This window comes from Mya arenaria, chromosome 6 (genome assembly GCF_026914265.1).
Source record: "Mya arenaria isolate MELC-2E11 chromosome 6, ASM2691426v1".
NCBI lineage: Eukaryota > Metazoa > Mollusca > Bivalvia > Myida > Myidae > Mya > Mya arenaria.
In genome coordinates, this window is record NC_069127.1 from 68,488,494 (window position 1) to 68,557,243 (window position 68,750).

At 35.9% G+C, this 68,750-nt stretch overlaps 3 protein-coding genes across 4 annotated transcripts; 1 reads left to right on the top strand and 2 right to left on the bottom strand.

The window, feature by feature from the left end:
* The first annotated feature begins 12,958 nt into the window (after positions 1–12,958).
* Positions 12,959–43,323, top strand: LOC128238756 (palmitoleoyl-protein carboxylesterase notum1-like). Its single transcript, XM_052954995.1, has 12 exons — positions 12,959–13,708; positions 22,770–22,822; positions 24,095–24,196; positions 31,463–31,523; positions 32,210–32,274; positions 32,793–32,892; positions 33,584–33,772; positions 37,301–37,401; positions 38,131–38,302; positions 39,366–39,521; positions 39,816–40,030; positions 40,793–43,323. Exons 1-12 carry the CDS (start codon positions 13,437–13,439, stop codon positions 41,059–41,061), a joined length of 1,755 nt encoding a protein of 584 aa, XP_052810955.1. The 5' UTR covers positions 12,959–13,436; the 3' UTR covers positions 41,062–43,323.
* Positions 43,324–44,798: 1,475 nt separating this feature from the next.
* LOC128236481 (BLOC-1-related complex subunit 5-like) lies at positions 44,799–55,344 on the bottom strand. Its single transcript, XM_052951357.1, has 5 exons — positions 55,224–55,344; positions 54,645–54,768; positions 53,022–53,162; positions 49,769–49,989; positions 44,799–46,772 (listed from the first exon to the last, which is right to left on the bottom strand). Exons 2-5 carry the CDS (start codon positions 54,760–54,762, stop codon positions 46,548–46,550), a joined length of 705 nt encoding a protein of 234 aa, XP_052807317.1. The 5' UTR covers positions 54,763–54,768; positions 55,224–55,344; the 3' UTR covers positions 44,799–46,547.
* Positions 55,345–56,736: 1,392 nt separating this feature from the next.
* Positions 56,737–60,672, bottom strand: LOC128239408 (procathepsin L-like). Of its 2 annotated transcripts, XM_052956034.1 has the most exons (7): positions 60,418–60,670; positions 59,879–60,021; positions 58,933–59,085; positions 58,747–58,779; positions 58,374–58,565; positions 57,993–58,161; positions 56,737–57,611 (listed from the first exon to the last, which is right to left on the bottom strand). In XM_052956034.1, exons 1-7 carry the CDS (start codon positions 60,566–60,568, stop codon positions 57,409–57,411), a joined length of 1,044 nt encoding a protein of 347 aa, XP_052811994.1. In that variant the 5' UTR covers positions 60,569–60,670; the 3' UTR covers positions 56,737–57,408. The 2 variants fall into 2 exon arrangements, with proteins under 2 accessions (XP_052811994.1, XP_052811995.1); XM_052956035.1 differs by lacking the exon at positions 58,747–58,779 and having other exon boundaries at positions 60,418–60,672.
* Between the last annotated feature and the right edge of the window lie 8,078 nt (positions 60,673–68,750).

Sequence of the window (68,750 nt, forward strand, 5' to 3'; positions counted from 1 at the left end):
ATTTTCGAATGTTGGCTTATGTGATCATCTATTCCTAATTTCTCGAACAATCTTAAGTCTTATAACAGGACCAACCTGACCTCGCTATGAACTATTTGGCTAGATATTTTATATTCTTGTTTTTGAGAGTTCTGAGATTTTTAAAGAAATTCTTTATGATGATCATCCTATTCTGTTTTGTCTCTACACAGTGGTATCGTTATTTTATCGTTTGGCTGGTCTTGCCCCTGTGGTTTCCGCTGTATTATTGAAACTTATAGTTATCAGCCGGACCAATTTGTTATGTTCGTTTTAGTTTACTAAAGTATACTAGATTCTTTTAGATGGCCACTAGTGGATTAAAGTAGTTTAGGTGTAACTACGCTAAATTAGATCTGAATAAATGTCACAAAAGGCAGAATGCCGACTTCTTTCAACGGCGCTTTCATTTTCAATGCTGTTCAATTCACGCAAATATTTAGAAAAAAAAATGAAACTATGGCACTAAGATCATTTCAATTTACGAGTAGAGTCGACTATTGAAAAGGCCCAGATCTAATAGACGAAGACCACAGGGCCAGTAGTCAATATTAATTTCATCTTTATTTTAAAACATGCGTCGGTGATTCCATTTAGCCTATTGGTCAGCAAAATATACAGGCCAATCAAAACACTTAGTTTCTAAGTTTTAATTTCTTCATTTTTAGTTCAATCTAAGTTGAATACGGTACCAATAATCATTCACATCCCAATTTTGGTAATGACATCATGTCCGTTGTATACGAAGATATGTGAACTGTTGAAGTAAGTGTACGTATGTATTTCGTAAGTCATACATTATTATGTAAAATGATATTAACGTCCGTTTATAGCAAGAGTTCTAATTGATTAGAATAAAAAAAAATCACGAACGCACAATACCCAAAATATATTTATACGAATGTATCATGAAGAATGGTTAAACGTTAGTTGTCACCGTTACTCAATGCAGTAGAATATTGAATAAAATTAATGGTCATGAATCGCGAACTAATTTACAGCGATTACGTATCATGAAAAATAAGCATGAAACCTAAATTGCACAACCATTTCCTTCTTGTAAGTTTAGCGGGCCTGATGAAAAGATATTGATCGGTCACTATTCCTGTTAAATACAACTTGACTAGTTGTATGTAACCGCTGAGAAGTCTTTACATGACAGATGATTTAGGACCACCAGTCTGAACAATCGGTCTGAATTCAAATTCGTTTGTTTTACAGAATAAGATGTATTTCCATATGGCAAAAACTTCGTATTTTAGTTCCAAGCTGTTAAGTTCGGTATAATATAAAACATAGTACATTTCACTTCGGACCTCCTGACATTTTAGTGAAAGACCAGTGCCAGTGCCGAATCTTAAATATATTCTGGACACGGCCATACAGCGCTGCGAATATATATTAATATTCACAGCCTGAATCAATGTGCCATTTTCTCCCTCGGCAACCTGTCCCATTTTCGCAACACCCTGTCCTTTTTAAAACCCGGCTAAAACCCCTACCCATAACGACATATATCATCATTCTTATGACCATACCAAACTGAATCTTATATACTTCAAACATATTCCAAGCACCACTATATAATGTCTTACCTTAGTTTTCCTAGCGATCAATATATCTGTATGTCAAAGAGACTATTCCAGTTGTTGCCTGGTCGTCCTTCTGATGCAAACTGCAATAGTCGTATGATAATTTCTTCTTAAAACTGTGAAACCAGAGATTCATGGTAGGAAATAATAACTACCATATATCGTTAAAAAAAATTAAAGCGGCTTCCATGACATTTCTCCTGGACTGGTTTCAGTAATAGTTTGCAGTTAAAATCAATACGAATACTTCTTAAAGTAACAGAGTTCTTATGCATCTTGATAATTGTCCTATTTCAACTGTAAATAGTTCTCCAAGAAACATGTAAAATTACAGGGAGAATCCTAAAGGCAAATAATTAACAAACAACCTGTTTAAAGGCACACGGCCTTGTTCAACATACACTTAACGACAAACTTGAAACGTCCAAGCACCAAAGATAGACCACGCATGTCATATTGGGGTTACCGCCTTGAAACAGTCAGCGAAACAGGTCAGTTAGATAGGAAGGAAAAAGCTTTTTGTTCAGGTGGGTACGTCAATGTTTGGAAATGATTATATGCAGTATATAGTATAGTCGGACCTCGTTGGCTCGAACTCGCTTGTCTCGATTTCCTCGTTGACTCGAACTGTATGTCAAGGACCGATTTTGTTCACTGATTTTGATTAATTGAAAGTATGCATTCCCGCTTGGCTCGAATTTCCCCAGGCTCGGAATAGTTTGGCCGATCGCTGAGAGTTCGAGCCAACAGAGTTCGAGCCAACAGAGTTCGACTGTACATACATTGTATTCAACAAAGGCATGTAAGGTTTTAAAAATGTCATAGAAGTAATCTGGCCCCAATTTCTTGAAATTTCTTAAGCTTAACAGGCTGAAGTCGCTTATTTCAATTAGCCAAAATACATACTGACAATGGATTTTGATAAATGAAAAATGGTTTATTCTGATAATCATACAGATTATTCCTACATAGTTTCTAAAAATTCTTAAAGAAGTAAATATAACACATTTTATAGAACAACAAAAATAGTGAGATTAGCTTAATCCTGTTATAAGGGACTTAAGAAGTTTCGAGAAATTGGGGCTAGTGTATCGCTATTATGATAAGTTAACGTAAATTAAATAAACTTGGTGATTTGTTTTTATTTTGAGTGCGTAAAAACAAGACAAAACCGAAACGAAACAGTTTGCAAACAATATTTTATCAAAATGTGAAACAGAGTGTTGATTAAATAACGACAAATGTTCACGTTGTATCAAAACATGTTTTGTTTCTTTTTCAAGTAAGGCTTAAAATAGCATAACACCACGGAAACAAAGGATGGTCAGAAACGTCTTTGTTTCTATGGAAACTCGCAAAATGTAGTTATTTACTATTTCTGGTTCTTCGGGAATCTTGGTAGAATCATAATTATGTCTGCGACGCAAGAGGGCATCGACAGTGGGGCATCCAGGATTGCTGTCGATTACAGTTCCTACCAGAGCGAGTCTGATGGTGCACTTATTTCGGGCTTCAGGGACCATGATTACTAACACTTTCAAGTCTGAGTAAAGACTCAGACTCAGAAAAGCATTTTTATCAAGGAACAAAAATTCGTCTTTAATTAATTTATTGTACAAAATCATATGTAAATAATAGTAAAATATTCAAAAGGAAACCTAATTCAGCCAAATTCACCATCAATGCGCTTCTAGATGGAAACAATGGATCGAATATTTGCGGTCTTGAGTCTGAACTCAGTTTTGAGTATGTTTGTAAACATGACCCTAAAATTATCTCCCTTCTATATATCAATTGCAAGGACATGGGCTTGAGAGATAAACTAAGTTTAGAAAATACAACCTACATTTACAAGCCAATGAAATTGCAGAAAGGCAATCTTAAAGTACTAGGCTTAAAATAAAAAACTTAAAAACTTAAAATGGTTTCATATTTTTAGTTCGAATAAGTACGAGTTTGGCTTTAGAAATTAATAAGCGGAAGAAAGAGAGAGAGAGGGGGAGAGAGAGAGAGAGAAATATAAGAAGAGAATGGTATCTGAACAATAACGAATTTCAACTTTTGCGGGTATTAAAAGCTGCACTCTTACAGATTTACCATTTTGACTTTTGATTTACCATTTTTTTTACTTTTTGTCTTGGAACGAGCAAATGTATGCGTAAATATCTACAAACCAGTGATTGCTGACAAAAGATCAGATCGCAGCTTTTTATATTTCCATTCCATTGTGAGTGCAGCTTTAAAGGTGTGCCTACAGCAAATCATCCGATACACACTCTCAGTGTGTATACCACGTGATAAATTGCGTCATAAATGCTACGTCGGAAGGCAATATTTTGATTTGAAAAAAGACTTTAAACAAAGATAACTTTCCTATTTCTTCACCATTTTAAATGAAACATAGCGTAGTCTACGCCGCTTACGGAGCCCCACCTTCGGTCTTTTACCAAAATTTGATTGACTGTTTAGTTTCTTAAAACACTTCGACAAACCTTTTCACTTAAATTGTCTGACGGTGCACTGTCAAAACATTATTTTGGAAACAGGTTTGTCGAAGTGTTTGATGAAACTAATGACCTCATCAAATTTTGGTAATAAAACAAATGCGGGGCTCTTTAAGCGGCATAGACTGCTTTTATTTCATTTAAAATGGTGTAGTAAAAGAAAAGTTATCTTTGATTTAAGTCTATATTTTAAGCATTTTTTTCCTTCCGACGTAGCATATATGACGTAATTTATCATGTGGTATACACACACAGACTCTCCATGCGTCAGAGATTAAGTTGACAACTTTTTCGAACTTTAAGATACGAATGTTGTTCGGAAAAATTTGAGAGTGTGTTTATAACGGAGAAGTACTCGTGGGATGTATGCAACAACACGACAAACGAAAGATGCCTTTATTGTAGAATGTTCCTGGCTGTTTCATTTGTTTTATAATATAAATGATAGCTACAGAAATTGATTTCTATATTTGATGACTAGGTATTAAATGATAAATATGTTTAAGTTGTATCACAATATCTGTTTTAATTTGCCTTCGTCCATATTGAATTACATGACGTAAGTACGTCAAGTTGATGTTGTCTTTAAATAATTTATAAAGTTATTCTTTATCTTTTAGAAAGATACTACAAATAGCACATAAATGGGGGTCATTTTATAAACATTAAATTGCGGTTCACGGTGCATGGATTAGAACGACGTAACGTCGATCACAAAATACCCCCCCCCCCACACACACACACACACACATGTGCATTTGCTTCAATATATCAACTGAGCACTAACTTACTAATTACCATAAATCTAGAATTATTCCTTAATTTAAAGTAGTATAATGAACTGTTTATTCTGCATTCTTTTCGAATCGTATTATTTTTGTCATCTATTAAACCCGTTTTAACTCCATAAGATGTCTTGATCACTTACGAATGACATCTCCCAGATCGACATTTTGAGTTTTATTATTTCGTAAGATTTATTTTATTTCAATCGACATAGCGTTGAATAAACATGTCAGTTTGAATATTTAGAACAAAAGCCAATTGTTTGGTGTTAATCTAAGTCTAGAAAAACAGACGTTGACAGTGCCAGCTCCGCACCTGACGACGTCCAAAGATTCTATCGTTTTGAAAGCACCTCTTCACTTCCCATTTCATTTCCGAAGTGTTTTACCGTAAGAAAACGAGAAACTTTAACATATACTTATAGGAGACATAATTAGATCATCAATCTGTTTGCTGGTATGGAAGAAGAATACCCTTATTATTCAACTAAGATTGTATTAGTGTCCGTCGAATGGCACTTGGATTGCCCTAGTAACACTTATCTCCGTTGGTATCGATTTAAAAACCAAAGAAGTCAAGAAAGATATATCTTTAGCACTATATACATGTACGTAAGTGTATACTATACAAAAAAAATACACAGTTTCACGACTTTCATAACAAACAATACAAACACTTACGAATTGTTTGAATTCCTTTTCTATTTTTTTATTCAAGGTTTTCTAAAATAAATATATTTTAGCGGCATTCGTTGTACAACATTGTTAACAAAGGACAAAAATAAGAGGAATACATCAACTTATCAAGCGAAATGTAAAGATGTCCGTTTACGTGGTAACTGTTATAAAATCGATGGAAACAGAAAACACACCAGTAAGGCAATTATCAGTTGTCTGTTGTCATAGAAACTGTGACAGCATCGATAAAGACCTACGCATTCTGTCCAAACCACATCGTTATGTCAAGAACCACATTCCTAAATTAATCATTATACTTTCTTGTCGTTCGGCATCATTCAACATGTCTTAAAAATTCTTTAAGGTAATCCATCTACCATTAAGGCCAAAATCTGCTACTGGCAAAGCTTCATTTTGAAGTTATTTACATCGATAGGTTTTTAGACTGTCAGCCGACAGTCTTTAGAGAGCGGTATTTCAGAAACGCGACTTGTTTATATAAAAATTATACATTATATTAATTAAGCAACAAATTAATGAAACACTATATATATACATAGTAAAATGCTTTTTTATTAACTCCCTTATATGTATCATTTCTTAATAGTAGCGTCACAAAGTGTTGATCATAAATGATATGGGGCGTTTAGAGTGTTGCACCGTAATGGCCACTATAAACTGGGAGTATGACAACGTATGGGTCCGAGCTTCCAAGTAATAGTTTTTGTTTAGTTATGTTTTTTTAAACGATATAGTTCGAAGGTGTCCTCTTATCGTATAGAAGACCAAACATAAATGCTAACTGTCTTAGTGTTCAGTGTGAAACGCCCGGCGAAAGCCTCTATTCCAACTATTACGCATGTGCCCTTATTACCCTCTAAATCAACCAATTACTGACTAAATAAAATTTTGCAGTTGTTTACTTAACTGATTAATGGAAATTTGACTGCTGTTATCTGCTTAATTATTTTTTTGGTTGTCAGAGCCCTTCTTAATGATGAAATGTGATTCTGGTCGGCGATTTTTATTCGCTGAATATAATATCAAATATCCCCAAGTACAAGAAATATTTTTTTTGAAAATTGGAATGACAACAACAACAACAACAACAACAACACTATTGACACCAACAACAACAACATCAGCATCAATGACATTTACTTGTTATTACAGCGATTTTATATCGCAATGACAAAGAACTGATTGTCCGGTTAGCGCAGTGGTTAGCGCACTCGCTTCTCACCAAGGCGACGCGGGTTCGATTCCCGGCTTGGACGCATGTCAGTTTGGTTTGTGGTCACCAAGCCGGACAAGTGGGTTTTCTCCGGGTACTCCCACAACACAAGACCACACTCTCGCGCAACACCGTGAACACGAGAGTGACTTAGTGTTAGTTATCATAACTTTCTTCACAATCGATGTAAAATATATATCGTTTAAACTAAAGATCTGATTGCAAAAAGCAGTTAAAAAAGCAGATGGACCAATATGCAGTTCATAGAAATATAAAGGATACTTGTTCAGTTGTTCGTGTTAGTGCATTTCATGCTTATAAATCATCAACCCCAGTAATGAAGTTTTTAATAGTGTCATTAGGCTAAAATTCAGCCAAATGAAACCAGACATGAAATGAACAAGTGCGGTTACGTTCGGTTTTCAAAGAAAAAAGGCCTAATATGAGCGTTGCAATAAAATATGTTACAATAATGTTATGGGCCGAATGTTCAGGACTTTGTTAAAGTTAACAACGTTGTTAACGTCATCGTTGTTAACTTTCAAATCTTTATTATTCTGGAATTAAGATGAACACATTATAAATCTGCAGCATTTCAAACCAGGTTGGAAACATCTGCTTCAGCTGCATATCTTTGAGTTAAAACATGGTCGTGTTATCAAATATTTCACCTTTTAAAGCTGCAATCTCACAGATTGAACGTTTTGATAACTATATATATTTTTGTCTTGAAACAAGCAATATTTTGCGTAAATATCTGCAAACCAGTAATAAAAGACTGCCGACAAAAGATCAGATCGCAACTTTACATATTTCCGTCCCAAAATTGATGTTTTATGCATTTTTTTTAAACCGTAAGTAACGGGTTAAGCCATAAATCATTAACTTTGGAATGGAAATATGAAGATCTGCGATTTGATCTTTTGTCAGCAGTCGTTTATCACTGGTAAGCAGATATTTACGAAAACATATTTTAATTCCAAGACAAAAAATAAAATAAAAAGTTGGAAAAACGGTAAATCTGTGAGAGTGCAGCTTTAAAGTTGACAACGATGTCGGCAATCACGTTGTTAACTTTCACAAAGTTTTTGAACAATCGTGCCTATATGTTTCAAACGATGAGTTTATTCGGATAATATCCACCGTTATTTTTAAATAAATCATCGAAAAGCATGACGTAAATTTTCTAACCCAAAATATAATTATCAATTAATGATCATATGGCTGAATGTACAAACTGGTCTTTTAAGGGTCACACCAGATGATACCGTTGCAAGAAAAAAAGAAAAATATCAAAAACTTACATAAGACTTATATGGTTGTGTACAACGCATTGAATCTTACTTACTGATGTATAACATCACTTATAACACATGTATCTTTCGCATTTTTTGTGTGTTTTTTCCAATTCGAAATTTATTAGTGTTGTCTAGCTCGTATATCTCAGTAAATAAAAAAACGCGTCGGTGAATGTATCACTAATTACGTGATTTACGCATGCTAAATATACACACTATATAATGGGAAACCATTACACGCTATTTTAAACGGGTAAACTCAGCTGAGACATTAACGAAAAATTCTTCTTCGATGAGTGTTATAATTGTTTATGATTTTCATATAACTCTGGGCGGAAAAATCGGGTTATACAGTTTTAAAATAAGCTTTTCTACGATACAAAATAACGATGCCCGGACTGTTCAATAGAATTATTCTTTAAACTAGAACAATATTAGAATAGATATACAAACTGTATAGTACTATGTTGCAGAAGTATGTTTGCATTTTCAGCTGTTGAACGGCTTGTTTATCAGCCTGAAAAATCACAAGCCTTTAAGATTACGTAGTGCTTGGTTCGAATAATATTTCGTAAGTGCTTGGTTCGAAAAATGATTGTAACATTAATTCTGAAACATGCGTACGTTGCCGTGGAAACAAAACTTAGGGCATACCGATAGGTGTTCATGCAATGTTCATAAATAGCTCTGTAAACGAAATTCCGTATATAAAGGACGAAATTTAGAAAATGGACATGCTTGGTTCAAAGATTTCCGAAGTACATTCCGCCTCGATTAAAAACTTGTGACACGCATTCCAAATAAACTACAAAACTATCTAACAAAATGAAGGTACCAAATTACAGGGAAAATTGGGCGCTGGAACATGGTCGATGTTACGAAATTTAATTGTTTAATTATGTAGAGAAACTTAACCAAAATTCATACCGTTTCACTGGGCCCTGCCATATTTTAGTGCTTGGTATCAAAACAATGTACCACGTAATTATCGCCTCTGGATATTTCTAGGCTTGATTTGAGGAACAACTGTGTTTGCCGATTTTGGGACCATCTGGTGTCTACGTAGTCCCTTTAAAATTGATTATAAATATCTGTTGTAATATACTATCATATTTTTTATCAGTCTGAGGAACATTGACTGAAGAAGATACGTCAATAATAAAATAATTTTATGAACAGAAAAAAACATTTTCATACGAGGAAGGGCACATACATATCGATCACGTGGTTAAAAGGCTACCCAGTAATAATTTATTTCCTATCACATTTCAATGTTAATAGGCAACATTCAGATTAGAAAAAAATGCAATTTCTGGCGTTCCACGTCTATGACAACCACACAGTTCATTACAATTCAGTTAAAAGGCAGATGATTTTAACAGCAAGAATGGTATGACACATTTCCTCTAATTCACTCACTTTGGAGTTCAGAACCGTTATCTTTCATGGAATCCATGTTGCATCAGACCGGAAATAAGCAGTTCTAGTCCAGCAGGCAGAATGATTGATTGGACTTAATTCCAAGTATTACCACTATAAATTATGTGTATTGCTCTTACTTACAAAATACCAGCCTGCAGCACCTTCGATCTTAAATAATAAAGTACATCCTGGACCACATCCGGGTACTTGGCATTTAGTTATAACGTACACCAGAACGGAATATGGAACTTGAATATCGATGTATACTTTGGACATTTTTCAGCCGAGACGTTTTTAAAGCGTGGATGCATGACACATATAAACACATACCTCACCCGTATGAGGTCATCCTGCTACCGGTCTTGTGACATTGGCCATTTTTGGGAAATAATGAATAGCGAAGAACACAAACCGTCCGGCCTGTTTAACAGATTATGAAATATAATCATGTGGTGTGTGCATCGTGTTATTTGGATGAACTAACAGAGACGATGCCAGTGTTGTGCCTAAGTATTTGATACATCTTTGCATATTAAAGTCGAACTATATCGTGATTATGTATGGTAATTAAATGTTTAATGTATGAGTATTGAAAAGCATAATTATAAAAGCGCCCGGTATTAGTTTACTTTAAATATGATGTCTGCACTAGCCACATACTAGTACACGTCAACACACGTGTCGTGTACATTTCGATTTTTAAATCATTTCGTATTAGTTAGATGGCATGAAGTAATATCTTAATAATTAAGTATGGGCGGAGTGAGCATAGCGAACGATCCCTTCCTTATCATTAAGATATAACTTCAGGACACATTGTAAACATTGTAAATCTGACACAGGGAGTGTGTTTAGGGTGAGTGGCAGTAGGCGGACTTTTATTTACCCGCGAAAGTGGAATTTCTTAATTATTAAGCAAAGTACATAATGAGTGCCTATCTGCAATTTCATCGGCTGAAAATGTAGGTTGTAGTCTAACTGAAGTTAAAGTACTAAGCTTTAGGTAAATTTAGATTCCTCTAACATGATTGCTCCATACATTAAAGTTCGAGTTCTTAGTATGTATGAGGGTTTACAACATTAAGGAATGACCCCGCCGTCACACCATCCCTCCTTAAAGGGACTGGCTCATGTTTTTTGTAAAATGCACTTTTTGTATGACGTAATAAAGTATGGCAAAACATTAGGAGTGTTAAAACTAAGATACTGGCGGCTGGAACCCTTCGACAAATGTTGATGTATGCTCAAATATTATCAACAAAAGGGTTAAATGTTAAGTTATCCTTATGTTTGTGTATGAGTTATTGTGGGTGTGAGGTTTTGCTGTCAGTTTCTAATATTTCCCTGCCTTTACCGGTGTGGGTTCGCAACCCACTAACACCATAATATTTCTGAATACTTAAAGTGTATTTCGTTCTACAATTTCGGTATCAAAGAGTAAATTAATTATATTAGAATTGTGTTTAGGTGCATAACCGGGAAAATAATTGGACCCAAACCGGGAAAATAATTGGACCTAAAACATGAGCGAGTCCCTTTAAAGTGTTTTATACGCCATAATCACATACATAGAAGAGACTTAAAATCCCAATTTCTACAATAACACAGTTGTAAAAAACAGTGAGATAAAAGCGATACTTCTTGTGCGATGATATAGTAGTGGTGGTGGTGGTGGTGGTGGTGGTGGTGGTAGTGGTAAGAGTAGAAGTTGCAGTAGCAGTAGTAGCAACAGCAGCAGCAGCAACAGCAACATAAAAAGGGCAGCGGCAGTTATAGCAGTAACTTTTTTAGTTTCCTTTTCTTTTAAAGGAAGATTGTCAACGACATTTGTGTCGACACGTTTATCTCTATACTGTTTATTTCGTTTTCTGATTTTACAAGAATCCGTACAGCAATGCCATTGGCTGAGACATGAGAGTAAACACTACTTCTTTTCCATGTGATTAATAATAGCAAAACAAACATAATCTGATAGATTAGTCATAACGTAGCTTGTGCGGTTAATGGCACATTCTTTCTGAAAACTTTCCCTCGTATCGGAATTTGTCGCGTTTAACCGGCAGTTGTGTAAGACGATGCAAGGCAAGGCGTTGATTGTCACACTAGGTTTCGCGGGTTTATCGTCGGAACAATACACTCTGAAACTCGCGGTGAAACAAATGGTAAAACGCGTTAACCAAAACATCGCAATGCCTTTAGTCAATTTACTAAACCCTCCCGCCTCCTACCAGTTAACAGCAAACAAGATGGAGAATAAAAACAGCTCGTTAACTTAATTTTAGTTGTATTCTTTACATACTGTGCGTTCCTTTCATGAGCGTGTTAACGATGCGAGGAACGAAATCGACAGAAGTTACTAAATGTGAAGCCTTCTTGGTGCAAGATCTAAGAGGCAATCCGCGACTATATCAGCGGAGACTCCAGTGTCGGGCCTCTCCCGCCTTTGATGTTGGTTAACAATAGAGAAAAGTGAGAAAACTGTTCTTCCTCTATCTGTAACCATCTGAAAACCTTGTGCCAGCAAAACTCGTGTGGATTTGACAAGACCGTCCGTGATCAAACACGTTTTACTTTGATGATACGAAACGTAAATCGACTTAACTTGCTATCTGTACATTCTTGCATCCCTTTATTTTCCAACTTTGATAGTCTGTTTTTCCCCATCAGAGGAAACAGAGAAACCAAATAACTCTTAAGTGAACGATTTTTATTATATACTGTTATATTGACAGTGAAACTATACTAATTTATTGATGATTTTATGAATAATTTTGGACAGGAAAATATGCTTAAAATATATCAGAATGACAGTGAGACTAAAGGTATTGATCATTTTATAAATTATTTTGTACAGGCAATTTTGCTTAAAATATATCAGAAATAAGTTTAAACGACTTCACTCAAGAGAGAAAACCTTCTCAGCGATCGATCACTTTTGAAAATATCTGCGTTCCATCAAAGACAGAAACGAAAACAGATTGATTGCAAATAATTGGTCGAAAGTGTTATCAGTGATCCGTAGTTCTGGAGAAATTAAAATGCTTTTTTTCTTTCTAGCCAGTAAGAAGTTAAGATCAGCTAATTTAATAGTGATTGATTGGGTAGGTGAGAAAAGTAGAGCTAATCCAGGGTTAACAGCAAAACCGTTCTAACTGACTTTTAATAAAAAAGAAGATAGGAACTTTAAGAATTCCCTCGTTTAAAGCTAATGGTCACATCGATGAACGGGAAGGCAACGTCAAACTAGAGTACTAGGTGTACACTGTACACATACCACTCGCCGTGTGATTGCCATCTGAGAACACCTTTAATCTCTGTGCAACAGGTAGACTTCTCTTTGATGTTCGAGGCGGCTCGTGTGTATAAAATACGCTCTCTGTTTATCATTCATAATTACTCGAGTGGACCTCATAGTAAAGCCGTACGTGGGAACGGGCGCTTTAAACTATCAAATCAGAATTGTGTAAAATATGGGTTTAAGTTGTTCATTTAAAGAAGGGCGGTGCTTAATGTAAGACGGCATTTGTATTTTTGGCGGTTTTACAGGATTTAGATGATATACAAAACGTTTTTGGAGAGAGACAACTAAAGTGAAGAATAAATTTGATGGTGTCAGAATAATAAATTAAAATATAAACTTAAGCCTATTTGATATACATGAAAGAAAATTAACGAACAACATAATTTATCATATTAGGATATTTTAATGTATCATGTTGTGTTTGCAAGACAGTTTATAGATGGTTCTTAAAACTAAACTAAATGGTGTATAAAAGGTGACGAAACGAATATACCATTACATCGTTATATTAGACAGCACAATGTAAGTTGATGATGACCGGAGTTTGTAATAATTTCAAAATGACTCTGAACTTTCTGGAAGAGGAAATAATCACGTAAAGAAGATGCCGTTTTGTGTTTCGTTGCTATGGATACACGCGGCATGTGTAACAGTAGTCATGGTGTCATCGTATTCAATTAACGATCACAGGAGTTCAAATGACATAAATCTGGACTTTGATAAGCTGGAAAGACTTGGACAGACTGACAGCCTTATCAAGGCCCTGAAGCAGATTGCACAGAACTCGCACGATTGTGGGGTCAGGGACGTCCCTAAGTTACGACGGAAGTTTCTTACAAACGACTCCATCACGTGCAATGATGGGTCTCCAGCAGGGTACGTCTTTTCTAAAAGTCATATAATTATCCAAGTGCGTAACAGGTTGCATTAGACGGATTTGAATTCGAATCACTGCTATTAGCAGATCATTGTTTGTGCACACTTTTTGCTTATCGTATTAAAAAAAATCAGGTGTCTGTGTGAAATTAATTCAGGGCTATGGTAAGTGTAAGGTTTTCAAACATAAGTATATCAGATGGTCGATGTTCAATTACCAAAGAAGCAAGAATCACTAGCCAGTTGTTTTATTTTTATATTTTTTTTTTATATTTTAGTAAATGGTCATTTATCGCTCATTAACAGCAATGTCGTATGTGACTTGAACACCTTTCTTGAAGAGGTACATTTGGAAGACCTTGTCCATTCTCCATCGAAAATGTATATCGGATGTATGCCGGTACATAAGTAGAAGTAGTTTATGAACTTGTAGATAATTTTATTAAAAAGATTTAGTGTTTAAACGAATATGTTGTATTACAAAGTTTAAATTGATTGCCAGTGAAGTGGTTTATTACATAAATAATCAAGAATCCAACGAGTAAAGTAAAGGTTTAACTGCGATATTTCTAAATTACCACGCGATCTACTTGCAGCGTAGTTAAATGTAAAGCATTCTGACATTGTAAACTGTCCATATACATCCGATGTTGTTTTCGATGGAAGATGGAAGTTGGCCGAAGTGTTGCGATTGGAAAAGGTAGTATAGTTTATACTACCTGCAGTTGCTGTTTGGCAGCGGAAGCTACAGTCTCGCAGCAGGATTTAGGAGATGATAGGTATTTACTTACGGCCGGAATTGTGCAACAACATTCTTAGGAAAACGATATTGCTTTTTTGTGGGCACGAATTACTGACTTCTCTCGTATTGCTTTGAAATCAGATTAGGAATTATTTATAGCGGGATTGTCTGGAGTGTAACAGTTTATTTATTTGTCTCCTTTAGTGTGATATTTAGGAGGGCTGGGTAGACTAGCTAACTGGTTGATACTTGTCAAGGATATTTCTTATACTACTAGTTCTCTCCTAATGTTTGATATTGACATATTGATATGTGTTTTAATATGTAGTTTAAACCATTCAAAGCTTTATACAGAAAATTACTTTAACAACATTTTCCGATGGTGAAGAAAACGTTATTACATAATGCCTTATAAACAAAATGAAATAAAAAAGCTTAACCTGTTTTTTAAATGAATATAACCATAACCAAACCATTTTGTGTTGTCTAGTAAACTTTTTGTCTCCTCTGGTTTGATATTTAGCTAGGCTAGTTGACGAATGTTTATGCCGTGGTTAAATATGGCAACAGTGTATACGTTTTGCTATTATGATTTATATGCTGAAAATATTACAATGATAAACAACATGGACCAAATGAAATAACTATTGATACACATATAACTTGATTGAGCATCGAAGAACCACATATATAACAATAACTATATTTATATTTAGCACAATTAGTACATTATACTGTTTAAGTTCTTTGCTACTAAACATGTTGAGGTAAAAAATACCTTGGACTCAAACAAAAGTTAATAGTATTAAATGGAGGTAAAACTTAAAATGATAAAAAATATATCTGGAACCGAAAAGTATACTAGTTTACTAAATCTTGTATTAAATGTACAGTCGAACCCCGTTGGCTCGAACTCGCTTGGCTCGATTTCCTGGTTGGCTCGACCTTGATGTAAAGGACCGTTTTTTGACGAGTTTAAGCTTTCCCGCTTGGCCACGCGTATTTCCTTAGACTCGAAGTAGTTTGACCAGTCCCTGAAAGTTCGAGCCAACGGGGTTCGATTTTATACACATTTTACGTACAGCTAAACCGGAATTGGCGCACAATCTATCTACCATGAAAACCTGCCCCAGCGCCATATTGTGGCTTTAATATTGAAGTTGGGGTGGGGTGGGGGTAAATTGGTAGCTGCTTTTTTGCTATAAGTCTTGTACTTGAAGATGGTTTAATCCGAGCGCATGCCCTGAGACGTTGATGTGGCTAGAATGGCTACGGTCCATTAATGATGCAGAACGCGAAGAATCTGAAGTGGCTCTGAAACGCATTAGGAAAAGACACATCATTTAGTAACAACATCAAATGAATATAGAAGTACCATTAACCCCGCGTTTTGTGCTCACTCGTTTTCCTTTTATTCATTTAACGCTATATCATTAAAGATTGGAAACTATTTATCTAATCTTAACATCAAAGGGGTGTTTACTTTTTGAAGTAAAGGTAAGAACAAGCTAGACCTTTTAACTCTTCTATTTACATTGATGTTAGCAAGGGTCAACAGCGGATGTGTTCTGGGTACAGATAATAAATAACTAATATCGTCAGGCCCGTAAGGTCAAAGAAAATATTTAACCCGAGCTTTCTTCAAAGATTTTAAATGACATGCGCTAGATTGCTGTTTTATCTATGCCACAGAGTTGCACGCTTTACAGTATTCACTCAAATCTCGTAAATTTCAGATCACAGTCAAATAATAAGCGGGCACTAATTTAAAGAATTGATCCACCATATACCAGGGTCCTAGCCTTCTCATTAACTGTATTCTATTGGGCTGACTTCACTGTATCCCCAAAGGATTGCTGCTAATAATTTTACATCAAACACTTCTCTAATTCTATGGCCAGTGGATAACATTTGTTGCTTTGTAACAAATTAAAGACAAGAAAGGTAATTTGTTTAATACTAAATTAGATCTGAAGAGATATATTAATCCTCGTGACAAAAGATCAAACACATTTTACTTGTCTGCACAAATATGGCTGGTTCCAGATGTTTTCATGAATCAAATGAAATATCGTTTAGTCCGTATATACCTTCGACAAATAAAACATCTTCGTCGATTTTTTTCGAAGCTACGAAAAGATGCGATTTAATTATATAAAGAAAGATATAAAAAACAAGAGATTCCCTTGAGAATTATAACGTTAAGATTTCGCGTGTTTCTCTTTATAAATATAATCCTATCAATGTATCAAAATGTGTGCGCGGAATGGATAGTTTTCTAGTTTTCATAAATCCACAAATGATATTTTAAGCGTGTATTTGTTGTCTTTAATAATAATAACAAATAGCCAAACAACCATGATTATGTTTTATTAGATCGGCGCACCGAATGGTTATTATTAGCTTACCACCCACCCCCACCCCCACTAGCGTATGTCTCCTGTGGATTGGTTTTGTGGAGTTGACAGTTGTCCAGTTAGTGCAGTGGTTAGCGCACTCGCTTCTCACCAAGGCACGGGTTCGATTTCCGGTCTTGGCGCATGGGAGTTTAGTTTGTGGTCACGTAGCCGGACAAGTGAGTTTCATTCGGATACCCCGGTCTCACAACATAAAACCACACTCGCGAAACATCGTGCCAACGTGTATGGTTCAACAATGTTGCGACATTGGTGTAAAATGAACTAGTTGTGACTTAACTTACTAAACAGTTTATACCTAACGCCATTAAACAAAAACATGGCGGTTGGGCTCCATCGTATATTTCAGATCAAAACAAAAATACAAATGGTATTGCCACATCTCGTGTTGCGACAGCATTATACAAATGTAGCGCCTGACCTGCCGATTTAATGGTTTAGAAGACCAAAAACAAAAATTATAACCATTTCTTATTTTTTTATCAATTGAAAGGGAATGGGTGGTTCTAGTTTATTTATTAGGTATTATTGATGGCTTCTTTCCCAGGAAGAAACCGCAAAGTTGTCGCCTTTGATTTATAATGTGTCAATATCTTACAGCACGAAATGCAATGGGTGTGTTATATTAGCGGATATATTAATTATAGTAAATCCACTTTTCTATTACAAACAGATTTAAATAAAATGAGCCTTGTTTGTCGGCACTTTGACGGTTCCTAATCGGCTGTAAATTGGCGCCAAAATAAAACAGACTTTAGTTTAAACAGATTAAAAAGAACACATTTGCCAAACGTTTACTTTAACCGCCTTTTATTGCGGTATACCTTGTATGTTCACCGACAACAAAGGTAGTGTATACGGTTAAATAAGTATAGTATTGTATAAAATACATTTGGCGGAACTAAAGGGGGACACACTATATCGTGATATTCAACAAAAGCGACAACATCTGGACAAGTTACTGACCCTCAGAATATAGGTTACTAAACAGATGCAACATACAGACGAACTTCAATGAAAATAATGATGTTTGTCTGACCATTGCCTATGCTACAGCACGTTTCTGATCATTGGCAATGCTACGTAACGTATCTGACCAGTGACTATGTCATATAAGATATCTCATCATTGCCTATGTTACAGCACGTTTCTGATCATTGACAATGCTACGTAACGTATCTGACCTGTGACTAAGTCATATAAGATATCTCACCATTGCATAGGCTACAGCACGTTTCTGACCATAGACTATACTACATCACGTATCATCACGTATCTGATCATTGACTATGTTACATCATGTATCTGACCAGTGACTATGTCACATAACATATCTCATCATTGCCTATGAGTAACATCACGTATCTGACCATTGACTATGCTACATCACGTATCTGACCATTGACTATGTTACACCACGTATCAGACCATTGACTATGTTACATCACGTATCTGACCATTGACTATGTGACATCACGTATCTGACCATTGACTATGTCACATCACGTATCTGACCATTGACTATGTCACATTACGTATCTGACCATTGACTATGTCACATCACGTATCTGACCATTGACTATGTTACATTACGTATCTGACCATTGCTGTGTTACATCACGTATCTGACCATTGACTATGCTACATCACGTATCTGACCATTGACTATGTTACATCACGTTTCTGACCATTGACTATGCTACATCACGTATCATCACGTATCTGATCATTGACTATGTTACATCATGTATCTGACCAGTGACTATGTCACATAACATATCTCATCATTGCCTATGAGTAACATCACGTATCTGGCCATTGACTATGCTACATCACGTATCTGACCATTGACTATGTTACATCACGTATCAGACCATTGACTATGTTACATCACGTATCTGACCATTGACTATGTCACATCACGTATCTGACCATTGACTATGTCACATCACGTATCTGACCATTGACTATGTCACATTACGTATCTGACCATTGACTATGTCACATCACGTATCTGACCATTGACTATGTCACATTACGTATCTGACCATTGACTGTGTTACATCACGTATCTAACCATTGGCTATGCTACATCACGTATCTGACCATTGACTATGTTACATCACGTATCTGACCATTGACTATGTTACATCACGTATCTGACCATAGACTATGTTACATCATGTATCTGACCATTGACTATGTTACATCACGTATCTGACCATTGAATACGTTACTTCTTATTTTCAATTGTATATTGGTTCAAAGATAAAAGAAAAATACAAACAAGACAAACACAGGACAACACACTGACTTGGCATCAATCCACCCAGACGTGCTTGGAGTATCATAGTTTACGAGCGAACAGTTAAATTCTGGGGACGGTTCCAGCACCAACTTGGTTAGGTGGCAGTCATCGTCGTCTGATATTTAAGGAGTTGATGAAGTTATTATCTATTAAATGCTGTTATATTCTCTTTGCGAGTTTGCTTGGCTACTAGGCTTTATATTCACATGCTTCTTTAATACATTTTGCACAGCATGAAGACAAATAGGGCGTAGGGAAGTTTAATGAAACTCATAACATCTTAAGTAATTGATATTTTCACACTTACCCTTGAATGACTTTAATTTAACATTAATGTGAACTTATTGATACCCTGTAAACAAGCACTAGAGAACACAAAGACTCCTCAGTGATCTTTTATTAGCCTTTGAATTACATTCACAAGGCGACCTTTTCTGTATGATTTTGACCGCTCCTTTCTTGTGAAAGTCTTGTATGTAAATAATGTTTCGAGTTTTATTTGAAACAAATGAAAGGTGTTTCATTTACAAACGGCTCTCTGTCTTGGGTGGGGACTTAATCATGTCTCCACAAAGACGATACATGGATTAATGTCTCCTATTCAAGATTGGGTTTCAGTAAATATGAATGTGTTTATTTTAATTTTAACCTCGTTAAGGCTCCTTATATAGCTAAATGAGCCTTTGTTCAGAACAAATTAAATCTTAATATTTCAAATTAGACGAGAATAAACGTATCAATAGATGGATACAAACACGCGAATCCTGTCCCTATATTTCATAGAAGTTTTGTAAATACAAAGTGTACCGTACCCTTCCCTTTTCCTCTAAAAAGTAAAAATAGATAATTACAAAATTAAATGAGTTTATTGTTCATTTGTAATTTTATGGTTATAAAAAGCAAATGGCCTTTAAACCTTTTAGGCTTAAGTTCGTAACATCAAACTACCATTGATTAAAATCATATTCCTATAGTGTACACTAAAGCGGACTGACAAATTCGCCAATTTCACATAATGATACTCTTAATCTGTGTTAATCTAACAGATGGAAAGTTGCCCATTTTTGCTGTTCATTGAGAAATAGATGAAGGAACATTTATGAAATTAAGATACAAATCTAAATTAGGCAGTGAACGTATTAAGTGAAAGGGCATTTGACGAATAAGATTTCAGATATTAGAACTGTCACGCGAACACCAATATACTTTTAAATGAAAAATCCTTACCAGTTGTCTGCAACAATCATGGTGTGTGACCAACGAATTTGAAATATTCGCACTCGGGAGATTTTATCAGATAAATAACACGATTTTCTAGCTAATAGAAAGCTTTTGGTAGAAAGCCTTTAGTCGTAGACGAAGCCTTTGGTCGAAGAGAAAATCATGTCGTAGAGAAAGCCTTTTGTCGCAGAGAAAGTATTTGGTCGTAGATGAAATTTTTGATCGAAGAGAAAATCTTTGGTCGTAGAGAAAGCCTTTGGTCGTAGCCTTTTGTCGTAGCCCATGGTCGTAGAGAAAGCCTTTAGACGTAGCCTTTGGTCTTAGAGAAAGTATTTGGTCGAAGAGAAAATATTTGGTCGTAGAGAAAGCCTTTGGTCGTAGCCTTTGGTCGTAGAGAAAGTATTTGGTCGTAGAGAAAATCTTTGGTCGAAGAGAAAATCTTTGGTCGTACAGAAAAACTTTGGTCGTAGCCTTTTGTCGTAGAGAAAGTATTAGGTCGTTGAGGAAATCTGTGGTTTTAGTCTACAGCGCCATGTCGTCTTTCAGAATTCATAGCGAATGAATCACCCTTATATAGTGTTTTATAAGTGTGTGCTCCTTTTTAAATTAACCTTTTTAGACTCTCCTAAGATTAACAACAAACAAAATGCCTTATATCAACTTTTATACTGACTTAATTGAGTAAATAATGTAAATTGTCAGTGTGAGCCGCCACAGCCGCTATGAGAAACAGTTTTATCCTCCCCGCATCCAATGAGATTTAAGCAATCTTTGAGGCCAGTGACAGAACGATGATATAAAAAATAAAACCATGGAAACTACAAACACCGAAATGATGCTTTTTGGCGTTTATTTTACATTACTTCTCCTGTATTGAAATAAAAAGCAAACTTGGAAGATTTTAGGGGATGCGCGCGCCGGTTGAGCTTCCCTCCCCCTTTTCATTCTCTAGTGCAAAGACTGAACACTGTTAAACATTTGTTTGATTACTTTCATTTGTGAAATGGCTTTCCTGCTGTTATTCGTAGAACAAGGTTCCACTATTCCGATAACAAGTCTGCATAAGCTGTAACGAACTTTCTAAGATACAAGTTGTAAGACACAAACCGTTCCACCGACCCTTTACCGAAGTTCCCGAAGTTAAATACTAGAATTCGGAATGTAATATTTACTATATACAGTTAGAACAATGAATAAAAAAGAGTATTTGGTATATCCCCAACTGCTTTACAACAACGGACACCATTGCACGACACGTGTTAGAATACAAGGAAAGAAAACAGCGAGGAGATTTTGCTATTCTACTTTTCAATTTTCAGCAACAAAATAAGTATAAAGACTAACACTACTGGACCACATTTCTAAATTACTTTGTCCAACCGGCTTATTGTAATATTCTACATTTAGTTGGATGATACCTTTACGATGATCACATCTTAACAGGTGCGTGTACCGTGCGGATAAACATACGAGTGTTAAGATTTATTACTTCTATAAATGTTCATTACTTTTGTCAAGTAAATGCGAGACCTTACAAACAAGATGACAGAACAGCATATTTCATTCTTTGTGCACAGCCACCTTTCACTTTGTAATAATTAATTACATAAATATGTCGCAATTATGATGAAAATTTCTTTCATATTTTGCCTTTCTTCTGGCAGGCGAAACCGACAATAGCACATTTGTCATATTTTACACATACCTTTAGCTTACCACAATTTTAAACTGTGTTATTCAATTGAAGAGTGTATTAAGATATCATTATTATTTGTTTCATTTTCTGACACATATACCACAATTTCCACCAGCACACCACTACCTCCAACACCATATAATCATCATCATCATCATCATCATCATCATCATCATCATCATCATCATCATCATCATCATCAGCAGCAGCAGCAGCAGCAGCAGCAGCAGCAGCAACAACAACAACAGCAGCAACAACAACAACAACAGCAACAACAACAACAAAAACATCAGTAACAGCAGCAGCATCAACATCATCATCAGTCTGAATGATTTAAACATGCAATTTCACCGATCAAAGATGCAGTTTTTATACCTTACTAATATTGTTTCGTCCCTTATTTTTGCCAGTCGGATAAAAGAGACAAAGTTTAGTTATGGATAATGCATTTCCCATGGCTATTTTTGTCAAATTATGAAATAATAAAGACCATTCTTTGAACTATAAAATCAAAGCTACGGGTTTGGCCAATGCTGTATTAGATTACACAAATCCCCTTCGATAAATACATTTGCTCTATCGTCCGTTGATTCAAGTATTTAATTTCGTATTTGATTATACATTAACAAGCCTAATCGTTAATTCAGCACTTGAGAAAGCTTTGATATATATTTCAGGTACTTCATACGCAAGTCCTACGGCAGCAAAAAGTGGATTATTTTTCTTGAAGGTGAGTGCCCCCTTACATAGGAGACAGAAAGTCAACTGGTTCTTAATGTTGGGCAAATATTGTAAGTTTCATCGGATATCCCCGCTGAAAGGTGCAGCGCAAACACAGCCATTACCCCCATGTCACCGTGACTTGTAATTACATTGATGTCACAGAACATTTATATATATTACAGAAAAAAATTCATTCATAAACGCTGTTGGGGAATGTTCTGAATATGTCATTCCTCATGATATATTGCAATGTTATCATTGTTTATTAGATGGGATAAATCCACAGGGGACAGATGCAAACTATATTTTTTTCCTAGCCTTTATATACACTATATACACGGTATATACAATCGAACCCCGTTGGCTCGAACTCCCAGGGACCGACGAAAATACCTTGAGCCTCGAAAAATTCGAGCGAAGCGGGATGTTTACCTTCAGTATAAAGAAATCGGTACTTAACTTCTAGTTCGAGTCAATGAGAAACTCGAGCCAATCGAGTTCGAGCAAGCGGGGTTTGACTCTAGGAAAACATAAAACTAGTTCTGTCTCCTGTGGATTTATTGTACGGACATTGGTTTAAACAAGACATCTAATAAATAGATATAGAGAAGCATGCTCGATGACACTAAGAATTAAACTGATACAAAGTACATCCCTCTTTATTGGGCTAATTATCTCATTATAAGGACTCACTATCTCCCAATGGCGTGATAGTATATCTCTCAGAAATAGAACTGACTGCGGCCTTGGAACACTCCTATTGACAATTAGCTGTAGTTTGGTAATTTTAAAGGGGCTGTACTCAGTATGATAAAATAGCGAAAAAAAAAGTACCACATAGTTTACAATTTATTTAAGTTTAGTAGTTATTTCGTATTTTTCCATTAAAAAAGATTACTGGGTATGTCTACCAGGTAGAATTCATTCCTTATGCGTGATTTGCTAGTCGGTGTTATCACGTGATATTACGGAGGGAGGTTTATAGCTTAATTATGTCACCCAATTAGAGCTAGCCGTCGCAGCTCAGTGGATACGACACTGGACTGCAATTTTGGCGACAAGGGTTAGAACCCGGTCTCCGACACATTTTTTTTTTACATTTTGGTACTTTTTTACAATTATGATATCAAAGCGTAAACATATTCTATTAGATAATTGTCCTGAGATTCGTTACAGAAAAACACTTTTTTTGGTGCCAATTTGGTGTACAGTCCCTTTAAAAAAAGCAATTAGCCTATGCGCACTCATGTATTACACTTTCCGTTATCTATAACTTCAGGGGGCTGGTACTGCTTTGATGACGTGAGCTGCCAAATGAGGGCCAGTACAGACAACATGCGACACTTTATGACGTCCAAGGGATGGCCAAAGAAAAAATCAGGTACGTCTTAAGCAACGTCTTCGAATTTGTTTTGGTCAGATATGATTTCTTGTTTGACGCATGGCGTCTGATCCCATAGGTGACAGTGTTCGTCAGAGATGGTGATTCCATTTTTAGTATGTATGGTAATAGAATTTATATCCAAACATTATGTTCACAATCTCTGACTGATACTGCCTCCTTTGTTTATTTCACACAAGGTATAATATGTGTCTATAGCTTTGACGAAGACAATATGTAGAGAGTTAAACTAACGTACATAACAGAGAAGACAATATCTTCAATAGTTACAAAAATACAACATATAACCAAGCAATTAACTAATTGTACGGACAGAACAATCATTGATCCCTTGTTAAAACAAAACGCTCCGTGTCAGTTGTAATGTAAATGATCATTTGTCAATTGTATGAATAAAGCATTCTGCGACGATTGTATCAACAAAACATTATGTGTCGACTGTAGCGACTATTTCTTTTCTTGTGTTGATCGTAACGACAAAACCATCTATGTTGACTGTAACATCACGACAAAACATTCTGTGTCAATTGCTACGATTAAACATTCTGTGTCGAGAGTAATCACAAAACATTCTGTGTCAATTATAAGGAAAAGAACATTCCGTGTCAAGTGTAACGTTAAACCATTTCGTGTCAAATGTAACGACAAAACATTCCGTGTCAATTGTAACGTTAAACCATTTCGTGTCAACTGTAACGTTAAAACATTCCGTGTCAATTGTAACGACAAAACAGTACGTGTCAATTGTAACGAGAAAACAGTCCCTGTCAATTGTAACGACAAACATTCCGTGTCAATTGTAACGTTAAAACTGTCCGTGTCAATTGTAACGACATAACATACCGTGTCAATTGTAACGACATAACATTTCGTGTCAATTGTAACGTTAAAACATTCCGTGTCAACTGTAACGTTAAAACATTCCGTGTCAGTTGCAACCACAAAACATTCCATGTCAATAGTAACGACAAAACATTTCGTGTCAATTGTAACGACAAAACAGTCCGTGTCAATTATAACGACAAAACATTCCGTATCAGTTGTAACGACAAAACATTCCGAGTCAATTGTAACGACAAAACATTCTGTGTCAATTGCTACGATTAAACATTCCGTGTCAATTGTAATGACAAAACATTCCGTGTCAACTGCAAATTTCAAATACAAATCATTCCATGTCAATTGTTACTTAAAAAAATCGTGTCAATTGTAACGTAAAAACAGTATGTGTCAATTGTAAGAGGTGAAGTATTTTTGTCTGCTGTAAGGATTAAATGTTCAAGTGAACTTGTGTCATTATAAACATGATTACAGTTTTGTTTAGAAGACACTTTAGAGACTCTATCATAGCATGCAGTATACGTTATTTGCTGTTTATATTGAAACATATGCATCGTTAAACGAAAATACTGTCAATTATGATAAATGAAAATAATATAAATCCAATGCATCTTTTGACAAGCAATGGATTTCGTCTGAACAATCAGGAATCTCTGGAGAACACACCAGTTATTGTAAATTGTCATTGATGTTGATGCGGAAGTATAGTTCAGTAAATATTAATTAAGGCTATGGAATATTAATGGAAATTTTATTACAAAAGTAAATTAATCAACAAACAGAAAATTATAAAATGCATCATGATAATGTTATGAAACGATGTGGTATTTGTGATAATTGTAATCGGGATCACATGAAAGAAATGATCAAAGGGCACCGGCCAGGTAAACTCATGACGCCTTACCTATGTTCGGGTAGGTAAGTGAGGTTCAAGCTTTGATCTACAACATCATAAATATATTAGGAAGATGAGAGGCCAATCAGATTTAAGAAAACAATACGATCTTAATCCAACACAAATATTAATCATACTAATTCAAAGCAATGTTTAGTTGGATAACTGTTAAAACTTACTTTTCCCAAACCCATGTCTTTGATTTTAATAGAAAACTTGTTAAAAGTTCTGGAATGTCTGGTTCCAAGAACAAATAGTCCTCTTTGTAGACAGAAGATCAAACAAAATCGATAGATGTCAGACGTTCAGATTAATATACCATTTCTTAAAATAGGATCGCTGTTCTTCTTCAAAGGTATATGGTAAATTAATATCCGATGTTAATGTACTTGTTATTGGCTACTGATCTGAGAGTTTGTCTTCGTGTGATAAAAATATGTCTGTGACGAGATAAGGAAGGTTCCAAGAAATTGTATCAGTCATTGTACTAACTGGTAGGCGTTGAACGCAGACAATCTGCTGTTGTTGTACTTAAACTTTCGTGTGTAGGTTGCATTTTTTAAAAGAAGGACACGAATGAGGTTTTTAGGTGCTGCATCACCTTAAAAGTATATTCTTTGGAATAAATATGTTCAAACATCGCTTAAACTTTCAGCTATTTGAAAGTCAGACAGTTTTAAAGAGGCTAGTTTGCATTAATTAAAACATCGCGTGCTGTAAGCGTTTTGAACTACCACTGCTAAAGTAATATAAATAATACACTTCCCAAATTACTTAAGTAACGCAATCGATTAACCCTTTAACAAAATAAATTGTAACCAATTAAAAAAGCAAATATCTATTCGAAATGCTATGTGATAAAATCAAAAACTTGCAATGCAAAAATCCAAAGTATCTATGTGATAAAGAGAAACCAGATCCTATCGTGCCCCCGGCGGAGGCGGTAATTTGCCCGCACTATTGTGTTAGGGCTTCCCCGCTAGGTGTGTGCTTTAACAGAGCTTCCTAGGCTTAGCTTCCCCTAGGCCTCTCTGTGAGAACATTGCCATAAATGTGCCGAACACACTGAATATGAAAAGGCTTTAATCCATTTGGGTTTCAGTTTTATTTACATTCTAATATTTCTACCGCTAAGCTATTTCATTCACGGGCGCTGCGTCATTCATAAAACTATGTTTACTTCTCTCCGGCCTTTGAAAAAAGTTCGAAAGTACACGAACCCCCGATCACATTTACAGGGGTTGTACACAATATGATATAATTAAGTCTTTTGATCACTTCTCCGCCCGAGTATTCCCAACAAACAACCAAAGCGTTAAGAGGAATTTTCTCAATTAGATTCTAGATTAATTTCATTAGGATTTAAACTTGTTATACAAATTGATTTCTGTTTCATTGATGTAAGCTTTTGCCTTTAAGTTTAAGATAGCTAGGCTCAAAACAGGATTAGGATGAGTAACATTATATTATAAGAAAATATTTTATCACGCATGTTTAACTGTGTTTTCATGCTGAGATTGTCTTTTGATGATCACAAGAAGGATACGATGAACGCTTTATTAAAGAGTTAGAAGAATTGCAATATCACGACCAGCGTCAGCCCTCGCTTTCTACCAAACGGTTTATTAACCATTTCTCGCACCCCGGATAAGTAGATCCAAATATTTGGCCATGCTTGCCAACGGGCAAAGATAAAAAGTGACCCGTGTGTAAAAAAATAAATTAAATTCTTTTTTACTAGCGTCAACCATTGCCGCTAGGTTCATCCGAACCCTCGCGGAAACTCGATAAACCTCGTAAAACACCCTAATCTCGGGTTGGGGGGAATCTACCTTACACTCTCGGCCATAGGATATACTTGTAGTCTTTGGTGGTCGGTCACGTCTATTTTCATTCCGCGATTTTGTTTGGTCCATCTCGAGATTTCCTGAAAATGTCGCGGATAACAAAAAAACCTCAACCAGAAATATTAGAATTGAATTTGTTTTTCGCAACATTCGGCTAGATCAAATCCAATTTCTGCTAAGAAATTTTGCATCCGAACGCAAAGTCGCGGATTATTGGTTTATCGTCGACTTGTTGTGTGCCAAACACATAACGTTTTATAACGTCTCGACACTGAACAGTATATAAAGCAAGTTCGTGCATACATTAATAGAAACGGCTGCTTTGGACAATTTGTGAGTGTTACTCAGTAGCCTGTTTTAAAATTAAAACTAAAACGCAGCGTATTGAATTTGACTTCGCAAAAGAATGGTTGTCTCTTAATAATATTACCTGCCAGTAGAACATTCAATGGCTCGAAGAAGTAGAGCATGTGTTCGTTGTCAATGATGAGAAATGGGAGAAGTGTGTGTGTGTGTGTGTGTGTGGGGGGGGGGGTTCAGTACTCATAAACCAGTGAATTCATACGTGCCGTAATTGCGCGGTCGAAGGCGGTACCCAAATCTGTATTAATGCACACTCTGCTTCATTATTGTTTATTGAAGAACATGTAAGCAATCACAAACTAGCTCGTGTGAAACATCCTTATGAGAATGTAAAGGGAACATTTAAATGTAACGACAAGACGGCCAAACAAAAGTCCAAAAGATCAAGGTGACCGAGTAAGATACGATTGGCCAGGTGTGTTAGATCGTTGACATGAACGGAACATACCTGGCGTGCAACAGGCTTAGTTTTTTTGCGGTACCGCTGTCACCCTTGTCAGTCTTCCTTTGTCACTTAAACATGCACTCTGTTTATTTCTCTCTCTCTCTTCCCTGTCCGCATTCGCCCTTTTCCCAATTGGTGGTTTCGGTCTCTTGTGTTCTTCTTATACGTCGACGATGGCTATTTCGTCAATCGTCAGTGTACACATGAAATAAAAGGCATCAAACAAAATGACATCTACCAATTGTTATCATACGCTTTTACGGCAAAGGGAAACGAGGGCTTTATGGCTTAAATACGCCTCGAACACAAACAAAGTGTTTCAGTGTCACAGATCTGCATCTTTGCGATGCCTTTGAAGGTTAGTTAAGTCGAGTGAACTACCGAGGATGACCATGTTTTTTCCGTGTTAGGAGCGACACCTAACTCGTTTGAACACCTGTGATCCCGTATTAAACGGAATGTTCATACAGATGTAAACCGTGCTCCTTTAACCGAAACATTTATAAATGTTCGTTGCGCATGACACATGGGTTTGATGCGTTATTTAGATTGACAGAAAAATTAAAGCAACAAACCCTTTCGGTTGACCTAATAACTATATAAAGTTATATACAGGAAAAGAAAAACAATGTTATAATTATGTTTGAAGGCTTATTAAGGCCAATATAACATAAATGCTAGATTTTCATCCATTTTTTTATTAAATGGGGGCGAGGGGGGCATTGTTTTTTATTTGGTCACTGTTTTACCGTTCAAATTGTGTGCATGCTCTTTCTTATGGCATAAGGGACATGTATATGTGTGCATGCTCTTTCTTATTGCATTAGGGACATGTATATGTGTGCATGCTCTTTCTTATTGCATTAGGGACATGTATATGTGTGCATGCTCTTTCTTATGGCATAAGGGGCATGTATATGTGTGCATGCTCTTTCTTATTGCATTAGGGACATGTATATGTGTGCATGCTCTTTCTTATTGCATAAGGGACATGTATATGTGTGCATGCTCTTTCTTATTGCATTAGGGACATGTATATGTGTGCATGCTCTTTCTTATTGCATTAGGGACATGTATATGTGTGCATGCTCTTTCTTATGGCATAAGGGGCATGTATATGTGTGCATGCTCTTTCTTATTGCATTAGGGACATGTATATGTGTGCATGCTCTTTCTTATTGCATAAGGGACATGTATATGTGTGCATGCTCTTTCTTATTGCATTAGGGACATGTATATGTGTGCATGCTCTTTCTTATGGCATAAGGGACATGTATATGTGTGCATGCTCTTTCTTATTGCATAAGGGACATGTATATGTGTGCATGCTCTTTCTTATTGCATAAGGGACATGTATATGTGTGCATGCTCTTTCTTATTGCATAAGGGACATGTATATGTGTGCATGCTCTTTCTTATGGCATAAGGGGCATGTATATGTGTGCATGCTCTTTCTTATGGCATAAGGGGCATGTATATGTGTGCATGCTCTTTCTTATGGCATAAGGGGCATGTATATGTGTGCATGCTCTTTCTTATGGCATAAGGGGCATGTATATGTGTGCATGCTCTTTCTTATGGCATAAGGGGCATGTATATGTGTGCATGCTCTTTCTTATGGCATAAGGGGCATGTATATGTGTGCATGCTCTTTCTTATGGCATAAGGGACATGTATATGTGTGCATGCTCTTTCTTATGGCATAAGGGACATGTATATGTGTGCATGCTCTTTCTTATTGCATAAGGGACATGTATATGTGTGCATGCTCTTTCTTATTGCATAAGGGACATGTATATGTGTGCATGCTCTTTCTTATGGCATAAGGGACATGTAAATACAGACCCTTGTTCAACATTTTATTTGAGAAAAAAAAACATATTAACGGCGGCGGGAATGAGGGGGGGGGGGGGGGTCGGGTGAGGATGGAAATCTAGTAATCAATTAATAGTCACCTAATGTCAATAGTGCATTTTCTTTCAGTTGCTATTCCTCCAACAATTAATGGAATAACACGTTTTATAGTTTTCTATTTTAAACAGAAATACCGCCATTAATGTACGTTTACGTAGATGGGGGTTTTCAGAAAAAAATATTTGAAAACTAAATGAATACAACAAAAATGCTAAACTATGAATCGTCTTCATTCTTCAGTGTTTCAGAGTTATCAATAAGGTATAACTAGTGTACAAACGAGTGTTCACATTTTACTCCCTTTAAAACTGGGGAAATGTCCAACAAGTCAGGAGATCAAAAGAGCCGCCTAATTAGTGACATAGCAACATAAACACCTTTACTACAATACAAATAGCTATTTTGACAAGGTGGAGAATAAACACTGACACCGAAATACTTCCGTGAGCGAACATCAGTTATCACGAGGAACTTCAAAGGAAGAAAACAATTATATACATAGTTCAATATGAAACAGGTGCTGTCATAACCGACTTTAATGATAGCACTTTAAAATCGAAGCCACTTTGTCTTATAGCATTTCTTTGAAACTAAGTTAACATTATAGGGATTACCTTGTTTCGATGATTTGTGAATTTCCCCGAAAGTCATTAACCGAAGATATTTCGTTTTTATTGGGGCTCAGCCGCCACAGACAATAGTAGGCATTCGCAATTAAAATAAAAGAATAATCGCGCTTGGCAGGCACTTATCAATCAAAATTATGAGGAACACTAAAAGCTTCTATCAATTTCTGTTTAACAGTCTTAGTGTATGAAAAACCAAAGAACAGTAACGTCACTTTTGATCATAATGTCAAATTGAAGCCATCAAAGGAATTTGTAACGGAATTTTTGAAATAACACAGTAATTACAGTGATATATTTTATGTTTTATTTCAGTAACAGGAATGCTGTCCTGGAATCCAGAAGAAAACCCATACTACTTTCATTCCAATATTGTGTGAGTTGTTTTTTCTCATTGAAAAGTCGCAAATACTTAAAGGGGGATTAGGCGGGGGAGAATATACTGGCGGAATATGTTAGATTAATTTTGCAAAAAAGTGAGAAAACCCTTCTGTTTAAAACGTTCATCGATGAGTTAAATAAATTTGCAAAACAACACAAACTTAAACTGAAATGTTTTCTAATTTATATATATATATATATATCATAGACAGTTTTCTTTTTTCCGCAAGTATGCATTCTCAGCTGAATGTGTACACCAAATGTACTAGGCTATACTTGCCTTTTGATCATTTGCATTTCCTTTCTTCAGAACTATAAAACAAATGTGATAAAATAAAGAATATTTTAGTTCAACGATGTATGGAATAAGACAAATCCGAAAAAAGAAACGAATAGAGCTTGCATGGATAACAAGTTGCGAAAACTAACTAGCTGGAATACGTTAGTCCAGTTAGCAATGCATGCCATTGAATAAACACATGTTGGGTTGCTACGTATTAATGCGCATGCCCTTTTATATGGTATATGCTAGATATAATAACTTCTTAATTCCATTTGACTACACTAACTGAAAAAAAACACGAAAATAGTATATATAAATTGTATGAAAATATTAAGTCAACAATTGACTTTAATTGTATATACTTGAAGTACAGGTATGTTTTGTTGTTTTACCCGCAGATATATTCCATACTGTTCAAGTGATACGTGGAGCGGAACCGCTCCGAAAGGTACCAATGGAAACGGTAAGGGACTACTTTCTTTAATAAAAAAAACTATGGTGAACAATTGTGTCAAGCTATACGATTATGCAAGTGCTGTTATAAAGTTGTTTGATATCATAAACAAAAACTGCAAAGTTCAAGTTTTCGGTTGTTGTTTTGCTCTTGGTTATTATGAATGTATACATTAGCGGATCCGGGGGGGGGGGGGGGGGGGGGGTGACGCCTAAAATCGTCGAAGTTTACTTTTCATTTCCATATAGGAGAAAAAAAATGATTAAAATACGCCCAAAATGCACCATTTAGTAAAGTTAAAATGGTCTTTTGGAAGTACCCTAACCCCCTCGCAAGTCAAAAGGTTACGACTCTAAGTTTCGCTCCCTCCTACGTCAAAACGTGGAACCGCCCCTGATATATAAGTATTGATAATCAATATATTAAGTGCTATCGTGGATCTGATTATTTCCCGACATGCCACTAGTTTTAGAGGTCGCCGATAACGTTTTGTTTAATCGTATATGTTTTTTTTTTTATTATTTCAGAATACGCTTTCATGGGTTCCCTGATATTAGAACAAGTTATAAAAGATCTCATTCCACGTGGTTTAAAACATGCCACGAAATTAATACTCACTGGAAGCAGGTCTGTTCAACCCTGTGCAATTTACTAGCATCCATATTCTTTATAATTTATTTATTCGTAATCATAGTTTGCATCAATAATACTAGTCATTCTAAGTTCACTAAACAAAATTTGTAATGTACATGATAACAAATGTAGCATTACACCATTTTCTTTTTTTCTTCGCTAACAAAATGTCAATTGAACATTACAATTTCCTATGTAGTTCATTTTGTATTTATATTATTTAATCTTCACTAAATTTGTAAAAAAAATGACTCCTGGTCATTGTATATGACAAACTATAGAAAGTCCTTTACAATTAATCTTTATTAATCGCTGCACATTAACAGATTGAAAGTTTTTACATGTCTTCAAATTTTTGTCTCAGAATGTACTGATATTGGCATCAATGCCTTCGATTTAGTCATATAGGATAACTCACAGTATTGCAGATCTCAATTGATTGAACAACTACCGAAGAACAATTTTCTCTTCAAGCGTTGGCAACGATTTTAGCCATTATACAACAATTTTAGAATGTAGAAATGAAAAACTGCGATATGATCTTTTGTCAGCAAACTTATGTCACTGGTTTCTGGACATTTTCAAGACAAAATATTAAAAAAATCGTCGAAACGGTCAATCTGTGAGAGAGCAGCTTTAAAAACTTCAATGAAATAAAAACCTCACACTTGCTTTCAATCTGCAGTGCGGGTGGCACAGGCGTGCTGGTCAACCTGGACCGAGTGGCGGACCAGATGGCGGTACTTGCACCGGAAGTTGAGGTACGAGGTGTGGCGGACTCTGGTTGGTTCCTAGACTATCCTCAGTACCGCTATAAGGACTGTGTGGCCGCCCTCACGTGCGCGCCCATGGACGGAACCAAGAGGGGCATCAGGTAGGAACGCCGGCAGAAAATAGGAATACAGAAATTATTTGAAAATGTATTTGGTTTAAACAATATTTATTTCATCAAAACAACATTTATACAAAGTTTTAGCACAATCAGAAGATTCAATCAACTATGGTTATAGTACATGAACAGAGACAAGTGATATAAGCACACAATAAAGGAACCGTGATGTGATATAGAATGAAGCAATTATGCATATACAACGTCTCACTCCTGAAAATGTATCGTACAATGGTGTCATATTTCCGAACTGTTTTTAGATGCTGAACAGAAACAATTATAAAAAACACACCTTCACTCCCATGGTTTATAGACCGCATTTAGATTGAAAAATGCTGTCATATAATATCTGTCTGTTTGGATATTGCGTTAATGCACGGAAGGCGATCAACCAATCATGGGAGGTTTACATCTTAAGTCGTTTCCTATCTTGGGTCGTTTTCTTAAAGGTGCACTCTTACTCCGAAACAAGATTTACCACAATTAATAATATTGTTTAAATATTCAAAAAAAGATGAATAAATGTCTTATGAAGGATACCGAGTTTAATTTGAAAGAAATGAGCATAAAACACGGTATCTCTTCCTTATGAGACTATAGTAGTCCAGAGTAAATCTTCTAGCATTCACCAATCATTTAATATTTTTGCACATTCTGCTATTAAATACACGGTTAAAATACTTAAAGGCTTATCAGTCAAATTGATATTTGTAATACATGTGTTTGTATTGATTTTGAATAAGAGTGTCACTTTAAATATTGTTTAACAATAATCATATAAAAATTTCGTAATATCTGAATTACTTTCTTTTCATTGGAAGGAGAATAGACTTATATTTTGAAATTACATATTAAGATGTTATATGAATACCAACCCTATATTGTGGAGCAAGCTCTAAAGTGTGCTTATTTTGTTTGTTCTTTTCTGTTATTTGTGGAATTCAAAATGTCTTATATCGGTTAAGGCGTATGCAGATTTATTGCTAGATTTTCATACCCGCCCCCTCTTTTTTCGCCGCACCTTAAATTTTATTGACTCAAATAAATAAATAAATGAATTAGGGTCTGTATTTGCGTATCAGCCCGGTACTGTCTGGGAATGTTCGGTACTGTCCGGGAATGTTCGGTACTGTCCGGGAATGTCCGGTACGGTCCGGGAACGGCGTTTATTCAAACCTACAGTGTCGATGAATAACGTTCTTATGTAATAAAGGATTGTTACCATCATGTTGGTTGTTCGTCTAGAAACACATGTATAAGGTCATGCAATAAGAAAGAGCATGAACACATATTTCACGATGAAAACAGTCATCTAAGAAAAATAAAATAATAAAAAATGCCCCCCCCCGCCTCCATTTAAAAAAAAAGGGATAAACACTTAGCAATTTATTTATATTGGCCTAAAGAAAAGGAAGGCAACATTTCATTAACGTCATTACATAAAAAATAAAGAAACCACTTATTTGTCAACATAGTACATTATTGTTTTGACAGAAACGTTCTTAATTGCTGCAAAGTTTCACCAAACTATCTTAAGTTAGCCTGTAATAATAGTATGGCTCCTGTCATTTGAAGTTGACATTTTATTTCGATGATTTCGAAGAAAAATACAAAGAATATGTACTGAGTTTTAGGTTGAAAGCGGACACCAAAATAAATGAAGACATTTAATGCCAATTAAAGCGTGGTAATAAGTATACAGTTTATTCGTGTATTGTCCCATTGTGTTTTATAGCATTTCATTAATGAGTTACAACCATCAAAGAATTTCAAAGTCCATATCTGTCAAATAATCGCACAACTGCTTTGGTAAAACTAATGATATGATAATTTATGTAATTTTTTTTCTGCATTATGAACGAAAATTAATTTCAATATGCTTTGCAAAGCTGAAAATTAACTACAACATCTTTATGCAAACTAAAATTGAAAGAAAGCATTTGTTTTACTTTTTTGCACAACTGTCAAGTACAGAAGATATACACTAGAAACTTGAACTTTGAAATGTGGAAAAAAACAGCGGTATACTTTTATGGACATCCGAGACCAAAGCCACTTTGATGTTAGCCGACTTTGCGATTTTGTAAATATAAAATTTTGAAAGATTATGTATATACATCAGTTTACGAAGTAAACATTTTATGCCATTCATTCTGACTTTGAATTTTAACCCAAATGTTAAACATTTACTTTGTAATTACATTAAGATTAATCGGACTTAGTGGCCTTAATTTGGGCCTTTGATTATTTTGATTTTTCCTTTGATCTGCCGATACCGAAGTCGATTGCGAAGTTTATAACGAAACCGAATCATAACATCGCCAAATTTTCGCAATTTTTGATCAATGGAACTAAGGCGTGTTGGGTATAAATTAGTGAAACATATAAAATACCTAGTCAGATACGGGCTTGGGCCCACAATGATGAATTGTTACCCAGACTTGGCCACCTGGTGAAGGACGGACGGAGACTCACACACCGGCCACTTTGATCAGCGTTTAACCTTTATTGATTGGGGAAATGTAGTTTAAGGTTGTTTTCTATTAAAGCACGTGTTAGAAGATGCGTTTGAGGATCTCATTAGTTTCGTTTCTGCGGACATTTGAAGACATAGTTCAATAATCAAACGGGTTCTAAATATGTTGAAAGCCTTGAAATTCGTTTCTTATTTTAGATAAAAGAAAAGACACTTTGTTATGATTGTAAATTATAAATTGTGCAAACAATTGTTCCAAATAAGTGGATAGCATATTCTTTGTCCAATGAGAATGATGTTGGTTTAAAGTTGCCAATACATTTTTTTTAGTAAATCATCAGTCAGCCGTTGTTGGTTAAAATCAGGTGAACCAATATATATCAAATGTGGCTGGCCAGTGGTTCGCACAGATTGACAGTGTTGACCTTTTTAGAAAAAAAATGGCTCAGAATCAGCTAAATTTGGCATCAATGTCATAAATTTAGTCATGAAAGATAACCCACAATAATTTATAACTACATGTATAATTAATATAATTGTTTGGAAAACTTCCGCATATTTCATATTCCTTCAAGCGTTAGTAACGCGTTTAATCATAAAACATCATTTTTCGAACATAAATATGAAAACTGCGATCTGCACTTTTGTTAGCAGTCTTCTATCACTGGCGTTCAGACTTAAACGCAAAACTTGGCTCATTCTAAGACAAAAATGAAAAAAAATCTGTCCAAACAATAAAACTTTGAGAGTGCAGCTTTAACCATTACTTAAATTTCAAAAGAGCGTGCAGTAAGAAATTATTTGACAAGAACTCTGATAATTGTCGCGAATCCTTATTTTGTTACAGAATAACAGCAGCAGTACAGACAGTAAAAACATAATAATTCTACATGCAAGTATTATATTGCACGAATGTTTTAGGAATGTGTATGACCTACTTGTTTTAAAGCAACTGCACGTAACCAAGTACACATGTTCTTCTTTCCATCTGTGATACGGAGTGCATAAGGGGTATTAAGTGTCTTTCCTTATTGCAGGATGTGGCAGGGGCGTGTACCGGAAGCGTGTCAGGCCGAGTACCCGGAGAGCGAGCACTGGCGCTGCTACTTCGGCTACAGAATTTACAAGAACATCAAAAGTAAGACAGTGAATGTGAAACTGATATACATATTTTTTTATTCTATAAATGGAAAAAATAATTCATAAACCATGGTCATACTCTGAATTTTTAACCTGGTTTTGAACGAAAAATGGGTTATTAGAAGGAGGATGTCGTTTGGGACAGGGCGGACGGGTGTGCGTCAAACATTGGTTTAATAAAGATGCTATTGATGGATAGTGATGAAACTTGTCCAGGGCGATTGGATTACGGTCAAGGTCATTGTTACTTAAAATAGAAAAATGGTTTTCGCCCACAGTTGTCGGCTTGCAAAATGTTTAACCTTAGTGATATGCAAAATAAAAGATATTCATATGGGACTTAGTATGAATGTTGCCGCGAAACTAAACACATTGGTTACTTAACTAGAGTATTTTCAGATATGTCTTTATTTAAAAAAAAATCCGAGCTGTTTTTTTCTTACTCAAACAAGAAATTAATTGACTATAATTTCTTACTGTCGATATGAACAACCTGGTTTCCTCACACTGAGGTTCTTCAAGCTTCTCCTTAAAATAATGGAACGTTTTTTTTTTAGATAAACTGAAAAATGATTTCGAGAGAAAAGTATTCCAAGTGCCTCATGGAAAAGTCGGAGAGGGGTTAGTGTGCATAGTGCTTTAACTGGGATCGAACTGATTAGCCTTTTGGTAAGAGGTGTTGGGACAAATATCTGTATCATGATGTTTTTCTATTCCCATCTGACAGCGCCGCTATACGTGATCCAACACCTGTTTGACGAGGCCCAGATTCTTGTGGACAACGTGTTTGAGCAAACTCAGATCCGCGGTGACCAGAGTGCCGCCATGGTGTCACGTTCACAGTGGCAGTATCTGCACAAGCTCGGCCAAGAAGTCCGTAACACTCTGCAGAATGTCTCGTAAGTATACATAAGCAAATGCATACATATATATAGTTATTGTGTATAAGCAGATCCAGGGCCGTGTTAAAAAGAGTACCACCTCAGTAGCAATGACAGTCAGCCCCGCATTGAACAGAGTACCACCTCAGTGGCAATGACAGTCAGCCTCGCATTGAACAGGGTGCCGCCACAGTGACAATGACAGTCAGCCCCGCATTGAACAGGTTGCCGCCACAGTGGCAATGACAGTCAGCCCCGCATTGAACAGGTTGTCACCACAGTGGCAATGACAGTCAGCCCCGAAATGAACAGGGTGCCACCACAGTGACAATGACAATCAGCCCCGAAATGAACAGGGTGCCACCACAGTGACAATGACAGTCAGCCCCGCATTGAACAGGTTGCCGCCACAGTGACAATGACAGTCAGCCAAGCATTAAACAGCGTGCCGCCACAGTGACAATAACAATCAGCCCCGAGATGAACATAGTGCCGCCACAGTGGCATTGACAGTCAGCTCCGCATTAATCAGGGTGCCGCCACAGTGACAATGACAGTCAGCCCCGCGATGAACAGAGTGCCGCCACAGTGGTATTGACAGTCAGCTCCGCATTAAACAGAGTGCCGCCACAGTGACAATGACAGTCAGCCCCGCAATGAACAGAGTGTCGCCACAGTGACAATGACAGTCAGCCTCGCATTAAACAGAGTGCCGCCACAGTGACAATGACAGTCAGCCCCGCATTGAACAGAGTGCCGCCACAGTGACAATGACAGTCAGCCGCGCATTGAACAGAGTGCCGCCACAGTGACAATGACAGTCAGTCTCGCATTAAACATAGTGCCGCCACAGTGACAATGACAGTCAGCCTCGCAATAAACAGAGTGATGTCCTCGTGTTTATGAACGCATTGCGTCTAGACCATTGTGAACAAAGTAGTCCCATTTAGGCCCCTTTTCACTTATTGTACTTATTATATTTTAAACATTGTAACGAACACATGTACAAGTTTCAGTCAAATTGCTGATAAGTTTAGAAATGCTATCAAAAGTTCAGTCATAGTCATGGTGTATATTTCAGTGCGGTGTTCGCGCCCGCGTGCCTGTCACACGAAGTATTACTCCGCCCCGACTGGTTTAATATCAGTATCAACGGTATCAAGCTTGGCCAGTCCATATACTGCTGGGAAAACAGCTATAAATACGACAAATGTATCCGATCCACTACCTCTGTCAAGTAAGTAGTGCTGTCGTCCGATGTCTGTTATATAATAGGTTATATACTATTAGTCAAAATATGAACAAGTTCTGGAATCAGATATCAATATAGTTTTACAGCTAGTAAATAGGGAACCACCCAAGAAATCGGCGGGGAAATGGATCCATTGCTATATATATAATAGTGTGTGTTTTTATACCTAAACAGTATTCTGAACCTGTCGAACAAATTTAAAAAAAAAACACTAACAGGTGGTTGATTATGTTATTTCAGATCCGTTTTCTTTTTCTAATATCGATTTTTCAATTTCAGTGCAATTGAACCTCTAAATGAAACATTACAAGGAGACTCTCCGAAAGCCAACACCACCTCAAAGAAAGACCGCCGACGTCACAAGCGGAAAAAAGACCGGAAGAGGCGTCGGCGTAAGAATAAGAAGAAGAAACTCCGCCGACGAGAGAAGGGCGAGAGAAAAGGTGATAACCGGGCTAATAGACGTCAGCGGGAAAGCAAGGAGAAAAATAAAAGTAAGAAATTTATTTCGAACGTTTATTTTTGAATTACAAAATAATATCAGAGCGAAGTAAAAAATAATCAAATCATTGGCCATACAATAAAACCGTAGTTGAACAACTGATTGAAACTGACAACTAGTTTGCCTGCTTTTAATTAAAAACTACCGAGTACTAGGGCGTTTTTGTTGAAACCAAACGAGTGCCAGTTTTGGTTTCAATGGTTTTGGTAGTTTGGAAACCTGTTTTGAAAGTTTTGCTTGAAGTAAAAATGCATGTGTTTTTTTGTAAAGTTTCAACAACACTGTGTAGCTTTTGTATGCAGCCATTACTTCTGAATTTCTTCAAAACCGAAATGATATCGCAGATGGTCGTTTGTCTGTCTTAACTAAATTGTGTTTCAACACACGTGTGATTTTTGATGGAACGAACCGACGAAACAGCCTCCGGTGGGGGTTTCGAAAGTTTTAAAACCGGTTTCGGTTTTTGTAAAACAAACGATAAAACTAGTTTTCATTTGAAACTGTTACACCAAATATACAGTTGATGAAACAGATGTTTAACCAAAACTAGTTTCTTACCAACAAAAACACAAAAAAAAGTTTCTGCAAAGCTTCGTGGTAAGGAAACCTGGATGGCATTTGTGCTCAGTCAATCGTCAACTCTTTTCATCAAAGGACCGTCGCCCCATTTAATTATCGACATAAACATCATCGTCCAATCTACTCAAACGTTGTTGTTTTGTAATAGCACAAGCAATTATTTCAATTATTACAGATCGGCGACGGCGGCATCAGTATCCGAGCGGAAGTTGCTTCCACCATCTGATAGACTCGTGTCCGCTGCCCCAGTGTAACGAATCGTGCCCAAAATACCGGAACCGCTATACAGGGGATGAGATGGATTTTCTGCGCATGTTCATTCAGTACGGGCTAGACCGGAAGGAGATTGCGGAACTCCTCGGACAGGATATGTCCGCCGTGGAGCACATGGACGATAACGCTGTGAGGCGGCTAATTATGAAGTTCGTTAACAAGGGGAGTTGACGCGCTTGAAAATGTCAGGTGCGAAGGCAAAGGGGCATCGCATGGCGTTAAAGCGCGGTAGACTGGGAGCAGCGTTGTATCGCGTGGTGTTAAACTGTGATTATTGTTGTTACTTTTGTATACATAGTGCAATCAATGTGAACCAAAGGTCCGTCGCTAAGCCAGTTTGATGGGCGCCGATCGTCCAGTGTGTACATGTAAAACGAGGTCGGCCTCTATGTGAACAGCGGACGTACTGTGCTTAAGAGAACTGTTAAAAGTGCATGTGTTATTTTTTGTCGTTTGGTTTTCACCTTTCGATGCTTGAGACATTATGAAGTTGTTAACCAGCTATTTGACGTTTTATCGTCCATCCTGTTAATTACCTCGCAAATTACAAACCAAAAGAATATCTATATTATACATGTGTTTTATATACATGTGCTATTTGTACTTCTATAATTGTGCTAAGTTATCAGTTCTAAGCATAACGTATTGTTATGCATTTGTGATTTGGTTTTGCGTTTGGGACAAACTGACATATATCTTATGTTGTACTTTTATTCTATACAGCATTATTTTTCGGTACTTAGTCATCAGGGTAACGTTGTAATGTTTGATGACTTTTATTCATGTTTTTTTCTTACCGAATCAATATTGAGAAATTCAAGTTTATTAAAATCACTTCGAGAAAGAAATGTAAGCATTTTACTATTAAGCAGAACAACAAATCAAAAGCTACACATGTATAAAACTGGATATCTAGACGGTTATTGTATTCACAAGTTAAAGATGACCCCTTTTGACCCTTTTTGTATCCAGAGTCTGGGGAAGAGTGGTGTAGGTGTCTGCCTCTCACCAAAAGGGTCGTGAGTTCGATCCCCACGAGGGGAACATTTTCATGACGTCACAAAATGCACATCAGTATTGGTTCTGCCATTGAAACGAACTCCAGCATGATTCTATAAGCTATCAGCTTTCTTCACAATCGACCTTGAAGAAATTAGTACATATTGTGTCCGGTGGGGTGGGTTAGTTTGTCCCGTCTCAAACGAGCGCAGCTTTTTAAGATAAATTGTTATTCCGGCCAAGTCAACACACTGACCAGGGATTTCACAAATGTGACCATAAGTGACCTATTTTATTAGTTGGTCGTGTTCTATAAAAAAGAAAAAGTAAAGACAAGGAAAAACTGCGAACAATGAATTAAAGTTCAAACTGTTTAATAAGTTCGCGGGCAGCAGGAATCAATCACAGGGTCTCTCAGTCTGCAGACGAAAACCATATCCACAGCGCCACGTCAGCCAGATAAGTTCATAGAGTTTCATGAATAAAACACAAACAACAGATAAGTTCATAGAGTTTCATGAATAACACACAAACAACAGATAAGTTAATAGAGTTTCATGAATAACACACAAACAACAAATAAGTTAATAGAGTTTCATGAATAACACACAAACAACAGATAAGTTAATAGAGTTTCATGAATAACACACAAACAACAGATAAGTTCATAGAGTTTCATGAATAACACACAAACAACAGATATGTTCATAGAGTTTCATGAATAAAACACAAACAACAGATAAGTTCATAGAGTTTCATGAATAACACACAAACAACAGATAAGTTCATAGAGTTTCATGAATAACACACAAACAACAGATAAGTTCATAGAGTTTCATGAATAACACACAAACAACAGATAAGTTCATAGAGTTTCATGAATAAAACACAAACAACAGATACTTGTGACGGAATTGGTCAACATTGCAGCGAAAGTTATCAACGTTCAAATGTTTATGTCTTGTTGGTTAGTTCAAATACTTGAAAAAAGGTTATGATTTGTTAATGCGTGTTCGTTCAATCAGAAGTTTAATAAGAAATGTTTAAGAGGCCTTTTGTAACCAGTAATCTCAGATTTCGGTAAGCATCCCCTTAAATCCGTTAAATACTATATGGTATTCAGGAATGGGGTAAACATCTATGGGTAATAATTTATGAAAATATAGCACATGTTATACAATCTAAACCTTAGACAACAAACCTTACACGAACAACCTTAGACAAAACAACCTTGGACAAAACAAACAACCTTTGCCAACCAAACGTAGGCTTGCAACAACTACCTTAACCAAAAACTGTCTATGACAATAATATTGCTCCCAGAGATATCCAGTTTTGTACAGTTAGCTGTATTAAAGTGGTTATAGTTAACACAATCCATCTTGAGTATTACTTTACGGGTATTTTATTCTTCTGTATTTTTGTAAATAAAATTCTTACAAATAAAATGCTTCATCTGACAAACCTTGTTGATTGTTATCACACCATAGTAATAATAATACAAGTATGCTAAACAAAAAGGACATTAACTTGAAAACCCGCCCTGGTTATCAAAGCTTAATTAGGTTTTAATTAGAAAACAAGAACTAAAAAAAGAACTTAGCACAGATGTTATTATGACCATTACCCAGTTCCATGACACCAGGTAAAAAAAGCTGACATGGACAGGATTTTCACCACCTGACTTAGTGACATAACAGTGGGCACATTAAGGTATATAACACCAGGCAACATAACCAAGGTTGTGGAAGATTGAGTAGAAAATATGACTTTTTTTTTAGAAGAATATTTCTCATTGACAAAGTGACCTACATTAATCAGACTTTAATCATAACCAACTTGACCTACATTTCACAGAGACAAGATTATGAACAAGTTTCATAAACATTAGGTAAATATTTAGGCAGAAAATGACACTTGTGTTAACATAGATTTCAAACATGACCAATCAGTCACCTACTTGTACAACTACTGTAAACAATGTCCAAGTTCTGACCAACATAAGTTTTTGCAAGATGTTAACAGCCATAGCTATATCGATGCCAACAGTCACTGCTATGCCGATGCGGAGTCACTGCTTTATCTATGCCAACAGACACTGTTTGCCTATACAAACAGCCACTGCTATGCAGATGACAACAGCCACAGCTACATGTTTATGGAAACCACTTCTAGGCTGATACCAACAGTCACTGCAATACCAACAGCAACTGCAATACCAACAGCAACTGCTTTACCAACAGTCACTGCTATGCTGATACCAACAGCAACTGCAATGCCAACAACCACTGTTATGTAAAATCCAACAGTCACTGCTATGCTGATACCAACAGCAACTGCAATACCAACAGCAACTGCTATACCAACAGTCACTGCTATACCAACAGTAACTGCAATACCAACAGCAACTGCTATACCAACAGTCACTGCTATACCAACAGTAACTGCAATACCAACAGCAACTGCAATACCAACAGCAACTGCTATACCAACAGTCACTGCTATACCAACAGGTATAGTCACTGCTATACCAACAGCAACTGCTTTACCAACAGCAACTGCTATACCAACAGTCACTGCTATACCAACAGCAACGGCTATACCAACAGTCACTGCTATACCAACAGCAACTGGTTTACCAACAGCAACTGCTATACCAACAGTCACTGCTATACCAACAGCAACTGCTTTACCAACAGCAACTGCTTTACCAACAGCAACTGCTTTACCAACAGCAACTGCTACCAAGGCTATGACATGAGATGTGAATCATCATGTTTTCTTTTTTCGATAAACAGACCAGATAAAACTGTATTAATCATAACATTCAAGTAAAATAATAAAATTATTATAATGGCTGTTATATGGTATACAAAAAAAAAATATGGTCCAATAAATAACTATTTACAATGATTCAATAATTTATTTTCATGAATAATTGTAAGTTTAAGTAACATAACGCAAAATATTGCACACATCCCCATTCAGTGGGTGTAAACAGTGCCATATAATATGCTGTTGTATTTCTGGTATAATGTATCACAGTTTCATACACATTGCTTCAGGAGAATAGACAACTCATTTGTTCAACAGCGTCTGAACGATGAAATGTTTTTATAACATGCAAAACAACATTCAAAGTAAGGAGTGTGTCCAGGAGTTGCAGCATTTACAAATGCTACCTTAATTCAATTTAAATATTCAACTTTCTGCGATTCTGAGCCAAATCCTCCAGAAATCAAATCATGGATACACTAGCATGGCACATGTCCGGACACTGGAAAGATTTAACAAGTTTAATTGAATGTGTAAAAGCTGAAATGTTCATAGTGACATTAAAGAAGAAAGGAACAGATAGAATGTTTTCACTTTCTCTCATCTAGGGATGAAGTAAAGAGTAATGGAAGGGTGCTGCACCCTGTCGTTTTTTAGTAGTAACCATCTGCCCTCATGGAGACCAGCATGGGTACCCTTCTGCCTTCATAGAATTAAATGCTTAAGGCTATCAAATATTTCTTTGTTGATTTAAACTTATTCTATGATTATAAATACATACACACTTTACATATTTGGCAGTTGAAACCTTATACTAGTATTACTTGAAGTGAACACAATTCAAACCATTTTCTGTCAAATTCAAAATTATCAAGTTTTTTACAGCCCTATACAATGTGCCTTTCTACCTTGGCACCCTGTCCCCTTTTTGCAGCACCCTATCCCCTTTTTCCCCTTTTTGCAGCACCGTCCCCTTTTTCTCCTTTTTGCAGCACCCTGTCCCCTTTTTGCAGCACCCTGTCCCCTTTTCCCCCTTTTTGCAGCACCCTGTCCCCTTTTTCCCCTTTTTGCAGCACCCTGTCCCCCTTTTCTCCTTATTGCAGCACCCTGTCCCCTTTCTGCAGCACCCTGTCCCTTTTAAAACCTGGCTAAAGCCCTACTCCCACCAAAGAGTTACCTATTACAGTTTGTTTTCTAAAATGTATCAAACATTCAATAGAATATTCAGGTAGTTTTTTAATTAGTATTTCACAGAGAAATGCCTAGCTGATTTCATTTTTAAGTCCAAAATATCCAAAAATATCTAAAATACATCATATAGTTATGCATTCTGTATGAAAGTTTCTGTTTTAAATGGCAGTTATCAAGTTCAACCATCTTTATCACTTGCTTAAGATTGCAAGTGCTATTGTATGATACTTGCTTAACTGTTGGGTATTCTTGTGGTTAAGATAAGTTTTTGTTTTAATTTATTGAGATATTGTCACTTTTGAAACTTTGTTTCTTTGACAACGAGTAACAATAAAAAAAGTTAAAATGAAGCAATATAATTACTTATATAGCATGATTTTACACTCAAATTTAATTCAAATTTCACTAAAGATAATGACACCTGAATAAAATCACAGTTTGATAATTTTCACATGGATGTAAAATTTGACAACACCAGTTGTTCATAACGTGTCTTGAAATAAAGCATTGTTTCCAAAATCCATAAAAAAAAATCCCCAAAAATGTTTAATTTTTATAGATAATGTTAGGGAAAAATTGCTTGATTTGACTTGAAACATTTTGATCGCAATGCAAAAAATAACAACACCAATTCTAACAACATCAATGACGCTGTCATTTGTCTTTAAAATTACACATTTAAAATTTATAAATCATCCTCGTCCACTATCTTTCATCTGGAATGGCTCCATCCGTTCATCCGCAGGAAGCATCTTATTTAAAGTCTCCATTTTCGGAATGATATCGTTCATTGTGTCTTTTATACGATTTAGCACAGTCACTGTCTCCTGTGTGCGTTGAAATTGCTCCGCGTATTTGGCGTACCTCTTTTGTTTCTCTACCATTGTATGCATCAGCTTCTGGATAATGCAGTCAATCTAGAAAGGACAAGAGATGTTTGTCAAACATTATGCCCCCTGAGCGCCATGTTGTCAGGATTATATTGACAATTGAATGAAATATGCATGGACCGAAATGACAGTTGATTTGTCACTGACATTGGATGCCGTTGAGGCAGTTTTAAGATTATGACCATTCAAATTGTGAGGATAGAGTGTGTTATGACCATGACCTTTGACCTCAAAATCCATAAGAGTCATCAGCTGGTCACAAAAAATCTAAATGTCAAGTTTGAGGGCCATGGCATTGTTGAGGTATCATTCAGACAACCTTTTACCATTCAAGGCCACTGTGACCTTGACCTTTGGCCCGATGAGCCCCTAAAACAATAGGGGTCATCTACTGGTCAGGCCCAACCTCCAAGTCAAGTTTGAGGGCCATGGTAGCAGGCATTGTCGAGTTATCACAAGGACAACCTTTTACCATTCAAGGTCACTGTGACCTTGACCTTTGGCCCGATGACCCCCAAATACAATAGGGGTCATATACTGGTCAGGCACAACCTCCCAAGTCAAGTTTGAGGGCCATGGGTGCAGGCATTGTTGAGTTATCACATGGACAACCTTTTACAATTTAAGGTCACTGTGACCTTGACCTCTGGCCCGATGACCCCCAAAAACAATAAGGGTCATCTACTGGTCAGGCCCAACCTCCAAGTCAAGTATGAGGGCCATGGGTGAAGGTATTGTAGAGTTATCACTCGGACAACCTTTTACCATTCAAGGTCACTGAGAACTTGAACTTTGGCCTGATGAGCCCCAATAACAATAGGGGTCATCTACTGGTCAGGCCCAACATCCATATTAAGTTTGATGACTATAGGTCTAGGCATTGTTGAGTTATCACTCGGACAAGCTTTAACCTTCTTTTACAATTACAGGGCACTGTGACCTTGACCTTTGACTGGATGAGCCCTAAAATCAATAGGGGTCATCTACTGGTCAGGCCCAACCTTCATGTCAAGTTTGATGACCATACGTCCAGGAATTGTTGAGTAATCACTTGGGACAAGTTTTGGTCTACCGACAGACCAACCAACCGACATGTGCAAAGCAATATACCCCTCTTTTTCGTAGGGGGGCATAAATATCAAGCATTAATTGAAATATTTGACTTTGGTTTTAGCTTACGAGTTATGGAAGGGTGTTGCACCTTGTTCTTTTTTGGTAGCACCCTTCTGCCCTCCTTTAGACCAGTATGTACACCCTGCCCAACCCTCCTGCCTTCATAAGTTAAATGCTTAAATATTTCTTTTATTTGATTAAAACTTTAAAATGTTATCATAAATTCATACTTGACAGTTGGAACCTTATATTTACTTCAATTAAACACACTTTTTAACGTTTACAGTCAAATTGATAAGGGTTCATTTCTTCATATAACCTGGCTAAAACCCTAATTTGACATAAATTTTTGTCACTTTATATCATGTGATATTTGGTTGTGGCTGACACAAACCATGCAAATATCAATAATATAATCATAATCTGTGATGTATATATATACATAGAAACTATATCAGAATCATCTTCAATGTTTAAAATTTAAGTAAAAACCTATTTTTAAACATGCACATGGTTGAAATAGAAACAAGACTTTCCTAATACTTGCTGGGAATGATCCAATGTAAGTAAACTTTACTGTAAACCAAGGGATGCAACTCAAAAACTTGATAAAAGATGTTTGTCAAACATTATGCCCCCCACCCCCCTGAGCGCCATGTTGTCAGGATTATTTGGGCAATTGAATGAAATATGCATGGACCAAAATGACAGCTGGTTTGTCATTGACATTGGATGCCTTTGAGGCAGTTTTAAGATTATGACCATTCAAAGTGTGAGGATAGTAGGTACAGTTTTTAATCATGTTCAGATGATGACTGATATTTGCAGATAAAAATGTATCCTCTTAGCAGCAGGGAATAAGTAAATATGATGAAATTTTAATGATGAATATGAGTTATGACCTTGAACTTTGACTCTATGACCTCAAAATCCATAGGGGTCATCAACTGGTCACCCCCAACCTAAATGTCAAGTTTGAGGGCCATCTGTGGAGGCATTGTCAAGTTATCCCACAGACAAGCTTTTTGCGTTCAAAGTCACTGTGACCTTGACCTTTGACCCCTAAAATCAAAAGGGGTTATCTACTGGTTAGGCCCAAACCCCAAGTAAAGTTTAAGGGCCATAAGTGCAGGCATTGTTGATTTATCACTTGAACAACTTTTTGCATTCAATGTCAAGTTTGATGATCATAGGTCTAGGCATTGTTGAGATATCACTCAATTTGTTAACCTTTTCGTGTTAAAGGTCACTGTGACCTTGACCTTTGGACCAACGACCCCTAAAATCAATAAGGGTCATCTATTAGTCAGGCCCAACCTTCAAGTCAAGTTTGAGGGCCATGGGTGCAGGCATTGTTGAGTTATCACTGGAACAACCTTTTATCATTCAAGGTCACTATGACCTTGACGTTTGACCCGATGACCCCTAAAATCAATAGCGGTCATCTACTGGTCAGGCCCAGCCTCCATGTCAAGTTTGATGACCGTAAGTCTAGGCTTATTTGACCTGAGGACCATCAAAATCAATAAGGTCATAAGGTTTAAAGTCATTATGACCTTGACCTTTAAACCAAATGACCCCAAAATCAATAGGGGGTCATCTTCTGGTCACACCCAACATCCATGTCAAGTATGAGGACCAAAGGTATATACATTGTCTAATTATTACTTGGACAAGCTTTTTGCATGCAAGGTCAGTGACCTCCTTTGAGCCCATGATCTAAAATTAGTTGAGGTCATCTACTGGTCACCTAACCTAACCATGTCGAGTTATCACATGGACAAGCTTCTGACCTAACGACTGACCAACTGACATGTGCAAAGCAATATAACCTCTCTTCTTGGCAGGGGGGCATAAGAGCATTCAAATTCTAATCTCAACGAGTGTAGCACAATGCACTCAATACAAACCTCTTTTATGCGTATACATAATGCATTTTGATCAAATGCTACACTCTCTGACAGCTGTTTAAGGTGTTCCTGGTAGCGCAAACACAACATCAGCAGGTGCTCCGGATCCATACGTTCCAACAGCTCGTTATCTCGTGCACTTGTTGGTAGGTTCAAGGAGCCACGAAGAATCGGGTAAATCACTGGGATAGTGTCAAGTCTTGTCAACTCAGGGTCCGGGTCTATATGAATATACAATTATGCCTTGTCTTGTCTCTTAGGATAATCTAATTATTTTACAGCTTATCATGCTGTTTCCCAAAAAATCTATTAAACAATTAAATAACATTACTTTTTAAATGAACAAATATCTTGATATAGAATCAGATCATAATGTTTCTGTTCGAATATGTTATCTTTATATCATAAATGACGTTGCCATAATGAAATATTTCGTTTCATATTTTCAACATAACTTTTGTGATAACTCTTAATGTTACGCCATTAATGAATAACAATGTAAATTTATCGGTTTATGTTGCAAAATTTTAAGTATTTAGTCTGCGCTTCACTTAGTCTGCGCTTCACTTTAAATCATTTAACAAACATTTGTGATATAAATAGCATATCACAGTTGTGGTCATTTAACTTGCAATTTATTAAATTTGTTTATTAAAAGTCTATGAATTGGAAAAGTACTTAAGGTCACACCAAATTAATAACTTGTTCATCAGATTTCCCGCACCTATTTCTTCAGAAAAGCAAAAAAAAATATTTTTATTTTTTTTATCACTTGCGCCCGCACCATCTAAATGATCGAAACTAAATTGGCAACATGAAAACATTTATTTCACTTCCTGATTCTTGAAAATTACGTCAAAAGACAATTCTACCACCATTTAAAGTTTGATTAAATTTTGGACAAATGTGTTTGTTTGGATTTGGCTTCCGCTGAATTTTATCGTGAATGACAGTGATTATCCAAAGTTTGAATTTGGTTCGGACATGTTTGACAGGAATTTGGATGACCGTTACAGTGAAAAGACTGTTTCCAATCGGTCATCTATACCTACTACACCTGTCCAGGTAAAAACTTCAGGTGTGTATTTTAACTTCTTTGTTGTTTTGCTGTTAATATAGCAAATATGATGTATTTTTTGTATTATTTGTTTCTTTCAAAAATAATTATACATTTAATGATTTATGCATGTTTGTTGTTTTTTTGCTACAGATCACAGTATAGTGTTTATTTAATTCATATGCATGTACAGTAATAGAAAAATAAAGTTTGGCCAAGAAACGAGCACCACCTTTCTTGTGTTATCATCAAACTGTTTCAGTAATGCGTACTACATTATACTACAATGAACATTTATGTATAATATTGCTTATTAAAATTTCAGATTCCTCCGTCGCAGCGGATCATGAAATTCCTGTCCCCATGAGGCAACGAGTGCGAGCTTGTGGTGGAGGCCTTGGTCGCCAATGAGTCAATGTTCGTGGACAGTAGGATGACGCTAAAAAATAACCTGACTGACATTCATATGTGCTTCATGCAATCCCATGAGTTTTACCATTCACACAAAGACGTCAAACAAGCCGGATTGAGTATATTTTGTAAAAAAGGAAAAAAAAAAGAGTGTTAGACTGTGTGCTTGGAAAAAGGTATTAATCACACTTTGTGTTGCGAATAAATGTTTGTAGATTTTTTAAATGTTCATGTGTATATTTAAACTATATATGGAAATCATTCAAGTGTTAAATATTTATGCTGATAGGTTTTTGTCTATGAAAAAATATTGCATATTCTTGTATTTTCTTGAAATATTTTTTACTATATATGAAAATTGACACAATCAGTATTTGCAGTACAAAAGAAGTAAAAGTGTCTCATATATATATATATATATATGTTTATGTTTTCTATTACTTGTCTAAATTTGAACAAGATATCTAAAACAATTAAGGAAAATCTGCAAGTTTAAAAAAGATAGGTGTTAAATTTTGAGAAAGCCTAAAATCAATCTGGCGCTGGCTGGAATTTTCTGTGACATATTTTCAGCTGAAATGGTTTACAATACGGTGTAGTTTTTTTGTAAATTCTCTTCCAGAACTTAGATGGCTACCAAGGCCAATCGGGTAGTCAAAGCAAGAGTGATAGCTGTTATAGTTTATATTTGATTGCAAATGCCTATATTCATTTTGTGAGTAATTTTTTCAAGTCACCTTGTCTAGTCATTTCCATGGCATGAGATATGACAATGTATTTGAATAGAGAATTATTTTTAACCAAGTTTTCCTAAGGAAAAGTGGAAAACCTAGTTAATAGATTTGGATATGCCATTGGGCAGGCAGGTGGCTGTGACCATTGGCGCTTGTGTCCAGGCTTTAACTTAGCCATGCATAGGGTATTTTGAAAAAAACTTTTTAAAAAGGTTAAAAAACTAGAAAATTGTGGTTTTGAGTTCTCTCAGTTATGAAATAGTTTAAAGAAATACATTTGCTTGATCTCAAATAGCATTTGTTTGATCTCAAAACTAATATTTGTATAGAATTATTTTTAAGTGTTATCCTTCTTTCACTGGATGTTATCCTTGTACTGTTTACCATATCATTGTTTAGTTAATAAGTGAATAAAATGTGAGCATGTGAGTTAAATGACTATATATATTTGTTCGCTCTTCGCTCGCTCCTCTTTTTTGCTAAATGCAAAACAAATATTTTTTTTATTATTTCACTCGCTCTCACCACTATTTTTTGGAAAAAATCCGATGAACAAGTTATCAATTTGGTGTGGACTAATTACCCATTAGTACATTACTTCAGTTCCCACTTTTGAATGAAACAGTTAATTACAATGAATACAGTACATTATAGCATAAGCCAGTAATAAAATAGGATACACTGTCACACCAGCATATTGCTCTCCCTAAATGGAATGTACTAAACAATATTTGAACTCTCATAGTTAAAGCAAACCTTCAGGATACAGAGGCGCCAGAGGTGGGGTGGCAGAAGCATTGGCCTCCGCTCCAATATTTCGGCAAGCCAAAAACTCAGCATTTTTAAAAAAAAATAATATTCATTCCCAACTGATTTTCCTTCATCGATTTAACTTCTTATCGAAAGTAGGATGTGGGTTTCATTAAGGTTTCGTCAAACAAAATATTAATTGGTTGCAAACTGGAAATCAATAATCTGCTTAGTAGACATAGATAATCTCGGGTAATTTTTAACCAGTTTCCAGAGCCCCTGCAGAGCCACATCTCTCTACCTTTAATAACTGTCTGTCCGTCCGCAACCACTACAATGTTGTGTTTTGGTGTACTCTCTCTTGCTTGCATTTCTCTCTGTGTTGGCATCGTGGCTGCACGCTGACGACTGCCTTGATTCCGAGGAGAGCTCTTTGGGGAATCTGTGTAACAATTCAACATTCAGAATTGATCATTTAAGTATACTCATGAAAAATTGATTTTCAACATTAAATCTTTTATTTAAATTTATTTATTATTACTAATGTAAGTTAATTTATACTAATCTATTTAAGTTGTATTATGCAGACAGCTGAGAGGTGAAACATTTCTCTCTCATTTCTGTTTTCTGCATGGAAACCACTCTGTTTTTTCGAAGTACTCTATAGTGGTGATTGAACCCACAACCTCATTAAAAATTATGGCTCTTTGCAGCTCATGATTATAAATAAATTTGCCACTGGGAAGGGGTAAGAATATCTGACAAGTTGGATGCCTGACAAACGAATGTCAGATGAAGTGAAACCACTGCCGAAGTGAACCAGGTCTTAGCGAACCTTTTTGTTGGACCAAGTGAACCATCTATGAATTTAAAAGGGAAATTTTATATATTAATAATATTTGATATCCTTTAAATTGTTTTAGTATTACACATCATTTTATAAAGTTGTATTGTATAACTTCATTCAATACATAGTTGTTTTTTTAACGTGTATTTGTGTGATAATCAAGTGATGATATTACCAAATGTTCAACCGTAATATACCATGTACATATTCTCTTGAATAAAATACACACATATCATGAAACATATTTCTTGTTTATGACCATATCTACTAATTTATTAATTTTAGATAAATGCAGCATCCTGTCAGGCCATCCACCACATGTTCCAGAGAGCCCTCTTCCGAGGGTGTATCTTCCATTGGACCCAGCACATCTATGGCATCTATGGCATAGCAGTGTGTCTGGGTCTCAGCACAGAATACACCAGCAACAGAGACACCTACCAGTTCATCAGGAAGATCCTGGCTCTGCCGTTCCTTCCAGCGGAGCATGTGAGGGGTGAGAGGATTCCCAACACAGGGAGCCAGCTCAGAGGTCAACCGCATTCATATTTGCTTTATCATCATTTATTTTTTGTTTCATTTTCATGTGCTTCACTGTATAACCTCTTATAAACATTTATACATAGTGAAATTGCTTTATTATTTATTTTGTTTCATTTTCATGATCTCATTTATATCTTTTTTTTTATTTCACTTCCTTTTTCATAATACAAGTATATGAAACAGATTCTTAATTTGACTGACAATTTCATGCATTATGAAATTAATGTGTTTATTTACTTCATCCTTTCATCCAAAATTGGGGTCCTGTGTTACAGTGCTATAAACAAGTGCATGTTAAAAACTCTAACCAGGGTAAAATTCTGCCTGTGCACTATGCTAAAAAAATACTAATATATCTAACAATCGTATAAGATCACTCGCCGAATAAGCTTTGTCGGAGTGTGAGTATAAATAAACTGCAACACCCACTCTTGGGTAATCAAATGGTTCACTTAGGCAGTGGTTCACTTCATCCTGCACCCTTGGCAAGCCACAAATGCTTAATAATTTTGGAAATAAACCTAAGTCATCTACCTGCAGAGATGGGTTTGCTGATGGTTAAGGAGGTGTATGGAATGTCCTCATCTCTCTGAGAGCGAATGGTGCTGCCGGGGGCACCCGCTGGTGGCACACGACTCTGTTCTGCACCCATCTGGATCTTTAAATGATTAATATCATCCTCATAAATATATCCCGGAACAACAGGTTTTCGACCGCCTAAGGATTATTTACATTTTAATCATAAATAAGTGATAATAAAAAATAAATGTTTGTGTGTACCATTTAAAGCAATCATTCATCTTTCAAAAAACAAAAAAATAAAATCTGTTTCAATCATCTGTTGTTTACATTTTGAAATAAATATATTAGAACTTTTTAGTTTCCAAATAAGATATTGAGACAATGAAAGTTGATCTAATGTGCAAACCTATTACAGGTTAGATACTATAAAGGAACAAGTAGTTATATTTAAATTTTAATTATTAATATTTTAAATAAAATCACATTAGATATAAAAAAAAATATTGTAGTCGCGAAATTAGATTACAAATGTGAAGGGATTCAAGAAAACATTTTTTTAACAGAAAATACTAATTCAAATTAAAAGCTTGCCTGGTTGTTCGTCCTCCTGCTATTGTGTTGCCCTTAAATCATTAGTACAGTAACAAAACTAGGGAAAAAAGTCAGTGTAAAAAAGTAATCTGAAGGCTACACTATACTTATACCATTTTTCTTGACATCTATTTAATACGCAGTGGCCTCCCTTTACATGTCACCAAAAGCTGCGTGCAGGGATATTATCAGAAACAAACTGCCAATATTCACATCTCAGTCTTAATTTTGAGGTTCAGAATCAAAAAAGCGATACAGCAAAGAAATGAATACAAACTGTAATCTGTATCAATTATTGCTGGGAATATGATGTATGTAATTATTAATTAACCGTCTCCGTGGCCTAGTTGTTAAGGCATCCGCCTACGGAGCGGGAGGTCGTGGGTTCGATCCCTGGACGCGTTATACCAATATACGTTAAAAGTTGGTACAAGTAGCTTCTTGCCTGGTGCTCGGCATTTCAAGGGTAGTGCTTGGAAAAGTGGTGTACTCGGTACTGGTTTAACCAAGGAAAGTTGTACCCCGTGTATCGGTGCTTTACACCGAACACGTAAAAGAACCAAGGGGTCTCTTCGAAAAAGAGCTAGGGTATCGCACCCGGACTTCCTTGTATCACACCACTGTCTCTTCAGCTTGCTGTCCATTCAGCAAAAACAAAGGACCACGTTCAAGGGTTATCCTTGACCGCATTTTCAAAAGAAACACATACATACACATGTACATACATATACAATTCTAATTATTGGTTACAGATTATTGCAATTTACAAACTGTGTTGAGTAATAGAAAAATGTGTTGTTTTTAAACTCTGGTTTAAGCAATTCTAAAATGAAATAAAGATCTCGAGTTTAAACAATGAGTCTTTGGTCTACCAATACACTCTAATCGAGGTCACGATATCACGGTATATAAAGAACTCATTTTGTAAATACAGGTATGCAGTTTCTAATCATCATACATGTATCTGGAGCCGACTCACACCGGATGTAGTTGGTGTAATAACTAAAGATTTCATAAGCTTTACACACATTTATTATGCTTAGTTAAAAAATCTAATGCTCTCGGACAGAATGTGGATATCCAGGTTTCGTCAAAGGAATTTGTTTTATTTTCTATTGTAAATGTCTCAATGAATGTCTGTTGCATTTCGCATTTCGCACGCACGCACGCACGCACGCAAACACGCACACATTTATTATGCTTAGTTCAAGAATCTAATGCTCTCGGACAGAATGTGGATATCCAGGTTTCGCCAAAGGAATTTGTTTTATTTTCTATTGTAAATGTCTCAATGAATGTCTGTTGCATTTTGTTCTAGCCTGGTGTCTTCTTACTAAAGTAATATTTGCACATACACACGCACGCACGCACGCACGCACACACACTCACGCACACGCACGCACATGCACACACGCACGCACACGCACACACACACACACACACGCACACACACACATTATCTCAGTCGAGGGGTGATTAAAAAAAAATACGTTAACTTTTCATGCTACTCCAAAACAGTTCATAAAATTTATTGCCTATGGTTACAAAACACATAATAAACTATCTTTAACAGATTTAATTAAATATGGTTGTTTATTACGGAATTTATAGTAATTTAAAAACAGCCATGTTGGGATATCTGGGCTATCCGTAGCACGAGGTCGATGTTCACGACGCCGAGTTTTAACATTCTCGTCAGACCATGTTCATGATGGTTATAATTTACATAAATTAACAACAGGGATACTTGGCAAGCATTGTTTTAAATCATTTATTCTTAAGCAGGAGCTATTGTATTTTTACATATAGTTACTTAACAAACTTTTCAAATAAGGTAGAGATATTCCTGACGGAATCGTCATTTGAACAGAAGTCATAAAAGTCTTTTTGTTTCCGTCTGTTTCATGTTTTTAAACAGATATGATTTGTGCAATGCATGCCAATTCTCCAAATAAGTTTTCTTGTACTTCATGTATTGTTTCAGTAAGTGAAATCGCATTTTTGTTCTAAATTCTATTAAAATAAATGAATCAATATCATAAAACTAAAACTCTTATCAAACACATGGGCTTTATACTTTATCGTATCTATAAACACAATGTACCATGACGCCACTGTACGCTGACATCCTGTTTTTGAATCATTACATAATTGACAGCTTAAGGCTAAATCATGAACGATGCTTTTAAACTGTCGGGAACACAGGGCTTCTCGCGATCCTACAAACGTTTCCCTTGTTTCTAGCCATCCGGATGTACCCCTGTTCGCCCCAGCGAGGTCCCCACGAGTTCTTGACCAGCCAATATTCCCCGGGGTACGAGCCATACCCCACAGCCAACACAGCATGACCGGCTCGTGCATTGATGCAACTTGAGTCGTCGAATATGCCTGTGATTTTAAAATAAAACCCAATCGGTTGAAAATCATCGTCAACAGGATGAATAAACTTACATATACATTTATGTAGTAGCTTGAAAAAATACTATAGAAGACGGTATTGATGATAAATCTCACCATCAACACATTATTTGTGGTTATGAGCAAAATGAAAATAATCAAAGTACTGAAAGTACTTTTGGGAGGATTGGTTTAACAACATTGTACGTTTTGTACATTAGATGAACTCTTTATGCATTGTTTTACGTAAGCAGGATACAAATAAATCTTGAGATGAAAGACCCTGAATTGAAATGTAACCTATTCCATTGGTATAAACCAAGTCACTGGCCGTGAAGGGAAACAGTAACAACATAATAATCACAATCATACCTCCCGCATAGCTCTTGAAATTTCTGTTGACCCTGATGGACACTGCAATGGGCCCCTGTGACGCGACTGCATGCATAAGACTGGATTCTGACGAATGGACTCTCTTAACTCCGTTTATCTTCGCAGCCGCCATGTACTTTGTGAATCGGCAAGGGAATACTCTAGACCGCTGTATTAAATTCATAAATGTATGCCGTTTATGTTTTAGTTGTAATCGATACTCTTTCGGTTTGGGCGATAATGCCCAATAATTATTTACTCTGAAATTTACAGAGCCATTGCATTATACATTGGTAAAACAACACTAGCAAGTCAACCCTGAGGGATAGTAAGAAATAAGATTTTCGCAGAATATTAATCATGAAATTGGGAGTCACTTACCGAGGCGTAGTAAGGATATGCCTTCTCTGACTCGATTCCTCCTGCGTCCCTGACATACAGCATGGCCCTGTCCTTGAACCCTCCACCACAACCTTTGTTGCCATAGGAACGGGAGCAGTCAACAAGTTGTTGTTCGCTGAGGGATATCAGTTTGCCTGTCTTTCGGAAATGTTGTCCTTCTATTGCTCCGGTCTATTTTAGAGTTAATGGAGGTAAACACGAGTTTCAGAAATAGGACACATTTTTACATCATCACTAACATATGTATGGAACTTGATTTATATGTTATTTATTTACGGTTATGTTCAGAAGGAAGGCTAGCCTTTTCAAATCAGTGTTTTGAAAAAAATGGACATAGCTATTGTACACTTACGGCACTGAATGCCCAGCAAGATCCGCATGCACCCTGTAAATGAAATTCGTGTAAATAGAAATATTTAAACGAAATAATACACCATCGTGTATGTCTTTTCAATATCCGTTACTAAGAAATTTACAGCAAGAAAGTCTTTACAAGTTGTTTGATACAAAAGCTATATAGTATGCAGAACGCGAGAACCTGGTTTTTGACTGAAGTCACATATCCCTTTCGACGCCAATCTACATAACCCGGCGCCTTGAAAGTCTCTGGCGTCAGAAAAGTTGAAGCGTTGCCGTTGCTGACGTCATCAACAATCTGACTCGTGTATAATGACGCCCACTCTTTGAATGTCTGTAATTATCATTATGGCGATAGCATTTATAAATTATGACATTTGCACCACGAAACTTTAAGCAACTTATCAAACAGCTCTTTAAAATTGTCAATCAATGACATTCATATTATGTGTTCAAGAAAAAAAATATTCTAAGCACAGGAGGCTATTGTAATGCAATGAGAGGTGAGAGTATTCTCACGCGACCTAGAGCGAGAGGTTATACAGTTGAAGGACAATGTGACTAAAGTACACGATCTTACTTAGGTAAGATTTGGTGACCACATCTTCAAGTGTTTGTTCTGAATGATCTGGAAGTTATGTACAACTGACAGTCTTTGTTCATTTGGAGTTAGTTCTTTTAAAAAAAAAAATGAAACAGAGTCGGCATCAACTACTCAATATTCTAAACAAATAATCGAATGACTGACAAAGGTCGTTTCAACGATTTATTTAAAAAAACAAGAGCGACAATGTGATTCGACGCTACATCGCAGATATTTATATGTTTTATCTTACCTCCTTTAGAGTAATGTAGATGACAAGCGTTTAATATCAAAGCTCTGAAGCAATTTTCGAATCCAATTTAATTTTTTGCTAAATTTAACTTCATCGTAAATACAAATTCGAATCCAATCCTCTGAATGACTGACGGAAAGCGTCTCAGAAAATTATCTCATATGGGTGGATCTAATGCCAACCCCAAAAGGATATCATTTTACTTATATTTGTGAAAGGAAAAAGTTTGAGAACATGTATTGGTACTCTTAAATTAAATCTTCATACCCACTACCCATTTTTAAACTTTACCATATCTGAGTACTGGTTGACACCCATGTAGTACGACATCTTCCCCAACGCGTACTGTAAGTTATGAGCGTTGACGTATTCAACGTTGTCTGCGAATATCGCACGTCGCTGCGCCTCCTCGGGCGAGTTAGCGTACTGTTTGCCTGGATTCACATAAGAAAGGTAAAATATATTGTAATTTAAATAGCATAAATCAAACAAAGATAATTAATTTAAAAGGTAATGCTAATGCTCTAGATGGTATGAATGTTAACACGTATATTCAAAGGTATAACTAAAAATTATTAATATATCAATATAAGAGTATTAGTTTTCAATAATCTGTTCGTTATTAAAAATTAGATTAAAATCACTACTGGAAGACTATTTTGTAGGGTCAATGCAAAAAGGTGGCAAGTCTTTTTTACGCTTAAATGTCGTTGGTACCTTCTGGTGTTAACCCCATGCTTTCATATGGATAGAAATGAAGTATTTCAACATTTTAACTTTTATTTGCCAATTGTTTGCAAAAAAGTAAACTTTTTACATGGAATACTTACCATAATCCTGTTTAAACTTCTCAAAATTGGCGTCCACGTTTATTTCTGAAGAAGTTTTATTAATCCCAATATCTGGTTCAGAAGCACCATTCAGTTCCACTAGGAACGTTAACAGTACAACGACAAGGTTTAAAACTAGCATCATCTTCATAACTCCTTTTAAAATGCTTTACAGACGAATATATCATTGAGAGGGTGTCAACAAGGAAGATAAAATATGCAAAATTTTATAATTGATCTACTAGTATATCAACTAACTGAATGCAATTATAATTTGGCCTCCAACCCTAAACTTTATCTTCCTGGTTTTGAAGGGCATTTTAAGCCTTTGCACTATTATTTTAATCGAGGCGGACGTTACTCCTTTTGTTCGTAATTGAGTAAAGTAATCGACTACAAGAACACCGGAAAACGAGAAAGAAAGTTACCAGGATTCATCACCAGTTGATTCATTCGGAACTCCTCGGCCATTTGTATCGAAAAAAAATCGGATGTATATGGACGGTTAACATACTCTGAAATTGGTATGTTTAAGTCCGCTGCAAGTAGATCGCGTAGTAATTTAGTTTTGTAGTTAAACTTAATGAGTGAACGCTTGGTAGTCTTAATAATGTTTGCAATAATACACTTCACTAGCAATCAATTTAAACTTAGATCAACAAATATGAACTCAACTACTACATTTATTATGATATAATTCAAAATTTTACGTACTACTTTTACTGACCCAGCAAACATGCCCATATCGGGCCGATGTCGGCTGAATATCGGCATATCGGCCAGTGTTTGCCGATATCGGCCCGATATGGGCATATTGGCTGAAACATTGTATGTGTAATAATACTATATGATTTAATTTTGAATGTTTAAACAAAATAACATAAACAATAGCTTTTATTTTTTTATGGACAAAAAACTTTTTATAAATATGTCAATATCGGGCCGATATTGGCCCGATGTATACTCGGTATTGCTTCAAGGGAGAGCAATGCATATGTTGCAACTTTCACTAGCAGTTCATTCCCCTGGCGATTAATAAATATTTAAATTCATTATCATTAAATAATAAAAGCAATTTAAGTTTATATGGTTATTTTTAATTTATTCTGTAATTAAAAGATTCAGTTCATGTTTATTGGATTTTTATCTAAGAAATTATTTAGTTTTATATTCACTGCGGTATTTGTGCCAATTCAAAAAGAAGATGAAAGTCAAATCATACTTTTGGTTATTTATCAATGGAAAGTACTGTTTGAATCGTTGTTGAGCGCATGAATATAAGGTTATAGTACTATTCTGTTAATCAATAGTTTTATTCTCGAAAGTAATATTAATACTTTTATTTTCAGTAAATATGTTGAAAAGGAATTCGTGTAATATATTTTCGTGACTAGTTCTCTTTGTAGTTTTATGAGTTTGATTAAAATCTACATTTAGGTAGCATGTGCACACAAAAGCAAAATATATTACATTGATGATTTGGTTGGGTTTGAACGATAACTTTTCTGCTTCCATTGTAGACAAATTTAAAAAGAACATTTTGTTATCAATTATAAATCATAATTGACACATTTTAATTTACAGTATCGTATATTGTTGAAAGATCGAAGTTGCAGAGAGTGGACTACTGCAAATTGAGACTCTGAAATTGAGGAATAAAGGCGATCATAGGGGAGGTATGTCTTTACGTCCAAATGTAACCATTTATATTGAACTTGTTCATACTATGTTAGTTACAATCAGTCTGTCAGGATGGTGTGCATTTATATAAAAAAAAATTGTGAAGCAAACTAATTTATGATACATCTGTAAATGAATTAAGATCGATAAAAAGCAGTTGATTTAGGCTATTTCACACTTAAGAAAAGGCAGGTTGACTATGCCAACCTTTTAATTTACCTAAAGGGGAGAAATGATCAGGATAACCGACTTATGCATTTGTTACTGTAACAAAATGTGATGCATTTTCAGAGGAAGCGTGTTTTAATCAGATGAGGATGAATAATTGTCAATGACAAACACCACCAAGGCATTTGAAGGTGACAGTGGCAATGGCAGGACTGTTCTGCAGGCATCACAACAGTCACTACAAGATCCCGCAACAGTTGCAGCATCTCTACAGGTATATACCGTTCTTAAACTTTATTTACAAGCATAGTTCAAGTATATAATCCCCCCCCCCCAGAAATATGCAAAGGGATGTAGGCAGATTTTATACAAACCACAGAAAAAATAATTCACATTTAACAAAAACCCAATTAAAAATTAAGAATACCAAATTCCTTGTAAATGCATTTTCTAAATACCCATATCCTGAAAAAGACTTATCTCCATCTATGTATTAAAAGTACATGCAATTATTCCAGAGGCTGTCGTGAAATTCCGTCGTTTCTCACAACAGAGGTACGAGCGACATATGCCGCCTGGATGAGGACAGCAGCGGACAGATATGGTGGAAGGGAAATAAGGAGGGAAATGAGGCTGGCGCAAATATCTGAGTGCATCCTTGGATCACCGGGATGGAAAAACAGAACAATATTATGTCAAAAACGCTTAATGATTAATGCAGGAGCTTTATAGTATTGTTCAATGAAATAACTCTTATTTCAAGTCTTATTTTGTTTGTTTATTTAAACAGTAACAGTCTGTGAGTATTATGGCATGTCTATGTATTATAACTTGTACATTTTGATAATACTGTTCAGGGGTATTATCCACATTCTTTGATAATCCAATTGTTTAAATATTTAAAGCAATGATAATAATAATAAAAATTGTAAGATCAAATAGCTTATGTTCTTATGTAGGAATTTGTGAGTATATAATATGCCTGTAGGTTTACGGTAGATTTTCTCTGCATTAATTTGTTTTCTCTCTGAAGACAAACCAAGACAAAATCTTGTGTTTAACTGTCATGTTCTATTGTCATTGAGCATGACAATCCAGCTGTATGAGAATAGGGACGAAATAGGAAGGATATCGGCATCATGCTGGCTAAATGTCGGCTATTAAAAATATGCCGACATCGGCTCGATATGCAATCCGACATCGGCCCGATGTAAATGCCGACGTCGGGCCGATATAAAATGTTTGCTGGGGATATACCAGCATACATCCGAGGTTGTTTTCGATAAAAATGGCTGAGGAGTTCCGAATGCAGTTGATGTTGACGGCAAAGCTCCAAGTGCGAATAATGTATACACTAATATGAAATATATAGTTACGTTCGCATTTCTCAAGGTTCAGTGTTTAATTACCAAACGTCAAAATAATTCAAAATGTCCTAAAGTAAATCTTATTTTCAAAAATAATAACTTTAATTGTTTTACTCTAAAATTGGGATCTGAAGAATTTGATTTTGCTGTTAATGATTTGCAAGCCTTTATTAGATAAGAGAAAATGATTGGCACAACCCGTAATTCTGGAGGGATAATTATGTCAAAGATAACTTGGGACAAGATAATTATGTTTGTGGCATATTATGATACACATATTTCGATTTAAAATTGATGGTAGATTTTTCAATTTAAAAAAAACGATTTATTTGTTTGTCCAAGATATATTATTCCAAGTACGTCAAGTAGGACGTCGCTTGTTGATACTAACACGTACTACAATGTTATAATACAAACTATAATACATATTCAGGATGAATATGGTGAAGAAAAGTTCTTATCAATGCTACCTCGTGATCAAAACTCTAGAATAGGATTGTTACCAGACTTTGTTCTGGAAGCTTCTGAATCGTTATTTCTTTTGAATACAATACCAGATAATAAATATATTGATACGATTTTACCAAGAGTATCCTTTGATAAAAGAACTAACCATAATAATTCATTACTGTTAGATTTACTAAAACAGGCAGGGCAACGCTTTGCTAATGGACTATGGAGATATTGTTCAATGAGTTAGAAGTATCTTTTCATGTTGATGTTATAAAAGGTATATATATAAACCTAGACCGAAGTTCTTGGCCCGAACATTTTAAAAGAGATTTTTTATATTATGGAAATAAGACATTTTTACCTCATTTTCACGTCTTTGTTGTTCAAAAACTTAACAAAAAAATAGGCGATTTTCCTGAAATATCGAGTACTGGCTGTTTAGTGCTTATTCAAAAGAATGGTAGACTTTGAGATGTTAAGATTTTTTAGAGGAATTACACAATTTAGTGTATTAGGAGGTAATTTACTAGATGTGGCATAGTGGTCTGAAGAACAATACATCACAATCCGGGTTCCATTCTTAAATGACAAGATACAAGAATCTTTATTTAAAGTCGGGTATGTGTTACCAAGAAACATTAGCTCAATGAGCTATTTCCGACAAAAATGAACTTTTGACAATATTTTCATTTTACATTGTTTAATAAATCATCCTCTTTAATGCAGTTGAACAATTGTTTTGTCTTTATATTGATTATTTTAAAGCAACTGATGTTCTTAATAAACGTAGCATTTGGCATAAATTATATAAGTTAGGTGTTTGAGGGAAACTGTAAAGATTCGCTTTTTGGAGAACTGATGAAATGCTTTAAAGCTTTTTTGTTGTTCGTTAAACCCTTAATTTTTATGTATCTAAATGATTTGGAAGATGAGGTATTCTTTAATGGAGCCAAATGAATAACTGTTTGGGCAATTTTGATATTGTAATACAATGTACTTGCCAAGCCGAATGAGGAAATGTTTTTTAACATTTTACTCAATCAATGCGTCGTTTTATAGAGTGCTTGCAATTTTTGAAGATTGTTAACAATAAGAAGTATGAAAGAACATTAATTTAATAACACCAGCTCTCCGAGACAGGGAGGTGAACAGATATTCCAGCAGAAGAACGCATGTGCAATGAATGCAATAAGTTAGTAGATGAGTATCACATAATATTTAAATGTCGTTTGTGTAAAAACATACGATGTAAATACACCTTAAAATACTTAAGAGATCAAGAATGTTTAAAGCTGGTTCTATGTTTAAGTCTGAAAATCCATCCTAGGCCCGATACTCTTTCTAATATATTTAAAAAACAAAGTCACCCACATCCGTTTCCATGTCATACTCATTGCTGATGACACTAGCATGTATGTAATTGTTAATGATTCCGTTGATTGTGCAGAATCTAAAACCTTGATCTCCACGCCGTCCATGACTAGTCCAAGGCAAGGTTTGTCACCATTAACCGTACTTTAACGGAAACACTAACTTTCTCGAGGAAAATAAACAAATTAAACCATCCTGAGTTATTCTTCGATCATATCCAATTGCATCCTGTTAAAGAACACAGGACTAACCCTTTCAGAGGACTGTAAGTGGTAATCACATTTGACATCATTAGTCAACAAAGCTTGACACTTAAATTCCTTCTTAATAGACACATTTGTCCCTTGCTCAAGTACGGTGACGTGATCTGGGACAATGCGTCAAAGCAGCTCAAAGCTGAAATTGAGGTGGTACAAATTGAAAAATCATTACTTGTGCTTCAAAATACTGTAATATAACAAAACATCACAATGAAGTCAACGTTGAACTTCTGAAAAACAGACGTCGGTAACGTACTGTTTTGTAAAAATTGAAACATAATCTGACACAAACATACATCTTGCCTGACAACCCCCATAACAGATACACTTTCAGAAACAACAATTACATCCATCGCTTGCAAATCACAACTCTACCAAACATATTTACTTTCTTCTGCCTTTCGTGAATGGAATCTACCATCTCCAAGTGTCACTCCCCAGCCGACAATGTCAGCTTCATTTCAGCTTTAAATTCTGTTCCATGCCTTAAAGGGGCTGTCTCACAGATGATAAAATAGCGAAAAATAAAATTGTCGAAAATGACATAAACTTGGCAGCGATGTTTACAATGCATTGAAACTTACTAACTGAAGTACCACATAGTTTACAATTTATTTAAGATTAGCAGTTATTTCGTATTTTTCCATTAAAAAAGATTACTGGGTATGTCTACCAGGTATAATTCATTCCTTATGCGTGATTGGCTAGTCGGTGTTATCACGTGGTATTACTGAGGTAGGTGTATAGCTTTATTATGTCACCCGCTTCGAATAAGCATTAATAGCTCAGTGAGTAAGACAATGCAGTTCAATTTTGGCGACGCGGGTTCGAACCCGGTCTCCGACACAATTTTTATTTTACATTTTGGTACTTTTTTACAATTATGATATCAAAGCGTAATACATTTTATTAGATAATTGTCCTGAGATTCGTTACAGAAAAAAAACTTTTTTGGTGCCAATCTGTGACACAGTCCTTTTAAATATAGCCTGCTTTTCAATATTGGTCTGAGAAAAACAAACAATCCTTCACGCCAGGCTTCGTCTTTCCAGTAGGTCACTTAACTAATTCGAGTCACCTATCTTTACATACCCATCAATTATCAACTACATAACTTGTCACATCTTTCCGTCTTTATACATTTTTAGTACTTGAATTCGTAACATTGTATGTTTCCTTAATTCACAAATAACTGTTTATGTTCTACTCACATATTTTCATTGTTTGGTTCTTACATTTTTCTTAGATCATTAGGATTTTCTTTCAACACTTTTTTGTACCATACTCATTTTTTTCAAAAGCAACTGTTACTTTTGCATTTTCACCTCAGGGAGAGGAATTTACATAAGCTTGCCAAACTTGTTTTCTTATCCCTTATTCATTATTGTACGTGTTGTTCATATTCGAATTTATCTAAATAGATATGTTTAAACTAAAAACTTCAAATGCAAATATATTTCAAAACATGGATGTTTATTTATTAAAGCAAGTAACGTGCTTGTATGGAGTGTCAAATCAGTGTACCAGTGTATGCCGTACTCTTTGTTAAGTTGTTACATTTCATAAAAGTTTGAGTGTATTTTTTTTAAAATACGCAGACTTTTTATAGATAATTCAATAAAAAATAATTTTAGAGATTGTATATTTGAAGCGTTTTACATTTTTTTCAATTTTAAAAACATGTTTAAAAAAAATATACACCGAATGTTTGAAAACAGCACATTTTTATATTCAAAATAACATATCTGCCTTCAATTTTAAAAGTCTAACATTCGATCGTCCATTGAGATACAAGTAGCTTTAGTACGCTCAACTTAACTTCTTTTAAAACAGGAAGTACTATCAGGGCTAGACCGTCAGAACGGAACCAATGTGAAGTTGCCTTTAACTACTAAATGTTTAAAGATCTAGAATAATCTAATTTTATGACAATAAATGTAACATTAATATGAACTAAGGCGCTGCCTTTACGGTTTTGTAGTATTATTGCCGGAAACGATATATTTAAAGTTAACTTATTACCATCAAGTGAGACGATGATGATGATGATGACGATCGTTATTCTTGTATGTCTTTCCCCTGGTTTTCGATACTTTCGTTAATGCATATGTGCCATGAGAACTGTCCCTAATCACCTGTCATTTCCCTTCATTTTGACTTCTTCCCCCATTCCATCTCAACTTTTACCATCACTATTCTCTCTTTCCACCATACTCTCTCCCCTCCCGATATTTTTTCGCTTCCCATAACCCTTTTTCGCCCACCCTCTCTCACCATTTCACTTTAACTATCTCCTCTCACCTTACATCCTTTTCCAATCCTCTTTCTTTATCATTCATCTCTCCCCTTTCATCCTTTTCCACTACTCTCTCCATCTCATTCATCTCTTCTCTCCTCTTACATCCATTTCAACTCCTCTCTCAGTATAATTCATGTCTTATCTCCCCTTACATCCATTTCAACACCTCTCTCTGTATAATTCATGTATTCTCACCCTTTCATCCATTTCCATTCCTCTCTCTCTATCTCATTCATCTCTTCTCTCCCCTTACACCCTTTTCAAACCTCTCTCTGTATAATTCATGTATTGTCTCCCCTTTCATCCTTTTCCAATCCTCTCTGTATCCCATTTATCTCTTCTCTCCCCTTACATCCTTTTCCACTCTCTCTCTATCTCGTTCATCTCTTCTCTCCCCTTACATCCTTTTCCAATCCTCGCTCTATATAATTTATCTCTTCTCTCCCCTTACATCCTTTTCCAATCCTCTCTCTATCTCATTCATCTCTTCCCTCACCTAAAATCCTTTTCCCTCCTCTCTCTATCCCATTGATCTCTTCTCTCCCCTTACATCATTTTACAATCCTCTCTCTATCTCATTCATCTCTTCCCTCCCCTAACATCCTTTTCCACTCCTCTCAGTATCCCATTCATCTCTTCTCTCCCCTTACATCCTTTTGCAATCCTCGCTCAATATAATTTATCTCTTCTCTCCCCTTACATCCTTTTTCAATCCTCTTTCTATATAATTCATCT

Coding starts and splice junctions, on each gene's coding strand:
- LOC128239408 (XM_052956034.1), bottom strand. CDS start 60,568: ATGAAGATGATGCTAGTTTTAAACCTTGTCGTTGTACTGTTAACGTTC. Junction 58,780..58,932: donor TGACTTCAGTCAAAAACCAG/GTTCTCGCGTTC, acceptor TTTCATTTACAG/GGTGCATGCGGATCTTGCTG. Junction 58,566..58,746: donor CTTGCTGGGCATTCAGTGCC/GTAAGTGTACAA, acceptor ACTCTAAAATAG/ACCGGAGCAATAGAAGGACA.
- LOC128238756 (XM_052954995.1), top strand. CDS start 13,437: ATGCCGTTTTGTGTTTCGTTGCTATGGATACACGCGGCATGTGTAACA. Junction 33,773..37,300: donor GGAACCAAGAGGGGCATCAG/GTAGGAACGCCG, acceptor TCCTTATTGCAG/GATGTGGCAGGGGCGTGTAC. Junction 37,402..38,130: donor AATTTACAAGAACATCAAAA/GTAAGACAGTGA, acceptor CCCATCTGACAG/CGCCGCTATACGTGATCCAA.
- LOC128236481 (XM_052951357.1), bottom strand. CDS start 54,762: ATGGGTGCAGAACAGAGTCGTGTGCCACCAGCGGGTGCCCCCGGCAGC. Junction 49,990..53,021: donor CGGACAGACAGTTATTAAAG/GTAGAGAGATGT, acceptor ATATTCATATAG/ACCCGGACCCTGAGTTGACA. Junction 46,773..49,768: donor TATGTATACGCATAAAAGAG/GTTTGTATTGAG, acceptor TGTCCTTTCTAG/ATTGACTGCATTATCCAGAA.